At 42.5% G+C, this 72,089-nt stretch overlaps 3 protein-coding genes across 4 annotated transcripts; 1 reads left to right on the top strand and 2 right to left on the bottom strand.

Moving 5' to 3' along the window:
- The first annotated feature begins 21,275 nt into the window (after positions 1-21,275).
- adamts13 (ADAM metallopeptidase with thrombospondin type 1 motif, 13) lies at positions 21,276-39,537 on the top strand. 2 transcript variants are annotated; one of them, XM_035379299.1, is made up of 31 exons: positions 21,276-21,474; positions 21,869-21,935; positions 22,271-22,539; positions 23,358-23,523; positions 24,416-24,576; positions 24,648-24,731; positions 24,810-24,934; positions 25,092-25,238; positions 25,595-25,729; positions 26,886-27,036; positions 27,137-27,241; positions 27,424-27,575; positions 28,098-28,161; positions 28,733-28,859; positions 29,059-29,207; positions 29,571-29,691; positions 29,794-29,874; positions 30,036-30,217; positions 30,305-30,455; positions 30,664-30,793; positions 31,466-31,645; positions 32,098-32,296; positions 32,384-32,492; positions 32,598-32,727; positions 33,180-33,356; positions 33,457-33,661; positions 34,087-34,402; positions 35,208-35,354; positions 35,491-35,670; positions 35,817-35,995; positions 36,541-39,537. In XM_035379299.1, exons 1-31 carry the CDS (start codon positions 21,292-21,294, stop codon positions 36,694-36,696), a joined length of 4,728 nt encoding a protein of 1,575 aa, XP_035235190.1. In that variant the 5' UTR covers positions 21,276-21,291; the 3' UTR covers positions 36,697-39,537. The 2 variants fall into 2 exon arrangements, with proteins under 2 accessions (XP_035235190.1, XP_035235191.1); XM_035379300.1 differs by lacking the exons at positions 35,491-35,670; positions 35,817-35,995; positions 36,541-39,537 and having other exon boundaries at positions 34,087-34,407; positions 35,208-35,340.
- On the bottom strand, positions 37,016-49,256 carry LOC118206511 (carnitine O-acetyltransferase-like). The gene is made up of 14 exons (XM_035379301.1): positions 49,107-49,256; positions 47,994-48,272; positions 46,844-46,962; positions 44,734-44,787; positions 44,385-44,550; positions 44,099-44,273; positions 43,304-43,482; positions 42,501-42,601; positions 41,779-41,898; positions 41,207-41,329; positions 40,689-40,824; positions 40,386-40,448; positions 39,683-39,820; positions 37,016-39,121 (listed from the first exon to the last, which is right to left on the bottom strand). Exons 1-14 carry the CDS (start codon positions 49,131-49,133, stop codon positions 38,906-38,908), a joined length of 1,896 nt encoding a protein of 631 aa, XP_035235192.1. The 5' UTR covers positions 49,134-49,256; the 3' UTR covers positions 37,016-38,905.
- Positions 49,257-62,524: 13,268 nt separating this feature from the next.
- On the bottom strand, positions 62,525-64,850 carry LOC118237176 (immediate early response gene 5-like protein). Its single transcript, XM_035435649.1, has one exon. The coding sequence runs from the start codon at positions 64,695-64,697 to the stop codon at positions 63,786-63,788; it is 912 nt and encodes a 303-aa protein (XP_035291540.1). The 5' UTR covers positions 64,698-64,850; the 3' UTR covers positions 62,525-63,785.
- Between the last annotated feature and the right edge of the window lie 7,239 nt (positions 64,851-72,089).

Genomic DNA, 72,089 nt, shown 5'->3' with positions numbered 1-72,089 from the left:
ACTTTTGAAGTATGTGGTAACAACAGTATTAAGGAGCCCACATTTAATTAAACTATTGTGTTGGAGGATAGCTGCATATCTTTGTGCTTACAAAGTCAGCCAGGCTTCCGGTTCTCTGGCTATCCTGCTTGTCATGTATGGAAACAGACCGTGGCAGAGTCCCCCATTCCCATTAGCATTCTGCACAGCCAGAAACTGTCACAGTAAAGAGTGGAGGAAGTCTGGCTCCTCCAAATTTTGCCAGACTGTTAGTATTCACAGCAGAGAGGCCCTGCAGTCCTCTGCACCCATCCAGGGCTAAAGATAGGGAGGTAAATATGAGTCTCTGTTCCCCATGAGATGTGCTGCACAGCCTTACTGACGCCTTCTTCCTTATGTTTGCAGCGGTAGCTACGAATAGTACAATTATTTTCAAAGCAGCATTTCTGATACTGCACAGCTGACATGATGTCAGTTTACAGACCTGAATACCTACTGAAGTGTTGCAGTTGTACATCAATCTTGTGTGCACTGGCAGTCCCCCAGCTAGGAACACAACCAGCATCTTCCCAGATATCTGACCAAAACCCACCCACCTGGAACACAGCTAGTATCCTCCCAGATACCCAAACGTTTCTCTAAAGGCTTCCACATGCTTCAAACGAACTGTTTTGTACAACATATGGGACAGTAAACTCGGAAGGCGGGGTGAGAAGCTGTCCATCATAGAAAGGGGTGGTATTTTATCCAAGAATTGAATGCCTTCTTTGGGCTCGTTCCAATCGCTTATTTTATCCATCCTTGGGCTCATTCCAATTGTCCTTGTATCTCTTCCTTGTGTCCTCTTCTTGTGTCCTCCATTGGATGGAGCTAAGGAGCAAGGAAAGAACGTGAGAAAGAGATGCAAGAAGTGAAAATAATTGGAATGAGCCCTGTCTGTCTTTATAATCATGACGCAGAAAGTCATACATATAGGCATATTGGCAAAGACACTCAGTTGTTTTTTCGAAGGTGTTCATGTTAGCGATGTGGTTCTTCTTCTTCTTTGTCTTCTTCTTCTTCTTCTTTTTCTTCTTCTAATTCTTCTTCTGATGTTTCCTGATGGATGGAAAACTTTAAGAATTTGCAGACCTGAAATCCTGCCCATTGCACACCTGGCCAATTGCTGTGGAAGGTTGGTGTGGACTTTGGAGTGTCAGTTTCACAAAGTTACAAAAATCTTTGGACACAGACCCCCCCCCCCCCCCCCCAATCTGAATGCAGAAAGGAGCCTTCCCACACGCTCTGACGTTCCGAACAGGAGTTCGTTTGAAGCATCTGGAAGCCTTAAGCTATACACTGTTTCCGCCCTGTATCCACATTCCTTGGCTTGACTAAGAATCGTGTTAAAATGTAGTTGTAAAAAGACCAAGATCGCTGTAAAAAAAAAAAAAAAGCACAGAAAACTTGCACACATGAAAACAGGTCTTGTCAACAAGGATCTGCAAGACTGATATACCCGCACCTGCCACTGCTAGTCTTTATTTTGTCCCCATGGACTTGCACACAGATACAGATGCAGGCCTCTCGGAATCCGGGGTGACAGGGAAAGTGACCTACGGTGGAGGTGCCAGGTTTGAAACTGGAGGAGGGAGAGCGCGAGGGCAAGCTGGCACTGGGAGAGCCAAGCCTGGTTAAATATTCCCAGGCTGAGCTGGTGCACAGGCTGGCGACGTTCGGCGTGCCAAGCGGGAGCATCTGTCGCACGAGCGCGGCCCATCTGTCGCTGAAAAGCCTGAGCCTGAAAGCCTGGCCTCAGATTCTCAGCTCCGCCGGCTCAGTCCTTATACTGTGGGACTAACCACGGAAGCCTGCTCCATCCTATGTGCAGCCATGAGGTAGGTGCGGGGGGGGGGGGTGGCACAGAAGAGTTACTTAACCCACAAACAAATGCAAGACCTCCCAGGCCCCATAATTCCAGAACCTGACTTTTTAAAAATTTTTGTTTCTCCCCTTTAGCCACATGGGGAATTAGGTCAGCTTGGGGGACCATTGCCTGGGAAGAGGCAGAGCACAGATGACAACACCCAAAGAGGCTTACTAGGTGGGTCCCATGATGCAGTGAGGGTGGTGGGAGAAGGCGGGGGGGGGGGGGGGGGTGGTGCTGCTCCCCTTTGGCTCTCATTGATATTGGGATGTCACCCCTAGGGTTGCATGTTGTCCCTGTGGAACAGTGGGAGTGAGGGAAGATGCTTAGCGACTGCACAATACAGTACTAGAAAGTGATAAGGGCTCATGGGAACAATTTACCCCCACCAACCAGCAGACCCTTGGACATAAAGCCACATTCAGTGCCCACACTAATCAGGCTAATGGTTTTACTTTATATAACATTACATTGCATTAATTTAGTAGAAGCTCTCACGCATAGTGACTTGTAATTTTCCTGATTAATATGAGCAATAGTCTGGGTAACAGCATTCCCAGACCAGCGGGTGTGGACACAACAGCACAAAACACACACATTAGTTTTTCTATCCAAGAATGAAAATACAAATTCTGACTATGTACAGATTACATCCATAGCATGTCCTAAGAGGGGAAACATAACATCATAAAAAATAAACTAAAGCCATAAAATAAGAACCTGGGAATGGGAGGAGATCCAAGATGCTGCCTAAGGATGTGGGTCTTCAGTCTGCGTCAGAGAATGGCCAGTTCTGCTGTCCTGACCACCTGGGAGCTATCGATAATGATTTGATTATTATCAATTTATTTCCATGAAAAGGCAAAGCTGACCTGTATCCACACAGTGCGCAAGACTCATTGTAAAGCAATAGAGCACCATGTAAGGTAACAGGCCACTCAAATGTGTCTCCTCCTTGCCACCAGCCTGAGCCCTGCAGGAAACAGCGCTTAGATATATAAATAAAACACAGCGCTCATCAACATCCCACGCTAAGTAGCTGTTAAAAGCATTGTCTGGCCCTGCAGTGGAATCTGGATTATTTCTCTTGGTGGAACGCTACGCCGCAGGTTGCCAAGAGAGAGAGAGAGAGAGAGAGAGAGACCAAGAGAGGGAGGGAGGGAGGGAGGGAGAGAGACAGAGAGAGATAGGGAGGGAGAGAGAGAGAGGGAGGGAGCAAAAAGGAGAGAGAAAGAGAGAGGGAGGGAGTGAGAGAGAGAGGGAGGGAGAGATGATGAGAGAGAGGGAGGTAGTGAACTTAACATTCTTAAAAACCATTGAAAAAAAACTCAGGAGTTGTGTAGCAGGTGCTGTGAATTAAAAATATAGCACACAAAATAAAACACAAGAGCAGATAGGGTGAGATGAAAACCACACCTCCAGGCATGCCTACTAGCGTCAAACCACAAACACAACAGGTGAGCTGAAAGAGAGGTGATGCTAATTGCACATTTAAATATTCTCCACAAAGCTCTCTAAGCCCACAGGTGTCAGAATCCAGTCCTGAAGGGGCACAGTGTATCCTGGTTTTCAGTATGTTTCAGTACCATTGATCAATTTAAGTGGTTGACTGGCTAAATAATCCCTGTTCTAAAGGCCTTAATTGTGTGCTGATTGACAGGAAACCACAAAAACCTGCAGATGCTCTGTTCCATGAGGACTTACCCTTTGACAACCCTGCTCTAAGCCTTCAGTGAACAGTAGAAAACTGAAACTAACTCATTATAAATCTTAAAGAGGCAGAAACAACAAAACACAGTATACACGACACACAACAGAGCGCTCTGCCACTGCAGCTCCCCATCTTTCTGCACCAACTCCCCGGGCAGACAACCCAATTCTCAATAACCTAAAGCAAGTTAGTGTAGAAAGCAGAATGAATGCAGTGGGTGTGAATTTCCTCTATAATCACCCCTGAGGTTTGAAGGACATCTTATATATACAGTGCAATGCCTCACAGCTCTGACTGTCTTATTCTCCTCACTGTTTTTGCTGTTGCACTCTGAACTCAAGACCAAGTAAGAACTGAATTACTGGGCATGTACATGTTGTAAAAATCACAGCAACACAAAATTCACTCACCAGTGTCAAGATCTAAAGTCATTTTGCTCATCTGACATACACACCCATCTCCTTTCAATTTTATTTTTTACATCTTCCCTGGATAGTCCTCCTACCAATCAATCAGCATTCAGGTGAATCACCAAGTAGCTACTGCAAGAAAAAGTACAGAAATAAATCTGACGAGGGAAAAAAGAAACCCTTCAACCCAGACTTGGCAGTGCCTAGAGAAAGTGAGGTGAGGAACAAGGACACATAATGCCACTAGCAGAGGTTATTTTTGGATGATAAAATACTCGGAGTCAATGCTGCAGGACAGAGCAGGCAGTGTGGTGGGACAGGGGCTGGGGAGCGGGAAATGAGGCTTGGGGATGGGGGGTGGGGGGGCAGGTAAAGGGAGAGTGGAGTTAGAGAACAAAGTCGTAGGCTATTTCTCAAAAGGAAGCTACACTGTCAAGAAAGAGGCAAAGAAGCCAAAAAATGATCAAAGGTTAATTTGCTGCCGACAGGAAAATTTTTTGCATCTGTGTGAGTGAGTAGCATTACTGCCAGGAGATGGAAGAGAGGGACAGCATTTGCCCCTACGCTATTAAAAGAAAATATGTCAATGCTGTGTCTTGAAACACTAGAGTTGGACACTGGCAAATAAGAAATTATATAAGGATCGTGTTAGCTTTTAAACACTAACAACTGGTGGATGGGAGCCGTAGTTGTAGTTACCATTTACATTTGTCCCAGCATGCATTAAGTTGCCACCACTTTGGTTTTTTCAAACACCTTGTTTTAACAGTGTACAAGGAGCAGGTGTGCAAGCGAGGGGTAGTTTGCTTAAAGTTTAGCTACCATGCACGGCCTGTTAAATATTGCATTTACGGTTAAATACTGCATTTACTCAAGGAATAATTATTTTATTAAAATCAAACAACGGACTGGTTGATTGATTAATTACTTTGGTGATTTGTTGAATAGCTGTCTCATTGTACTGCACTTTGTCCCATCTAGGTCACCAACAAACATGATGAACTAGCACATAAGTGCGGCAACTCTCCAGGGAATTGAGCTCAGGCGCCAGAGACCTCGTTTATCGATTATTTGCGCCATCTATAGGGTAAATATGTCTTTAATTATCATGTATCTTCCTATTTCATTACGTGTGCTCCAGCATTTAAAACCTTTTCTGAATTAGAGACTTTTGCCAATCTTGGCAGTAACATCACAATAAATGTTAAACTACTGCTTGACTAAAATTCTAAGCTATTTTTATGGCTTCATCAAAATTGTATAGGAGAAACCCATGTTGACTCAAGGCCATTGTTAGTCATCATACCACAGCAAGTGCCAATAAATCCACCCCCTCTGCAAATCCTGTTCCTCTCAAATGCATAATGATTATGTTTAACAATGATTGTACAATTACTGTGTATTCTAAAATTAGCAACAACGTCTGTATTTTAAGTGCCTACCTCGGATGACTGCACTGGAATATACGGGCAGCTCCACAATGTTGATTACAAATCTAAAATTGTGGAGTACAGTGCCAAAAAGAAGTCTTTGTCTGAAACATTATGGAGCTCACTGTATCCACAAATTGTCTAATGTGAAATATTCTTTAGCTTTAAACTAGAGAGAAGCACTAAACAATCTAACGTTGTGGAAACACAAAACAGAATTTTCACACATCTGTTCTTCTAGTAGAAATGACTGCGTTGTGCCTTGTGGCAATGCTGCAATTCAGCCGCAAGGAAATGCTTGTTTCTGTGCTTGGTCAAGAGTGCGTAGGAACTTGCTGGAAATTTTACATTTATTTTCTGTTTTTACAAGGTGTGCATCCATATACAGAATTTATAATGAAATGTACTGGGCTGAGCGGTTGGTAGATGAAGGTCCCTGGCTCCGGACTCTTAAGCTCTGTGCTAAAGCGCCGACAGCTGAGAGCGTGTCCCGCCCCACGCTCAGGGAACGCGGCTGCAGGAGACGGGTGACACGCGTGTCTCCCTCTGTAGCAACGGAGAGACAAAACGTAAGCTTCCCCGCTGCTCCATCATTACTGCCGACGGCTGTCAGGGAGACCGGCCGGCTAAATTGCCGTGAGGAGGGCTCAGCCAGCGCAAAGCAAATGTCAGGCATATTCCGATATTGACAGGCACATGAGGAGGACTCCACTTTATGATGCCATACCGAGTTTCTTGATATTTGCCCTGTGTAAGGGAATTCTTTCCAAGTAGGTCTCTCTGACATTTACATAACCCACCCACCACCGCTCGCCCGAACTCCCGACTTATGAATACAGTTTCTGTGTAGCTTGGCCCTTATCTCCACAAAGCCACACCTCGCCGAAACCAGAAGCCACACTTCCAGTCACAGCTCAACATCAAATTACAAGGGTGTCTATTCATCTACTAACCTGAAATGAAAGCTCAGTGGAATGCCTGGGAAGAGATGTTGCTAGTAGCCCACTCACAGAGTATCAAAAAACAGAGCTTTGAGCACCTCGTCCATCTTCACGTCTCCCTTGTCCCTTGAGGACAGAAGCAGGAGGAAGCTGTAGGAGACTGGAGTCCCCGTCAGACAGCGGACCAGGAGTATTATCAGTTCTGATAGGTCAGCAACTTCCAAAACTGTTGTCTGGGACCCACTGATAGGTTGTAAAGGAGGTTGAGGTGGGTGACAGGATTTATATAAAAAGAAAGAAAACACGCTATATTTGACAATTTCTATTGACACTGCATTCGTTTAATGTACTGCAGAAGAAGTTACAGTATACAGTATGTATAGCTATTTTGACATGAGCTAAAAGCATGCTCAAAATACACAAATTCCACATTTGAACATATGTGCCTTATGCAACATTTTAAGAACGGGTGGAAAATGTATTCGTTCATTACTGTAAGTAGGCCACAGGCTCCTACATGGAACTGTTAATGTAGGACTGGCAGGACTGCCAAGATTTTGGGAACATTTGTTTCCCTCCAGGTGGTAACATGGTATTACAGTAACATGTGTTTGAGGTCTTCTGTGATTTTCCTCTTTAAACTGATTTTGACATGTTGCATTGTTGTGTGCATTACCTTCATTTCTTCCACTGGCAGCTGTTTCTTTTCAGTAACCAGGTGGCCATAATTTTAGCATCTAATAAACCAGTGTGATTCCCTCTGCCTGCCAATATTTCTCAATCAATCAATTAACCATCAAAACAAGTAGAACCTCTTGTGGAACAGCCACAGAGTACATCTTGTGTTATATGGAAACTGATGTGACAGATTACCCAGGATTTTGATAAATATAGCACACGTGCAGGTGTAATGTGGCATTCAGTATACATATTCTGTAAATAGTTACTTCATATGAAACCATTCTTGTTCCACTTGGAAAATAGTATTTTCAGATGAAAGAGAAATGAGCAGACACAGAACCTCCCTAGGACAGGATTTGGACAGCACTGACACAGACAAAGGGTAGGACAATAATAAATGACCAAACCTTTTCATTTTTCTTTGTTGCCAGTAATGTTCCAAAATTGAAGATATGATTATGATAAGCTGTTATCTGTAATAGTCAAATGTTCTTGCCAATCCATTTTGGGTAGGGGGAGGGGGGGGATCTGGCTAAGCCACTTTCAGTGAAATGCTGCCAAATGTTACGTTTGGTGTTGCACTACGGCCTCATTTACTGTCAGGTCTGAAGTGGCTTCAGCGTACGGGGGGAAAATTCCCATCTCCATCTCATCTAATACAGTTTCTCTCTCCGTACGGAAATAATGATGCCCATTAGCACAGTGCCAAAAACAAGGGGAGGAACATATAACTTGAAAACACAGAGAGAGGAAGCTGTAAGTAAATAAGTAAATAATATGAGTAAATAAGGGATGAGTAAATAAGGAATATAATAAAAATAAGTTAATAAATAATAGTAACCGACAAAGGAAGGCCTAGTTATGTTTCATTGCTATTCTGATTGTGCCATTATGTTTTTTTCTTTCATGCTTCCATTTGTTATTTCAAAATCAATTTTGCAAACACAATCTGCGCTTGTCCTCCAGCCAATGAAACCAAATATTTCATTAAACCAGAATCAGATAACGGGGAATGACATGTAGAACCTGTCCGAACAACAGCAGGGTAACGGGCAACCCCAAAATAGCCTCATATTATTATAATAGAATTGTCAAAAAGGCTCATCAACAATAATGTAACGAGCGTCTACTGTGGAGAGACTGTAGTGCGCACAGCAGCGAGGTTAATCTCGGGGTCAGAACGAAGCTTACTGTCCCCATAAATCAAATATCTGCCAATCCATTTGCACACTGCTGACACTGCAAGGGTCAGATCTCTGATTTCCCCCCTTCATGGAAAACCATAATCCTGCTAATACAGCACAGTGAACACCAGTGAAAACTATAGCCCAGATGCACAGAATCTGTTCCTCAACGCGTGTATGCTACCAGCGTTTATAAAACGAGCCCCCCGGGACCAGTTTACTACACGTTTAGATCCCTCGCAGAGGGGACACAGCCCTGGAGACCTCATCTCTGAGAATGAACCTCTCTTAAAAGCGTTTGAACGGGTCTGCTTTCTGGCGCTTTCATTCCTGACATCCCGCCCATGATATTTGTGAGCGATAAGGTTTCTCATTGTTCGAGTCGGAGGTGTGGCGCGGCCGATTAGCACACTGATCCGTGTGTCATCAGAAAGTCGTGTTGACTAAATAGCAGCAATCAATCACACTCTCTATGCCTTATTGTCTGGCCTCCAGACAGCTTGATCAGTCTGGGTGCTGGCGGACATTTAATTAGAGCACAAGGCTGCAGGCTCCCTTCTGTGTGGGTGTTATGTAGTCAGCCGCTCTACTGTAATAAAGCTGTTGTGTTTCAAGCTGCTTTGAGTTAGTGGCTACATTCTGTTATTCTCCTTCCCTTCCATCTGAATATCTCCTCAGCCAAATAAGTTGCTAACTCTAAAACAGTTTCTACCCCGATTTGTAAAACATTTATTTATTTTATAGGGTGATCAATCTGATCTCAAACTACTTGCAATGAATAGCGCCGGCAACATTTTATCACACCTTGGTTTCACAAAGTAGAGCGAGAGTAGGAGGAGGAGGGAAGGAAAGAGGAAGAGCACATGAGATGCGCTATCCCCAGAGATTCACCCTGCACGTTAATAAATAATAAGGAAAAAAAACAAAAAATGTCACTGCGACGAAAATAAGAAAATAAAACTGAGAACAGCTGAGAGGCACTGTAAAACCTCTTCTAGTTCAACCATTGGCCTGACATTAGAACGTCTAAAATACAAACATTCTAGAAAAAGATCACAGAAAGGAAAAAAACATAATCTTGCTGCATAGAAGCTTTAGCACGTTGCCTGTTGGAAAAGATCTCACAGACCCTCAGTCAAACAGAACCAATAACCATCAAGAGCCAAGAAGTACGTTTTATGAGAACATCTGTCACAGAGAATAAAAGATGCTACTATTTATAACTCTTCAGATTAATCACTGATACAGGATTGAAAAAAAACTACTTGCCAAAAATACACTCAAACAATCCAAATACAAGCAGGCATGAGGGATTGGGTGAGAAGGTTGAGTTTGACAGCAGTGCGCAAGGAGCTGTCTTCTATGATAACATGCTCTACAGATAACAGTGTCTGTAGAACCTTTCCTGGGCCAGATTAACAGGAGTCTCATATTAGACAAATGGGTATTAAATTACAACTGGGCAAAACAAAGCCAAGAGGAACACTTCAATAACGCTGGTGTAGTCCTATTACATTACTGTTATTGTCCTCCATCACACTACAATTCACATAGTAAGACATCTCATGCAATATTTAAACTGAAGACATATTTAGAGTATCACTGTTGCTATACTGTGTAATAGTTGCCTTCATATCCTATATAAATTCATAAGCCTCCTCAATACACAGGACTCCTAAAGTAAATAGTTTTTAGTGCCAGACAATGGTGGAACAGAAATAATACTAGGATTGCAAGCATATACTCGAGTAATCTAATTACATCTGCCATGTGTTAGGAATAGCTATGGTTGTCAAGGGTAACCGATGTATAGAGCACAACTGTCAGTCTGTGAATCATAACTTTTTCTCAGGGAGCTTCAGGTGATGAGTATATTGAAATTTATCTTGTACATTGTGAATGTGTTTGTGCTCTCTCTCTCCCTCTTGCTTCAGGCTTAAAATGAAGCTGCTCATTTGATGAATGGACACAGTAATATTCAATGATATTGCACTGAATACGAGATTGGTCTCTAGATGGTTGTTTCCACATAATGTGGCGCGATAATGTCTCTATATCCTTTGAGCTGGCAGAAAATAATGCATGTTTTTAAGGAAAAGAGAAGGAACAAAAATACCTTCTACATTCACAGAAGAGTGTTTCAGCACATAATAACAGTCATAGGAATCACAGGCAGTAGTACAAAAACCATCTGCTGTGAGCATACAGTATACTGCCTCTGTGAAGTGCGAAGCACCATGGTTATACCAACTGGGTTATGCGCACAGTAGGCTGCAGTGTCAAGGAGTGGTAAGGGATGTGAAACCAGGAGGCTGTGGGTTTGAATCCTGTTTTAACCTTGAACAATGCACTCGACCTTACCTGAATTACTTCTAACTATCCAGCTGTAGAAGAAGATTACATGGAAAATATGAGCCATATTAGTATTCCTGCATATAGTTGTCTGCAGTGCGAAGGAAAGAGAAAGACACAGGGCAAGATCATCACTGGCTGCAGGGTAGGAAAATAGAAGCGTGCTCCTAGAATGTTGGTTTCAACGAGAGAGAGAGTTGAGAGAGCGAGTGGCTCACCACTGCACCATCTCACCCCAGGACCCCTGTGACCACATAAACTGAAACAAGCATGCAGCGAGCCAATTTGCCAGAACATTGAAAGATGTACTGTAGCATTAGGCAGGCACATTCACTCATAGAGGGAGTACAGAGAAGAGCTTGCGAGCCTTCAGCATTGCTACCGTATACCCATCAGGAGCCTACCTGCCTACAGATGTTCCCTGAGACCCCACCGTCTGCCAGGACACCAAGCACACCAGCACAGCCAAACCACAGCAGTACACTACGCCACGCCAACCAGACCAGCTCACCGTCTACTTTTACCCAGACCAGCTCACCGCCCACCTCCACCCAGACCAGCTCACCGCCCACCTCCAGCTGGACCAGCTCACCGCCCACCTTCAAGCGAACCAGCTCACTGTACTCCTCCATCCGGACCAGCTCATTGCCCTCCTCCAACCGAACCAGCTCACGGCCCACCTTCAGCTGGACCACCTCACTGCCCACATCCACCCAAACAAGCTCAGTATAAATATATATTTGCAAAATTAAAAACAACAGTTCCAAATTGTGCCACACTTCCTGGTAAACAAATGTTACCCATTCTACTGGGAGAAAAAACACACAGCGTTCGTATGTAGTTACCTCTTATCGACACAGAAGGGCAATGATTGTCAACACCTGCAGTTAATAATTATTATTATTTACATACTGTATATAATATGGCATACATTTTGTTATTCGGATAAATATCAAAACAACAAATATCGTAAACAATTATTTGGCAACACAGTGCATGCCATGCCAGTAATGCACTTTGAAATTGAAAAAATTGTAATTCAGAGAGCGGGAGAGACAGAGAGAGAGTGGGAGAGAGAGCAAGGAGTGAGAGAGAGAGAGAGGGGGGGAGAGAGGGAGGGAGAGACATAGAGAGAGAGCGCTGAGCCCCAGTGCAGCTCCTCATAAAAGAGATTACATGGCCCGCTCTCTTGTCTCCTATTATTGCTAATTCTCTGCAGCACTTAATCAAATTACACAAACACTGTAAAATATGAACATATCATCAACACACATTCCACCAGGCTCATTACTTTCTGAGAGCCGGAATCAGGAGGGAGAGAAAGAGAATTAGAAGCAAAAGGTTAGCATAGCTGTGTCAAGGAAACCATCTGTTACGCATGGTTACCCTTAACAACCCGTTCTGTCGCGTGTGGGTTTATGTGTGCCAGTGTACGTACGTTTATTTCTGTATAAGTGTGCTTGTAAATGCATGACTATGTGTGTTGATACGCATGAGTGTGGGTCTGCATTAATGTGTTTTTTGCATGTGCGCCTGCGATTTGTTTGCATGTGAGTGTGTCTTCCTGCATGGGTTGTGTATGTGTGTCTCTTTTCATTTTTTCATATATGCATGCATGTGTTTTGGTGTTTATACAGTACATATGAGTGCTTGTGTGTGTAAGAATCCCCTCAGATACACCAAACAGCAGAAGCCTCTAAGTGGTGAAGGAAAGCATGCAGTCTTACCTGGTGCTACTGGAACAGGATTAATCTAATGTTATTAATTGGTTATTCCCAAAATAATGTTTTAACCATTCCTCTGTGCTAACAGTTATGCATAGACGAAGGAGACTGGAAATGATCTGCCAGTAGTGTGGCTCTATATGGATCACTATCTATTTTGATAGATGTGGACGTGCCTCTGGCTTGTGTAGCCTACAAGAATACAATCGTGGGATGGCACTGATGTATAGGCAAGTGACTATGGGGTGCAGATATCCTGAGCTCTAAGTGTATGTTAGGTGTGCAGTGGTAAGAGCCAAAGAGGAATATCCAGGTAAACAGAGATGTTTTGTAACTGTGCAGTATTGGGGCCATAGCTGTATCTTTATCAAACCCTGCTGACTCCCTGTCAGCACCGAAAACACAGTCTGTTTTCCTTTGGGGGTCTGATAAGGGGCTCACTTCTGTAAACCATCCAACTTGTGTGTGTGTGTGTGTGCGTGTCCTTACTGACATTTCACACAAAAGGTATCGATAATCCAGTCAGAGTGTGACATTGAGCCCATGCCAACACACAATTCAGTCATGCAAAGGAAATATATGGAGCTTCTGCAGTGTAGTCTAACTGTGCTGGATCACGCTACAGCTTTTTATACACAAAGCTATCATTTACTGTACCTTTATTACAATGGAATATCATATTGAGTTCAGAATCTTCATTAGTTAAGATATTGTGTCAATTGACTATACTGTAAAGCAAACAATCAATCATTTTGTTGCCACTTTTTAAAACAACATCTCAATTAATTAATTGTGACACAACACACCCTACAACAGAAAAGCAACAGCAAAATAGGAACGGATAAAGAAACAGAATGAAGCATAAGAACAATAAGGCAACACCTGACAATGTGAACCACAGAGAGTGAAAGCAGCTATGGTAAACAAACACAGTAAGTATTAAGAAGACAACCTTGCTCTGACCCAGATAGCAAGCGACTCTGGGGTGGATCTGCGACGACTCTGGCCCGAAGTGGGCTCTGCTGAGCCGGAATTGGTACAGATCTGGCCCAGAGTCACTTGCTATCTGGGATAGACATGGAAGAGATTAAGACCACTGATCCACCGATAAGTTTTCCGGTCATGAAAACAATATTTGACTTTCCTCTCCTAACAAAGTTTTACGGTGGAGCCAGAGAATTTGTGGTCGTGGAGTATGGCAACTGGAAGCGCTTGCTCTCGCGTCGAAATTGGACACGTTTACTGAAGATGACTGATTAGTGCGAACGATGCTTCGGGGAGTCTGAGAAGGTTGGAGATTAATCCAGCACTTACTGTGATTGAATAAAGCTGTCAAGAAAAATGGGCCCTCCATAAACAAAAGAAAGATCTGTCACATTTAAAGGAGTGTCCCGAACAGGCTGCATAGATCTCTGGAGTGAACCAGTCAAATTAAAGACTGATGCAACAATGAGAAACATAGCAACCTGTAATAAAGATTTACAGGGTGCTGCTGACTATTAAACGCTGCTGCATACCTGAAGGAATTCAATCCGATGCGCTGGCTCAGAGCGTGTTTTAGACCTCCGTGCTTTGGCATCCTCGCAGCTTGTTACCTGAACGCATTTATTATCACGAGACAAACAGCAGAAAGCTCACAAGCGGGTGAGATTCCAGAACGCCTGCACTTCCTGTAAACACAGGAACGCTGGTTAACTTCTTAGACTTGACAGTCGTCCAGACAGCCAAGCTCCCAGTTCCCTGCTATGCTGTCCTCTTACTGTCACAAGCCTTGACAAAGCCAGGTCAATGATGCCTTGGCTGGAGAAGAATTCGTGTTTATGATGTGCACGCTAGAGAAAAATGTCTATATCCGATACAGCACGACATAATAAATAAATGACCCCTCTGGCATCTGAGAAGGGCAGGAGCCTTCATTTCCTGACAACACTTATTGCAATGCTCATGTGCAATTATGTGAGGGAAGCAGTGTATTTATATTTCTGATGTGTTGGCATTATGCCTTGTTTCTGGCTATTAATTTACCCTGGCAAGCCGCAAATATGAGCAGGCTAACCACAGATATTGGCTGAATCCCAGGTTTACCAGTCAGTGTCCTTTTATTCAGCAAGGAGTGACAAAGCTCACCTGAAAGAAAAAAAGAAAGAGAGCGCTAGAGCATCTCCTCACTAAAGGGATTATATGGCCAGCTCTCTGGTCTCCTATCATTGCTAATTCCTTGTGGCGCTTAATCAAATTACACAAACAGTGTAAAATATGAGCACATCATTGAGAGAGAGAGAGAGAGAGAGAGAGAGAGAGAGAGAGAGAGATAACAGTGTCTATTATCAGCAAACAGTTCAATTAAAGTGTTGTGTTTCTCTGTTCTGGTGTAATCACTAACTTTTCACTTTAATTAGAACGGCATCAGGAAAAAAAGGGCTCCGGATCTTCACAGTTCACAAGACATTATCCTCCTCTCCCCGCAATTACGTTACATTATTAGAGGAGTGGCAGGCACATTGTTCGATAGCAAACGGTGAGAACTGCGTCATAATAAGAGTACCCAAAGAATGTCTAAGCAAATGGAGCCTCTCTGGTGAAACCCAATAGAGCCTGCCATTTCTAACCAACTACTATATGAACGACAGACACTGAAAATGAAAAAATGCTGAATTAAATCCTTGATGTGTTCATACTTTTTAAATGCCCCAACAACAAAATAGAAACAGACAGGATTTTGACAGTGTAATATTATACCATGATACAGTACAGTCTTTCTCATACAAGGTATCTAATATTGCACTGAACACACCGAGCTTCATTAAATAAATATAAAATTATATCTGTAGTCTTGTCAAACTTCCCTAAAAATGATTATGTCCGTAGTAGGGTGCAAAATCCATACTCCACACTCCCCTCCAAAGAAAAAGCACAATTTCTAACAGAGGCACCAATCAGGCCTCTGTATCTAACATGGTATGAGGTAGCTGATGAGAAAAGTGAAGAGAACATGCTTTCTTTTGCATCTACACAAGTCTGTGCATTCCATTTATGTTCCTAATCATAATTTGCAGCTGGAGGGCCATAGAAATTGGAAGGAGGGTCAGACCGGTAGAATGAAAGTATCCTCTGATGAAGCGAAGATGAAGCAGGGTTTTGCTTTCCCTCTGCACTGTCCCACCAGGCACTTTAGGGTCCCCGTGCAGGGTTGTGGGGTCCAGTAGAGTGATGCCAGGGGCCCCGGCTCTCTAAGCTGGCCTCCACAGCACAGAGAAGGGACAAAGCAAGGATGAGGAGCCTAAACAGACCATAACTACCAGATATACAACCAAAATATATATAAAAAAACATGTATTATTATTATTATTATTATTATTACCACTGCAGGTGCAGGAACCCTATTGTTTTTGTTAGGATTCTTTTTTTTCTGCCCATTGACCCCAAATAACTTTTAAATGGTATATCTGAGGAAATAGCAGGAAGTACCTGCTGGGTTATTGCTTTTTTGACAAATAAAATCCATTGTAATTTTGTTGTCCACTGGTCATGTTAATGCAGGATTATGTGTTTTTTACAAAGGAAAAAAGATCCGAAATGCAGGGGGAAAAAAACAAAAAAAACAAATGTGTTCAACAAATGCTGATCTCAAATTTTTTTTTTTTTTTTTAATTATAACGTTCAATGGCTCAGACTTGAATTACAACAAAATAATTACTCTTGTTTCTTTGAGTCAATCTTTTTTCAGTATTTGATGTTTGTGTAGTTTATCATAAGCTTTACCCAGCCATTGGTAGCATTGCCAGATTCAAAGAGAAAGCTCTTAATTTGAATAAAAAGACAAAAATGCTCAAGCTAGCTAGTTGAGCTCTGAGCTAACTAGGCTGGCTCTGGTCTAAAGTACAAACCATATTAAATTTCAAGCAAACATATCATTATTCAATATTATCAGTATTGCAAAACACATGAATAAAATTAGGATACATACCATATTGACTAGTGTAATATAGCTTACGGAGCTAAAAAAAAAAAAGATTGGCCAGCCCACCTGAGACATAGACACATGGCCATCTTAGAAATACACTAGGCTCATACTAGGCACATGCGATAACTGTTAATCATGTTGAACAATTATAAATATAGGCTTAAGTAGTATATATTACATAAATTAAGTTAAATGAGTGTGTGGAGGAGATTTGGGTCCATGAATACATTACAATGACAAATTATGTTCAGCACTCTCCTAAATAAAGCTTATTGGAAAAAAAAATCTGGGAACACAATGAGGTGGCCTAGTTTGACTTCTTAATCCTGAACCTAAAGAAGAATTGAGATGTATCCATAAGGCTTCTTAAATGTTTCATTTCCAAAATTACTGATGGAAAAAAATAAAATTCATGAAATTCATAAAACTGCTGTCTACAAAAATATTATGTCTTTTATCTTTTAAAAGGCTGGCTCCACATATATTTTTTACAATTCCATTAGCCGACATGACAGAATGACATTATTCATTGTGTATATTTGGAAAGGAATTTATGGCATGACAAGGATTAATGGTACTCATTTTTATTTATTGTACATTACATTGAATGACTCTCTGCCCTTTATAATATATTAATTTGATTCACATCAGTAGATTTTTCAATTATCAACCAGATTGATGCAGAGTGTAAATTGTGCTGACACGGCTAAACTGTGTGTTTAAAAAAAAAAAAAAAATAATAATAATAATAAATAAATAAATAATGCATTCCCTGGTTATTACTAAACTGTTTCTCCGGGAATATGTACAATCATAAGAAGGTTTATAATCCTTCTCTAGAGCAGATTCTTTCCTAGAGCAATTCATTCATACATCTAATTAATTTTATGATGGACTATTTCAAACCTGAAGCTCACTAGACAGCTAGTCTACTTTCCCTGTGCAGGTTCCTGTAAACATCTTAATGACTCATGCACGGTACCGGGGAACCAGGTCTGGTGAGTCAAATTTATATCAGCTTCCACTGCAATATGACAGGCTTACAACTGAAACAAAGCAGGTGACGCATGACAATTTATGCCAGGAGAGGCACAAATGTTTCGCAGATTTAATTCATCATTAGAACTGTACTAAATACCAAATATTATCAAATGCCCCACTGGTGATGGAATGGAATCAAAACACTTTTCAAATACTTTCCTGATTATCCTTGAAATCAGACGGCATTACAAACTGATTTCCAACATTTTAAACACACGTATTATTTCGTTAAATGAGGGCGAACTGATCATAAAATGGGGAAGAATCCAGAACTACAGCTCCGCTGGACCATCAGAAAGAGGTGGTGCTGGGAGACTGAGGCTTCTCTTGTGAGGTGTCCCACCCCTCAGGCCATCTGGCATTGCGCATTCAGCGAAAAAGCTCTTTTGTTTGGATGCAGTTCAGTGACTGTCCATTTAAAAACAGAGGGAAATGATTACAGGACCGATGCTAATTTTGAAAATGAGTTCATCTTTACGCACAGTCCCATACACACAAACACATGCACAGCAAAGAGATTATAAACCAGCTTTAGCGAACCAAAGTGTTGAACACAGAAGCTCATTGTATTTCAGCTGTGCAGGTCCCATACAATCTCCCTCTAAAAAGGTAACCCCACCAGGGTGGCAGATGTTGCTTGGGACAGTGGTACTGAAGGAGACTATTGTTTCTATCAAGGCCAAGCAAAACTGGAAGTTGCTGAAGAGCAGGTGGAGTCCGAGAGACCCTGGCTTACCTGCAGATGCAAGATAACCACGGAGACCTTGTCCTTGATTGGATGTGTCTGATGAAGGTCTGGCCCACTTTGGTCTGTGCAGATGAAGAAAAGCTCCCCCTTCAGTCTGCACAGGGAGGCATATTCTTCCTACACCATTCCTTCATTGTCATGCAATGTCTTGTTTCTGTATTATATTATATTATATTATATTATATTATATTATATTATATTATATAAGCAAATTTGCCAAAGAGACCATAGTAGAAGGCAAATTTCAGAGACGCAAGTTGCATGTAAATGTACACTACAGAATGTGATGTCACTCCTGGAGAAGCAATAAGAGTTAAATTAGTTCCCTTGGGGAACAATGGGCTTTAGCACAGCAGGCTAATCATTTCTCTTGGATAGAGCTGCTTTAGTTTAAAACCACAGTAGACCTAGCCACTATAAAGGCAGGTGTAGTGAGCAGGTGAGCGAAAAAGACTAGCGAATCACAGCCAGAAGTAGAAAGCAAGTAGCCTACTTGTAACAGGGGTAGACCTGCCATGGGTTTCAAACCTCAGACTCCCACTCACCCAAGACGTATGATTAGCTGATTACTGAACTGAAAACCAAACAAAACTAATCAGGCTTGAAGCTCAGAGGGGCTGCATCACCTTCACTGAGGACAATCACATTCAATGATGTCACAGCACAGTGAAAAGAAGAAAAAGGAGAATTCCACAAACTACAACCATAAGTCAAAACAGGTTTACAGCACAGTGAGAAAGATGTGTAGAATTGAAAGGAATGACATTAAAAACCTATTAATTTTGACTGGAACTGCAAATAAAGCTGCAGACTATTTGAAAAGTGAAGGAAAGTCAAAGGTGCTGAGCTCTGGAAGAACTCCTGTTTTTCAGCAGAGTCAGGATCATGTTTGACACAGGTACAAAGATCCCAGGGAAAGGACACTGACAAACGTAGTTTCAGGGGTATAGACACATCCATATAATTGTGCAGGTGCTTGGTAAAAAAAAAAAAAGAATAGTCCAAAATCAGAAAAGAACACCAATACACTATTCACTTTCTCATTACACACAAAATTAAAACCATGTTGTCTTTGTGAGGTACATCACATGACGATGTCCACATTTGAAAACGGGCAAAAAAGAACAATGACTTACTCAATAAGAAAAGCGTAGAAGAGCTCCCATGCAACTTCAATGCCACCTGTACACTTGCAGTGAGTACTGCAGGTCAGCTATGTACTACTGTGGAGCAGCAGGCTTACTGAAGCCTATCTTGCCAGTGAAACAAAAACAAATGGGTTCCTGCTGTAGTAGACTGCCAGTTATAACATGGCATAGCCCAAACTCAGACTAGTGAAGTCTAAGCTATAGGGCTCAGTTTGTGACCATGACAAACATCTTATCATACTAAGCAATTCATGCACTAGTTTCAACAATAAGATTTTTCAGTTTTCATTATTTTCAATATTTCACAGATATGAACTCATATTCAACCAATGTTCTCACTGACATCTGGACAAACACAGTCTTATAGTAAAATAATTGCAATAAAACATGTTGCAATGAAGACCACATCTATAAAACAAATAAAGTATGAAGTTAAATTAACGCAATATAATTCCATACTTTACTTGAATAAGCATCGCAGCACATTTTAAACAAAGCAAGCAAAAACACGCCACCTAATTGAATTAACCGTTTAGACGCTCTATTCCTTTGTAAACAATCGAGCACAAACTGAAAGGTCAATACAATTAAGCCGAATACAAAATTAATGAGCGTATGCTTTGAATCAGCTAGTAACTCAGAGAGGTGTACTTTGTGAAGCGTGCCGGGTCCGTGTTTATCTTCATGATCCAGCAGAGAAACGATGAGCGTTCAGCGTACTGCACCTGCTTTACCGGATCCTCAGTGCACACTCGTGTCAAATTTTGTCGGTCAGATTTCAGGCACGAGCGGTAGGAGTGAGGCTCCCTGCAAAATGTTTAGAATTGAGTGCCCTCTAGCGGTGTTCTGAAAAAGAAAAACCATGATACAACAATAACCAGAAAAAACTTCAGCCTAACCGAATAATACATTAATGTGTTTAAGACACACCGATTCTTGAAAGATGCTTTGTAATCGACTGCGGTAACCACCCATAATCGTGTGTGTGTGTTTGTCTGATGTGTGTGCCTAACTATGTTTGTCCCAGTTGGCTTGGTATTTTCTGGCTTTGATTTATATGAGCATGACCTCACCAATAATTATCTCTCTTGTTCCTCTGCTTCCTACAATATTGATGCTGGTGCATTATTAAACTTGGGCTGATTCACACTTAACCCTCCTGTTATGTTGCGGGTCAAATTGACCCTTTTTAAAGTTTGAAAATCTAGGAAAAATACTTAAAATTATTTTTTCAGTATGAAACTTCTTCTACTGGCCTTAATTAGTGTAATCAACATTTTAAATGAAAATGGTTCATTTCATGTATTTGCAAACCCCCCCTGTATGGGGATTGACCCGGGAACATTTTTGCTGTACCTAAAAAATGAACAGAACAGGAGGGTTAAGCAAGGGAAATATATCAGGTACATATGATATAAAATAAAATAAAATGTGTGCTATGAAGAACAAATTATTATTCCTGGTGCTTGACTGCAAGTGCAGAACTGATGTTTATAGTTCATTATTAATTGACGATGGCCTAATCAATCACTTATAGTATATGCTCCTGGAATACACACCTCTGGCTGAATGTATATCTTTTTTAAATGCAATTTGTCCCCCGTTTTTCTCCCAAATTTAAAATAACAAATTGTGCACCTGTAACACTGTTTTGGATTCAAATCATCTGATTGCCTGTGAGCCATTGATTGTTTTACACACTATTGTATGAATAATATTACAAGAGAAATCTATCAGGAAAGAGAAGCTAATGGTTCCCTGAGAACAACTGGTTGTCTGTGCCCACTTGGAGTATTGGAACTTGCATAGTAGTGACCAGAGGATCCTGGGCTGACCTACTTCTGGTAGAATGAGAACAATTATGTCCAGCCTCAAACCGGCAACTACAGGGCCCAGCTAGTGCTCTGGGTTGTGTGTGTATGGTTATTCCACCTTCTGAGTGGACAGTAACCAAATGAACGGCCATGATCGATCGCATCCCAGCCAATCACAGAACAGTATCGCAAGTGCTCCCGCCCACAAGGGAACCTTCACTCTTATCAGTCAGTAGCTTGTTTTTTGGCTTTTGGTCAATGTGTTTGCGGGTCTCCTGCCAAGACGGGCGTCAATTCGGTCAGCAGAGACGTTTTCACTGTTTTTGTGTAGCTCCCCCAAATCCCATAGGTTGTGGGACAGACATGGCAACCGCTGTACTTCTCTTCCTGGCGGCAGTTCTGCCAGGGTCTACAGCACTGATGAGATCTCCATTAGAAGAGGTAAGAGAGAAAAAACACAGCTGGCTGCGTCATCTAGAGGACAGGCAGTTTAGTTAGTGACTGATGACTGTGGCATCTGTAAAGTACATTGACCTCTTCAACTTTTGCTGTGTTCTCTTTTCTCTCTCGGTTTTCCCTCTTGAAAAAAATTTGATAAGTACGAGTGAACAGTTGGTACTTTTAGTAACAAAAAACGAAATTTATTTCAAAATATACATTTGTGAAACATGAAGAGTTTTTACGGAATGGAACGTCAGAATGTTTACCTCTCCATTTTTACTCAGCTCGTTTTACATACTTGTCACTTCTACAGGAATTTGTGCTTACAAGACTGAAGGTGATGTTCACTCTGTTTCAAAGCTGCTGACAGACTTAAACATTATTTTTTTCACAGCGATTTCTACAGTCTTTGAGCCAGCAAGATGTGTTGTTTTATTTTGGCTCTGCATCAATAGACTCAGGTATGTGGAAATCCAAGTCTGAGGAAGGCTTTGGTAGTCAGCTCCATTTGAAAGACCATATTCACTGAAAGCTTTAGAGAGAATTTGTCTTGTAACTTGGCACTGGTTTTGTGTTTTGTAACTCGGAGGTTCAAATTCCCGCAGAGGCACTCTCATTGTTCCCTTAAGTAGAAGGCAATCAACCTCTGTGGCTTCAGTACACATCCAGCTGTATTAAAGGGCATTGGGCAAATGTATAGGGTGTGGAAGTTGCTATTGATAAGAGCTTCTACTGAGAAACCACATACCAACAATAATCCAGCTTCAAATGAACAGTAAACCTTTCTGTCTCCCAGTACCAAAGTTTCAGGTGACATGGGTCAGCTGCACACCTGTGGAGATGCCCACCAGGCCAAAGGAGTGTGTCTTCCAGGCCCAGGGGAGGCGCTATGTGCTGGGGCAGAAGCGGGAGAGCCAGTCTTCCTCCTGCATCTCCTTTGTGGAGAGGCGTCTGAACTCCTCTCTGAGCGTGGTGAAGAGGACCCCTGGAATCTGCTGTGAACAGCCCAATGTTCTTGAGCCGAGCCGCGCCAGGGGCCTGCTCTCTCTCTGTGGGGGGACACTGGTGAGCGAAACCAAATCTGCTGTGTGATGGAAGCACAGGTTTCCTTTCTCCATCCTACGTACACTACTCCATTTTGTCTCCTTCACTCTCTTCCTCTTTTCTCTGTTTCTTTATATTCTCTCCTTCTCTTTCTCCCTAGTTCCGTCTGTCCCTTTTCCCTCTGTCAACCTTTTTAGTTTCTCTCCCTCCCTCTATATGTTTATCGGTTTCGCTGTCGCTGTCTCGATGTCCCCCTTTACAATAGCCTTCATCATTGTTTTTCAGTAATGGACCCTGCCACTGTCCATATCAACAAAGACAGCGAGTTTCTTCTCATTTTCTCTTTTCCCTTAACATCATCCGCTCACCGTTCACAAGTGAAAATTCACAGCACATCTGTCCAGCGAATGCAGACCCCATCCATCACCCTGCCTCGCAAACAGCCTCTCTCCCACTCACTTTGTCACCACGCTTTGTCGCAGTATGGTGCAGGTGCAATCTGTTCACATAGCGAGTCCAAACGAGTGTCTATTCTGGGTGTCTCATCCTGTAAAGACTCTAGTGTAGCGATGCATCCACGCAGAATCAAACCCTCGCCGTGTCAGCGTAGACTATATCTGGCAGTTCGGCGTATGTCCATAGCGTCTCCCAGGAAGGGAGGATTTCAGTAACCAGGACTGACTGCATCCCGTTGTGCGCCAGTGAAGTCCTCTAAAATGGCTGACTGCATGGCTAAATTCAAGGTGGCGAAGGGGATCCACAAATACAATTCAAGTTCAAAATCAGAACAAATGTCAGTGTTACAGATGCAAAAGAAATTGAATGCACATTTCTCTCAGCAAGGCATGGTGCTGGAGGGACGCAGAAGACTCCGCCTACAGCCGGTGCTACGCAGGCACGAGCACCTCACCCCCATGGCTGCCGCCAACGATGGCGGTCTGGCGACTCCGCACCTTGTGGTCTACCAACAGCTTCCCGTGAACACCCTGCCCCACCCTCTTCTCCGTGAGTGCCTTTTGGACAAACAGGGCGTTGGCATAGCTGGAGAATGCAAATTCACACACAGCTCTGGTACTCAGGCACTAAATATGCAAGATCAATACCCCATTTAGCGTAACTGCGGTTGTTTGACCAAGACAAATTGTCCAAATATGTTGGCGCTGGGGTATTTATAGGTTCACCTGACAAATGCAAATGATAGGTTTTAAATTATTTTCACTGTGATCATTAAAGTGCTGCTCTGGTAGGAACCTTTTCAAATGTCCCATTATTTTAACAATAGGCATGAATGCACGCAAGCATTCAGCTCTTGTGTATGTTCATTTTCATTTGGCATTTATTTAATAGCTTTTTCTAAAGCAAACATCATTTTTTTCTGATTATTCAGCTCATTGCACAGAATAATCAGAAAATAATTATCGTGCTATTTACTTGTTGATGTGTTGCTAAGGAATGACAAAATATTTCTATCACAGAACGAGACAAAAGTTGGAAAGTTCTCAGTGCTTAATTGGTAAATCAGGAGGTGCCAGAACAAAACGTTCCCATGTGCGGAAGGTGACCAAAGCATCTCAGAGGTCCAAAAAATTAAAAAAGCTGCAGGGATGTGGTGTGCAGCAATTGCAGATCACAAGGGTGTCACCAACCATCACAGATGCAACACATGGATTTTTATTTATATACATCTTTCCCTTCCCCTTCAAGAACACAGAACACAGACTGTCCAGAACTTAGTGCTCCGGGATCCTGTTCTGACAGGATCTGGCACAAATTAAGCACTGATAGTAAAGTATGTCAGATAGTCATTTAGAGCACATACTTTAGTGCCACGATTGACTGGCACACTTCTCTCCTCTTTCCTATCCTACCTTTCATTTCCCCTCCTCTTCTGTCATAGCATCTCCCCATCCGCATCTCTCCGCTGGCCCCAGGCGGGTGCTGAGGGCAGCCGCGGTACCGGAGGTCACTCACCTGGAGCTGCTGGTGGTCGTCGCCCCAGACGTACAGAAGATTCACAAGCAGGACACAGAGAGATACATCCTGACCAACCTCAACATTGTGAGTACGGCCTATGACCTGTGACCTTTGACCCGCGGCGACCTTGACATTGACTTGCGCTGCATCTGCAGGCATCCGAGCTGCTGAGGGACGTGACGTTGGGGGCCAACCTGAGGGTGCACCTGGTCCGCATGATCATCCTCACCGAGTCGGAGGTCAGTGAAATAGACGGCCATCTTGTGCTGATTTCGGGAACACATTGATTGTTCTGAATGCTGTGCTTTCTGTTTCAGCCAGAAATTCAGATCTCTGAGAACATTACCTCCTCCCTGATGAGCGTGTGCAAGTGGGGTCACAGAGTCAACCCCCTTAATGACACAGACCCCCTGCATGCTGATCTTCTGCTTTATATTACACGGTAGGCCGTGAACACACAGAAACACACCTGACATTATCACTATGTTCATACACATGCAAGTAAACAGTACCAGAATTGTATGTTATTGGGAATCATATAAACAGGCCCTGCCAATGGGTGATTCTTTCCCTGGTGTAATGTTTTCTGTGGCCTGCAGGTTTGACCTAGAGCTGCCTGATGGCAACAAGCAGGTGAGGGGTGTGGCCCAACTGGGCGGGGCCTGCTCCAGCCAATGGAGTTGCGTGATCACCGAAGACACAGGCTTCGATCTTGGCATTACTATTGCACATGAGATAGGGCACAGGTAAGGAGAACAATGAGAGGCTAAAACTTAAAAATGACTAGCAAAAAAGAACCTGAAAAACGCCTCTTGTTAGTCTTGGCTGAACTTATTCAAGTCTAGGCCATCCAAATTTCTTGATATTTTGGATTTTTGAAAATTCAGTTCACAAAGTTATGAAAGGGAAGTTGTGAAGGACAATTCTGCATTGCTGGTGGGGTGCTATAAATTTGGTTATCAGCGTCATTCGTACATCAATTGTAACATAGCCTCTTGACACTTTTTATGTATGTAGACCCCTCAGTGTTATAATAATAATTGACCTGTATAAGTCAAAATTAGCAAAACTTTTTCTTAAACAAGTTTAACTTTCCCGGCAGCTTTGGCATTAATCACGATGGCACCGGAAATACCTGCAGCAGCAGCGGGTTCATGATGGCGTCTGATGGCGGCTACAACAGCGTGGACCTGACCTGGTCACAGTGCAGCCGCGACCAGCTCCAGCGCTTCTTCAGGTGCCGACCGGCGTGCGGCTGTGAAGATAATATCTCCACACTGTAGCCTTGGGTTCCCCAGCGCAGGTCCCGGACAGCCACAGGGTCTGCTGGTTTTTGTTGTTACTCAACATTTAATTGATTGTCACACACCAGACGACACCCCAGGAGACAATTCTGGGTTTTCATCGCAGTTGCCACTGAGACAGAGAGAGAGAGAGAATCCACACAGAAAACAAATAAAATATTTGCCCTGCCGCCTCACCGGTTCTGGGTACAAATAAAACAGAATGACAATGACAAAACAAAGCAAACCCAGCTGGCCAGCTTTTCAGTTGACCAGCTGCTCAGCTTTCCAGCTATGTTAGTTTTGCTGTGATTCTCAAACAAACAGACTTACTTTCCTTCTCTATCAGTGTGCATGCTTCCGGTCTCAGCTCTGTACCTTGGAGAGGATCACACCTGTAAGCACCAGCACTGGTTAGTTAACACAACCCAGGTGTGTGTGCTCATTCTGCTAGTACACTACTCTGATTCTCCGGGAGGTTGAAAGCCACGTTGATAAGTTAAGGCGTTGATGACCCAGTTAATTCACTTCATCTGGTTTCTTGGGTCTGAACTGATTACTGAATTTAAGGTGAAAAAAGCAGCAGACCCTGATAAGAGTTGGGGACCCCTGATGTTGCCTTGTCTTGCCTGTTTGGGTGAGAGACCTGTGTGCAGTAGTTAGAATCACCACTGTCCTTGGCAGAGTGGCTACAGTCATGAACAAATGCTTGGCAGCGTGATTGCAGTCATTTACATTCACTTAGGAGAGTGGTTACAATCATTACAATCCCTCATCAGAGTGGTTACAATCATTACAGTGGTTACAATCATGGTTACAGTCATTACAATCATTAGCAGACTGGATACAATCATTATAATCACTTAGTAGAATGGCTACAATTATTACAATAGCTTAGCAGCGTCGCTACAATAATTGTTGTAATCACATAGCAGAGTGGCTACAATCATAACAGTTGCTTAGCAGCTTGGTTACAATCATTAGAATCACTTATCAGAGTTGTTACAATCATAAACAATCGCTTAGCAGAGTTGTTACAATCATAAACAATCGCTTAGCAGAGTGGTCACGATCATTATAATCACTTACAGTCACTTGGTGGTGTTGCAGCACAGGCAGTGCAGACTGTGTGCAGGACCTGCCAGTGACGAGCGGGTCCCTGCTGGACTGGAAGCCGGGGCTGTACTACGGGGTGGACGACCAGTGTCGGATCGCTTTCGGCAGCACCGCCCGAGCCTGCTCCTTCACGCAAGCGGACATGGTGAGCATCGCGCGCGGCTCGCGACAGTTCTTCCTCACTTTTTCTCGCTTGTAGACGTAGATGTCAGAATCCCCTTCCTCCTCCTCCCCCCGGCCTCCAGGACGTGTGCCGCGTGCTGTCCTGTCACATCACCGCGGGAGACCAGAGCTCCTGCACACGCCTGTTAATACCCCTGCTGGACGGGACAGAATGCGCACCAAGCAAGGTATCACCCTGCCGCCAAATGCAACCAATCGCAGAGCGCAGGTTTCGGTCAGAAAGGTGTCGCAGCCAGACAATGCCTGTCAGTTTATTGATGTCGCTCAAACAGAGGCGCCCGTTTGTGAGAAACTGTAACGGAAATGTGTTGCAAAATAACTCTTTTTTTTTTTGTTCTGCAATGCACAGTGGTGCCTGAAGGGGCGCTGCGTGTCCCCATCCCAGCTGAGCTCCCCCATGGTGGTGCATGGCTCCTGGTCCAGCTGGTCCGAGCTCTCCCAGTGCTCACGGACCTGCGGTGGGGGAGTGGCATCCCGGAGGAGGCAGTGTAACAACCCACGGTAATCACCGCAGTCATGCTGACCCATACTTGTACAATGTGAAGAGACCGTCAAAAAAGCTGTTCTCTTGACAGACATAGGTGCAATCAAAGCCCAGTTTGATGTTAGTTGTGATGTATTTTATATATGTATCATGTGTTTTACATGTATCGCTTCACAATAGTTGTCAAAAGTTTGATCCCGTTTTGAATTATTTATTGCCGTGCAGCTGAATATTTAAGCAACTCTGCTTACGTACCTTCCTCAGGAGGTACAACATCAGTATTCAAACCTGCAGTCTTGTACTTGTAAGTTCAACTACCTTAACTGCTATTTGGCACCACAAGCTTGCTGGAGCTACGGGTTGCCCCACATTCCATTATTTTTAAGGCTTCACTCAATCAGACAAATTGATTTGGACTGGGTTTCAATTCTGTTGGATTGCCTTGGATTACATTACATTAATGGATCAGATACTCTAATCCACTGCAAATAGGTAGAATCAAACAGCAGCACCATCCCTCTATATCTGTCTCATTGCAGACCAGCATTTGGAGGGAAACCGTGTGAGGGGAGAGACACTGAAGCTGAACTTTGTAACAGGCAGGTCGGTTCCAGAGGTCGTGTTGACACTCTGCCTGGAGATTCTTCCATTTGTGTGTGTGTGTGAGTGTATGTGGGTCTGTTTGTAAGCCTCCTTTCAGACAGTCTATATATTTAACTGCATACAGTCTAGTGTGTAATTATTTGCGGAGTGGTACAGTTTTCATTGTTTTGACTCTGTATTTCGGCACTTTAAATTTAAAATGAAACAATGAATATGAGGATAACATGCAGATTTACATCCATATTAGATGTTCTATGTAGGAGTTACAGCCCCTTTTATCTGCACTCCCCTTATTTAAGGGAAGCAAAACAGATCAGACAAATTAACATAATTTGTTATATACAGTCATTATATTTAGAACTTGGTTCCAAATTCTGTGTATTCAATGACTGCCTGACGTCTGCTACCCATAGACATTACCAGAGGCTGGGTATCTTCCCTGGTGATACTCTGGAGCTCCTCGTGGAGGCCCAACACCTCACTTAGACACTTGGTTGTTGGTTTTTCCTTTAATTTGTCACCCGTCTGTATGTCTGTTTGATGTATGCCCGTCTCTGTGTGCGACACATAGCCGTGCGCTATGACCCAGCTGAGATTCATGGAGGAACAGTGCTCCCTGACGGACTCACAGCCCCTCTCTCTGTCCGCTGGCACTGCCTCCCTGTACACCTGGATCCCTGCTGTGGGCCTCGTCACAGGTGAGGCTACCCATATTCATACCCATATATTTATAAGGGGAACAGGCTGGGAGTGCATGATGCTTGGACTGGGGCCGCAGCTGAATCGCATTATGAAATGGCCTGGGATCCACACCAAGCTAGATGAAAACTTTGATCTCTGTCCCTCTGCATACCCCACACTCCTCTTTTGCCCCCCAACCCCCCCCCCCCCCTTCAGGAGACACCCAGTGCAAGCTCATGTGCCGCCCCCAGGGGGAGGAGTTCATGGTCAGCCGGGGGTCAGAGTTCACCGATGGCACCCGCTGTGAGCCCAACACTCCGGCTCCACCAGGCATGGTCACTGCGTGTTTGGGGGGGAAGTGCCAGGTAGCAATGAATGAATGTTGGGTAACACACATGCAACATTCGCTAATATAATAGATAATTATCTCAGGGTTTCAGTATTTTCAACAGGGTTACCTAAAATCACAATATCTCAACTGACTGCCTGAGAAATTTGATAATGTAGACATTCACTCCTAGTTATGTGTCTCATTATCTTGACATAATGAAAAAATGTAATTCTATTAATCAGCTTCTACAAAATCCATGGAAATGGATTTTCTATCTGTTATGTCCAAGAAAATATTTACTCTTGAAACTATGTTAGATGGATGACCCATATGTTTGTTCCTTCTCTCTCTCTCCCCCCCACCCCCCCTCTCTCACACTCACACACAAACTCACCAGCTGTTTGGCTGTGATGGCCACCTGCTCTCTAGGGAGGAGGAAGATGTGTGTGGGGTGTGTGGTGGAGATGGCTCCACCTGTACCCTGGTCTCTGGCTCATACACAGAGGGCAAGGCCCAAGGTAAAGACAGAAAGTTTGTTCCTGTCCCAAAAACAGTTTCTCTGCTTCCCAGCTGGAGTGAAGGCCACGACTGTCATGAATCACTTTGTTTTCATCTTTCAGAGTACATCACGTTCCTGACTCTTCCACTGAACAGTACACGTGTGCACATCCTCAACACTAAGCCTGTGTTCACACACCTGGGTGAGTGGGAAGAACTGGGGCGAAAATCTGAGGGAATGACTGGAATGAGGCCATTACTTTCAAATATTTTATGCTTATGAACGTAACTATATGCCTGTGCGTGATATGTGCATGTGTGTGCACTTACGCCCGTACATTCATGTATGTATTTGTGCCAATAGCGGTGTTAGTCCAGGGCAGGTATGTGGTGGCTGGCGGTGGCAGTGTGGCTTTAAACACCACCCACCCCTCTCTTCTGGAGGACAGCCAGCTGACCTATCACCTGTACCTGACACCCGATGGCCTGCCCCAGAGGGAAGAGCTACTGCTGGCTGGGCCTTTATTAGAGGAGACGCACATACAGGTACACAGGTAGACGCACAGGCACACATACACACACGCATGCACTCCTGTAGGTACATGCACATTTAAACTGTTTTTTTCTGCACAGGTCTACCGGAAGTACGGAAAGGGGTATGGAGAACTCACCAATCCGAACATCACATACTCCTTCTACGAGCCTGGGGGCGTGGCTAGCAAGGCTGCACGGAGGGGTGAATGGACGTCAGTAACATCACCCTGCTCTGTCACCTGTGGGTCAGGTAAAAGGACCTGAGGAGGGCATTTGACATTTGAGTCAAAACGAGATTAAATTCACTTCCAGCTGATCAGCTCCCAGTGACATGCATGAGAACATATTAATCAAGTCACTCCCTTTTAATTGACAGCACATTTTCCATGTAGTTGTGAAGGTTAGTGCTCTTTTCCTAATTTACAAACCCTCCGTTTTCTTTTATCTCATTTGCTCAGGAATCCAGGAAACGGCTGCCATCTGCGTGGACAGGGTCAGTCAGGAGCATTTGGAGGAGGCGTTCTGTGAAGCAACCGATCGACCCTCTGTTCTGCCTGCCCCCTGTCACCTTCGCGCCTGCCCACCCTAGTACTGCCCACTTCCTCTGCTTCACCAGTTCTGAGCACATGACATGTGACATCATCAGTAAAATACTCATTGTATCTCCAGTTCAGAATTTCCTAAACCATGGGGGTATTCCATATGCAGATGGTCCATCTGAGCTTTGCTCTTTAAGTATGATGAGGCTTTAAATATATTACTGGACCAGACATACTTTTCACATATTTAGTCATGTTGCTACTGTGATACAGGTACTGTTTTTCGAGTGAAAGATAAAGGTGGTTCTAAATAATTAATATTTATTTGAATATCTGCAAACAAATCAGTGATATAGACAGGGATTCACATTAATTGATTATGAGCGACTTGTCTAATAAGACCTTAAGCAACTGAAGCTTAATTGAAACAGCTGCCCTTATCTAATTCTGGTGTCAGATTATGAATTATTCAATCAGTTTATTAGCATGGCTTCAAAAGTCAATTTACAAAGGATTAATTGGAGATTGTGTAAATGTTAAGATAATGGTCACATGATAGCATTCACTTAACATCTCAGTGAAGCCCAGATAATTAAGAGTTTAGCTGGAAGGATCTCTTAATTAAGGGAAAGGGTTGTAATGTGCTTCATTTCATTGTCTGCCAAGCAGGAACTGACCTGATGGCGTTGTGTGTGTGTGTGTGTGTGCGTGTGTTGTTCAGCTGGTTGACTGGGGAGTTTGGGCCTTGCAGTGCCTCCTGTGGAGGGGGAGAGAGGGAGCGTCCGGTGCAGTGTGTGCAGAGACAGGAGGGGGTGATTGTGCAGGTGTCAGCCCTGCTATGCCCACAGGACTCTGCTCCACACTCAACAGAGCCCTGCAACCCCCAGCCCTGTCCTGCCAGGTACAGTCTCCCTGCTGCCGTTCACCCAACACTTTTCACATCTAGTCCCAGAATTAACTACTTCTGAAAAATATAATCAATAATAAGTAATCAATCAGCATAACCTTGCATTAAACTATAACATACAATAAGAAAGTCCCACCCACTGATCAAGAAATCAAATCACCAGTCAATACATGTAGCAGTTCCAACAATGTACAGATACAACCCACCATCAATTTTAATCTAGGTTACATATGGTCATCGCCCCTGGAATGAAATATTAGAAGAGTAGCATGGCAAACACTACAAAAACACATACACTTCTGAGTTGGTGTGTAATGTGTGAGCTGTGTTTTTGTAAGTTTGCGTGACTTTCCTGTAATTGTTTCATGATCCTTGCATTGCTGTTGTGTGACCATCACGTCAACGTTGTGTGACCTCTGTGTGACCGTCGCATGACCGTGGTCCAGATGGCACGTGTCGGAGACAGGCGAATGCTCAGCGGTGTGTGGTCCGGGCGAGGCCCGGCGCAACGTGTCCTGCGTCCGGACGGAGAAGGGCGTGGACGTGCCAGTGGACAGCAGCCTGTGCCCGCAGGCTACCAGGCCAGCTGGTTCCCTGCCCTGCGTGGTGGACATCTGCCCCATCGGCTGGAAGACGGACAGCAAGGTACAGAGGGCAGAATGTCCGCAGTACTCATGCTCCAGATTAAATTACTTTAGCAGTACAGACAGGACTAACTACAGTCTCTCACAGGCCCAGTTTAAACACAAGATTACAGAAGGTGTGATGTCACAATCACGTGTGGAACCTGTGTACGTATGGAGCCCAGTGATTGGCCAGTGCTCACAGAGCTGTGGGAATGGTGAGTGTGGTCAGATTCTGAAAGATGCTGCCTGAATTTCTCCTGTGTCAAATGCGGTTTGGAATATTTGGAGTCCAGTGTGGTTCTGACCGGTCCAATCTCCAGGAGTGCTGCAGGTGTGGTATTCCTGTGTGGATCACCAGTCCCAGCTGGCAGTGCTGGAGTTCCACTGCGATGGGTCGAGCAAGCCGGAACCTCACACCAAGCCCTGCAACCCCACCCCCTGCCCCCCGACGTGAGTCTGCCTCACCTGGTGTGTTGAGCAATTAGATGGAACCTGTGAAGCTATCATTTTGACAGTAAAGTGTTGACATTTTGACGATAAAACACTGACGTATGGGATGTAAAACATATGGAATGGAATGTTATACATATATTAAATGTTATACATTTTTAAAGCATGGCAGTGAAAGGCCATGTTGAGCTGTTATAAGCAATCTGTATAAGCTGAACATGAACAGCACTGGTCTGACACGACTTAATTGCTGCAGAGTAGAGTGACAAGAAAATGGCAGGCAGCAGTTGTTGCAGGCAAGCACACCTGTATGCACTCTCCCAAATTGAGGGATGACCACTGGAGGCAGGTCTATGAACAACACTGGGCCATTACAAATTTGGAGAAATAAAAATAAAAGCAGGATTGAAAATTTGTTTTAAAAAAAAAGAAATGTGTGATTGTCCCATCAGGTGGCGCTACAAGCAGGGAGCGTGCAGCGTGACATGTGGAGGTGGGGTGGCACTCAGGGTGCTGTACTGCTCGCGGGACACTGAGGGCGGGGAAGAGTTTATGAGTGACACGGAGTGCAGGACTGCACCCAGGCCAACAGAGCTGGTGACGTGTAACAGCAATACCTGTCCCCCCAGGTAACAAACGTATACACACAGGCACAGGCACAGGCAGCATGAATGAGAGGTTCATTGAGTTGACATCATCACTCACCGTTTTGTACCCGACGCTGTCCAGGTGGAGAGCGCTGGGTACGGGACCCTGCTCGGTGTCCTGTGGGGAGGGCATCGCCCGCCGGAACGTGTCCTGCGTGCAGTTTAAAGAGGGCAGGGAGAGCAGGGTGTCAGAGGAACTGTGCCCCCCAGCCGAGAGGCCAGCCGCCACAGTGCCCTGCCGTGTGCAGGCCTGTGCCTTCAGTTGGGTGGTGGAGGAGTGGAGTCAGGTAGAGCTGCCACACCCTCACCCACCCCACCCCCACAACAGCCACTCTCACCAAGTCCACATTACAACACTCTCAGTTATATCAACTGCAGTATTATGACACCATGCTTCATATTAAGCACCTTGAGTTTGATGATGAAGTTCTATATGCATAAAATTCATTATTATTATTAGATATATTTTATCAAAAATATATATTGTCAACAGCTGTGCCCCACCCGGGATTTGAACCAGTGAAGCCCCCCCACATGTCACTCTCAATGTAATGTTTAGAGCAGAATTTATATGCCACTGTTTCAAGTGCAATTTAAACAGCCCCTAAATACAAGTGAAATAAAGCGAAGGGGTTTCAGGCTTCATCACGAGTATTACATAATTTGGTGTTTTTTGTTCCAAAATGACCTTCCCACCCTGCATCTCTGTCAGTGCTCCGTGTCCTGTGGCTATGGGATTCAGTCCAGGGTGGTGTCATGCGTGGGACCGTCCCAGCCCCGGCCCCTCAGCCCCCTGCTCTGCATGCACATGCCCAAGCCGATCACCATCCAGGGCTGTTACCAGGGTGACTGTGGAGGCCCCGCCCATACCACCACAGAACCCAACGCACTCCAGCTCACCACCACCGCTTCAGCTCCTAAGACACCACAGATACCCTGGTACCGAGCTGCCACTCTGCCAAGGCATCCCCCGGAACTGAGCCCAGCGCCCTCCACTGAAGCCACACGGACAGAACCAGCTGAAACCGGTTAGGTGGATGGGGCAGCCAATTCTCACATGCGTTGGGAGACAATGTTGGGGCATACGATGTTAGATACTATCTTGTCTGTAGGTAATCAGAGCACTAATTTAGTCGGGAAAATGGTGTGCATAGTTGGGTTGAATGGCCTGTTCTCGGCGTTATGTTATATTATGTTATGTTGTGTTATACAGTTGTGTTGAACAGTCTAAGGCTAGATTAGATCAGGTCCATGTGGGACTTGGGTTTTTGGAAAATCTCATAAAGCTCCTCATTCTGGGAAGGGTTTACCAGCCTATTTGAAAGCCACTATAGCAGGGGTGCCTAATCTTATCTGAAATGGGCTTGTGCAGCTGCAGTGTGGCTCATGTTATCCCAGCATCACGACACCTGATTCAACTAATCAACTAATCATGGTCTTCCATCGAGACCTTTCAAGTAGAATTAGGTGCTGGGCTGAAATAAAAACCCGCATCCACACCGGCCCTTTTCAGATAAGACTGGGTACACTTGCATTAGAGCATTTTAACTGCATTTTCCAACAATCCCTTGTCAAGACTACATTAAGACAATGTAAGGCTGTTTTTAATGTAGTGTTTTTACTGTTGAATTAGAACCTGCATTTTTATGTTTAATTGCACTTGCCATTTTTTGTAGTTCAACAGACTTAGTTCTCAGTACTTTTACGGTAATAGAATTACCATGTAGAATGCTAATGCTATTGTGAACCATTCTGACAGTACATTATCATTTATTCGCTTAGCAAATAGCCTTATCTAGAGACACTTACACAAATTTGTCCATCTGCTCCCAGATGAGTGTGGACAACTCCTTGTGCAGAGCTCAGGCACAGTGGACCTGAGAAAGACCTCAAGCAGGTTCTGCACTCTGTCTATTGGCCGCCCGCTGGATGAGGTCATCGTCTTCATGGTGGAGTCCAGCTCCCTCAACTGCCAGGACAGTAGGTCACCTACTGGGCACACAACACACCTTTCTCTTCGCTTACCATAAGAAGTGAACACAATTTGCAACGTGATACGTGAAACCACAGCTCTGATCCTCTCTATGTGTTTGTTCATATGTGCGCATGAGCGTAGAGGACTACTTGCTGCTCTCCAATAGGAGGATGATGATGAGGAAGTGCAAAGGTTTGACAAACTATACCCTGACCACCCGCACCAACTTCCTGCATGTGCGCCAGGGCCGTGTCTCCCGCGGCAACGGAGTACTGTTCTCTTACCACAGTCAGAAAAACACCATGAACAGCCAACATGGAGGTGAGTGAAGAGGACAGCCCCACGCCCAGATGTCCACTGATAGCATGAAGACCCAGAGCCCCTCAGCATGAGACCCCTTCTTTTCTGTGTTGTCTGAAATTGACACGACAGCCATCTCCTGACCATTTCCACTCTTCCACCCTCAGGCTGTGATGTACAGCTGTTTGGGCCCAGTGGACAGATCGTGAACCCGATCCAGCGGTCCGGCTCAACGAATCAGACATGTCGCACCTTCATCAACGTCTCGCCAAGATCCAAAATACAAATCCGGGCCCTCCGCGTCCAGCCTGCGTCTGAGGATGCAACCACTCCCACTTTCATACTGGTAAGCCAGGGATGGAGACTGGGCAGGGCATTCCCTCTCCTCAGCTCATTGGTTGCAGGACTGTCCTTATTTATACAGTATTATTCTACCTCTTGAGTTCCTATTGTGTTATCCATGCCACATGCAAGGAGAAGTACTGGTGAAGAACATGAACTTCCCAGATGCACTCACAACCAGCCAGTAGTTTAATTTCCATCCCCCTGGCCCTACACACTACCACAGAATTGGGAGAAGAGATGGATCTCTCACTGTTGACCATTACCCTGTTGCTGCAGTTACCCTGTGGGAGCCCAACATGTTCTTGGGAGGCCCAATTTTGCCCCATCGCTAAAGGACAGGACATAATGGGCTTTGACAATGTCCAAGCTCTGTGTCATCATTTTATATTTAAACAGTCAGGTATTTAGCTTTTAAAAACTATTCTAAGGACCATGTTCCAGGGTCACAACAGCAGTGCTCCACCTACAGTACAAACCAAACCTACAGTAACGTACTGTAATTCAAACTCGACTTCTCCGTTGTGCCACACTTCCACCCTCTACCAGATCCGGGATGCGGACATCATGCAGACCACATGGTTCATCGGCGACAGACTGTTTGAGTGGAGATCTGTCGGGAGCAGCGTGGAGGTGGAGTTCCACGGAGATTACCTGCACCACGAGGGGAGCTTTCTGGCAGAGTATTCCGCCGTACAGCCCTGACCCAAAGACGTTCCCTTCCCTCCTCCCGAAAGGTTACAACTGCATACCACTGTACTGGGAATGGGAAACCTTTGAAAGAAGATGAATGCAGAGACTGACACCTTTCACTTTTTCACTGCATTGTTTTCCTTTTTTTAAAGAATGATTTTAACATCCATCAAGCGGAACTGGATAAAATAACCAAACTGATAACAACACAACTAGCTAACATAAACACGTTTAAACTCGGTTCATTACTCTGTGTCCTGTTCGAGCATTTCTTCAGACTGTTGCTCTAGGAACAATCTGCTGGGGTATTTACAATCCACTCCCACAGTTGCACAATTCTATAGTTTTATTGAACACCACAGCTTCAAGGCCACGGAGTATTTGCACAAACCGTGATGACAAGGCACAGAAAGTAGAAACCTTTTTTGCATAGATTTTGTTTCAGTACGTTTCAGAACTTGAAATGCATGTCATTGCCACACACAACACTTGATTTTAGATAAATTAACAAACCAATAAACATAATGTACAGAAAACAATATTTTAACAAGGCATTAATAATATATGGCACTTGTGTGTCTGAACAAGTTTCATGCTAGATTTACAAAATGACAAAGTTTATTTTCTCTTCACAGTGTGTGCTCTATCCAACTGGTCAAAAGTGGCCATGTGACAAACTAGCCACTCACTGACAGACAGACAAAAAAAAAAAAGAAAAAGAAAGAAAAATGCCTAGTACTTCAGGCCACTGTGCTGTGTCCCGCGGCAGTGTTGAATGGCATAAAACACAATCTGAACAATGAATACAAGAATTTAAAAACACTTCAGTGATAGAACAATGATAGCAGTGCTGTATACAGAACACATAAAGATGTTCATTTTTAATAGTTTTCATGATTTTTAATGTAAAGACTCAATCTTAAAAGCTGTCATTACTTAAATTGGGTTCAAATCCATACAAGCAAGATATACGAAACAAAACAGACTGACGTTTCATATCCCTGTAAGTCAATCAGAACTGACTACTAATCTGAGGTTTGCATTGGTTGTTTAATATTGCAAGATAATTGGCATTATTAACGGGTATTAACACACTGGTATGGTAAAGGAAGTAATTAATGGCAGTAATCCAGTGCTAAATTAATTATGAAGGCACATGTCTGAATTATAGACTGAATTATAATTCTAACTCAGTGCATGTTTTATTGAAGCGGCAGGGAGATTTGAAGGCGCACTGCACTGAGATACTGCACTGCAGTGATTACCTCAATAACACACATAATAAAACCGCCTGGCCATGCTAATGTTATGTTTGTACTGCAATAGGAACTCGAGGACCAACTGAAAGGGCAATGGAAAACGTACACCACTGTCAGAATAGTACCTTCTATTGTGTTTGGAATACATAATACTAAGAGATGAGGCCCTGGGTCCAAAACTGTTTTACAAACTATTAGTTTGTTCCATGATATAATTCTACTGGCAAACTTACAGTATGTGTTTCATGCAAGTGCTCACTTTTCAGTTAGCTAAGACCCATTCCTTGAAAACAGCAAATGCATTCAATATTCACAATACTATTACTATAGCCAATTCACAAATTAAACTGCTAATTAAACAACCCCTTTAATGCACAATGTTAGAAAAAAAAAACTGACCCAAATGCGTAATTACAACCAAAACTATTTACAGGGTCAGTTTCAAATTTGCAAATAAATATTCCAGAAAAACAACAACAACAACAAAAAAATGTTTTGTCACCTGACGAATGGCAAAAAATAAATACAAACTACTGTATCTCCATTATGCTCATAAATCATTTATGTAACAAAATAGGAGAAGCAACTTTGGCACCCGTTTTTCACTCATTTCTGAACTGTGGGAACACGGCAACGTTTTAAACCAGAAGTGAATCATTAACGAGAATCAAATCTTCATTTAAGGTTGTTCGTAAAAAAAAAAAATTCTACGCTTCCAGCAAAAGGCAGAACAAAGGACAGTGCCCTCCGCTCCCACCCTGGGGGTGGGGCATGTGAGGTCTGTTTTTTTCCGGGGGGGTCGCAGGCGATAAAACGGTAGCCCCACCTCCAGCTTAATCAGTGCACCGTACCAAACGCTGAATAGCCACGTGAAAATGCCCAACAACCACCCCCCCCCCGGACAGTTTTCACCACCGTCAGTTTGGAACCCCAGAGAATGGGGCAGCGTCTGTTCCCCTTCCTCACAGCTTGGCCGGGGGCGTCCGGTCCAGCAGGTCCCGCATGTCCACCAGCGCCTCCTCCAGGGCGCGGGCTAGCTTGGCGGCGTGGGTTTCCGCGCAGCTGTTGAAGGCCGTCACGGAGAAGTTGATGTGCTCATCCATGGGGTTGTAGCACACGCCGTACCCGTCCGGCACGACCGGCCCGAAGCACATCACGCAGTCCGTCTTGGCCGGAACCTTGAGAGGAGACAGACGTGCACTCAGAACATCGCCTTCCAGCACGACTCTGCCGCTACTCTTAATCTGTAGCACAACACCTATGTATACTCCATTCTCTCTTTGATAATGCCTGTTAGGTACTGGAATGGCAGGCTGGTCTGCACAAAAAACCTGCTGCCAAGGCAAAATGAACTTCCCCACACCTCTTCTGCATTAGATTATTGAACTGGATTGTTTTTCGCTCTTTGTTAATAAACCCCCCTGCAAAAACAGCCTAGAGCGATTTTATATTATTTTTCTGTGTGACTGGCTCTGTTTGCCACTGCATCGCTGCTCTTATGATTTTGTGCAGCTTTTGTAAAGTGAGTTCTGAGCAAATTTTCTTTGTCACGAGTGCTGCACCTTGGAAAATCTTGAATAAATTTGTAATACTGTGAAGTGCTGTGCTGCATTTGAATATGACACAAAAAAAAAGACTTCCAAGAACTTGAGGCCTCGTCCTTATCTTTGCGTATTCTGACATGGATGCCAGTGCACCAGTGCGTACCTGGATTAGCGGCCTAACTGCGCATAGCGTACCTGGCTGGTAGAGAGGTTATAGTGCATGGCCACGGCGTAGGCCGTGTCCATGAAGATGTCGGGCATGGAGGTCAGGTCTTCGATGCCCTGAAGCTTCAGCCCCAGCAGGTGCCGGTCGATGGCCTGCCCGTGGATCGCCTGCTCAGGGCACAGTTGAGGAAACGCAGTGTGGACTGAGACGGCTGAGCAAAGTCACAGTCACAGAAGGGCACATACTCAAATGCGTCCTATAGGAAACGACTGGCACTGTCAGGCCATTATCAGCATGTCTTTATCAGGCACTGTCTCAAATGATAGATAACACTCTGTATTACTCCCTATAGAGGACACACTGTGGTAAAATACAGGTTATACAGGTTATAATCTTCTTTTGAAGATAAGTGTGCAAGCTTCCTTTGTTTTTTTAGCAATTGTATGCCTATCAGCCATTAAAATTCATTTATATTCTTTTATTGCCTTTTTGCGATACGGTAGAGCATCATTCTTAAAAATAGAGTAAACTAGCTGTACTGTATATGACCACATAGTAAAAGCACACAGACGATTCTCGCTATGTAAACCAACGACCCCCAGATCCTGCCCACCAGCTGTAACCAGACGCGGACATAACATTGAGGCCATATGCACAACTGCATCCAGTGAAATTTTAAACGGGCCGTTAGGCTCAATGACAATGACAGAGGCAGAGAGCTGAAACACTCACCATATCAGTGTAGGCTCTGTGAGCGCTGACAGCCTTATGCAACAGAGCCACCTTCTCTGTGTTCTGTGAACCAACACACACACGCACACACACACAGTTTTAAGGAAATTCTCAAAAATGAAGGGGAAGAAAATTGTACATTTCCCCCATTTTCCTTGTGAAAAGTTGCTGCTCAAACAAGAACTTTTTTTCCAAAAAATTGTGTAACAATTGTGTAAATTGCAAAATAAAGAGATATTTGGCACTTTTGTGAGATTCTCCTGACCAGTTGCACCTGTGCAGGGGTGACTGTGAAGGTCTGACCTGTTTGGAAGAGTCGTCCATGGCCTGGACAAATCTGAACGAGTCGATAGAGGTGGACCGGATGGTGTCGGTGCGGCCCAGTGCGAACATGCGCAGGGAGGCACTCTCATAGGTGGAACAGCAGTGATGGTACATCCTGAGCCAGTGGGAACCAATCAGGAGAGTAATCAGCAACACAACCATATACTACAATACTGACTATCGCACAAGGGACCATTTTACTATGGCCAGAGAAAGAGGGAGATACTACAGAGAGGAGGAAAACACGTTGTATGACACATACAGTGAGAGAACACAGAACACACTATTAATAACATATATTTCACAATATACTGTATGATATCAATACCTACATACTTATGCCCATATGTACAATCACACTGTTGAAAGGGAAAGCATTCATTTTTCAATATAATCTTTTTCTGCAGTACTTTCACTCCTTTAATCAAAGTAAAGGTCCTAAAACAAGTGATAATGGTGTGGCAAGATGGGCAACTGGTGCCCCAGCTGCAGCGTACCTGAAGTAAGCCAGCTGTAAAGCCATCTGAATGAAGGCATCAGGGCTCATCTTGTAGGATTTGGGGACGTTTTTCCCGTAGTGGGTGAACACCATGACTTTCACGTCCAGCTCATGCACCATTCTGAATGAGAGGTGGAAACCACAACCGAATGACAGGACACAGCTTGAGACAGGAGAAGGAACAGCACTGTTGTAGGGTGATTAAGGAAGCAGGCTTGCAGGCTCAAATCTCAGTTGGGGCACTGCTGTCGTACCTAGACAGCAGTCAATACATTTATAAAATATAGACTATAAGTTGGTCTGAAAAATTTTGCCTGCTCAGAAAATAGTATTATAGTATATTTACAATACTAATAACAATAAATAAATGATAAATGAAAATTTAATGAACAGCAAGAAATATCTTAGTATTAACCTACTTTCAACACAAAATATAACATAAAAAATGTAATCTCTGTTAAAGCCTTACAAGGTTCAAACAAAATGACTGAAGCCCCATTCAATGACTGCCCTCAGCCGGGTGTGGATATTACACACACACTCGTGCAGAACCTGGCGATAGAGGCTCACATGTTCATGTTCTGCTTGGCCTTCTCGATGTCCTTCTTGACCTCGGGCGTGATGTTGAAGCGCAGTTTCGGGGGCATGGGCAAGGGCAGCATGGGGGAGCGTATCATCTCTGACTTCTTCCTGTTCAGAAGGAAGCAAAACATATTTATTTCGCACAAGGACAAAGACATAAAGTTTGCAGAAGTGGCAAGGGTAGGACACAAGGAATGGGCTTTCTGAGATTTACACCAAATAAAACCACATTCATGGGAAAAGACTGTCAAATAAAAAAAGAGACACCACTACCCCAAAGAGAGTAGTAAGGTAGAAACCTCCGGACTTAAAGGATAAGTTTTACGAGATGGTCATTCACACACCAAAATTTCATTCTGTTTAAAAAAAAAAAAAAAAAAAACTGTTCTAAAACTGTCGATGTTTTTCAGCAGTTAATAGTTCATATGCATGTGATCTTTTCTAAGTCCGACCAGGAGATACAAGTTGATACTGTAGTTGTGAGATTTAATGACCTGGGATGGCAACGCAAGACATGTACACACACGGTACTACCCACAATACTGATGGAATACTTGACACATTTTTCTATCTCTCAGACTCATTATTAGAACGCTGACTTATGGGCACTTATACAGGCAGGTCTGACATACAGCCCGCAGTCACTGTCAGCAGTAAAAATATGCCGCCATTATTAATGTGACAGCCGTGTCCTGCAAACGGGCGCTTACGTGTACTCAACCACGTGGTCCACCAAGGCCACGATGGGGGGTCCTTCAGCAGGTGCGTGCTCATAGATCAGACCACATGACCCATCTTCTCCAATTATAAACTGCAGGCAGGAAAACACAAGAGCTCAGCAAATATGAAGACACTCCATAGGGAACATATGATAAGCCCTTGCAGCCACAATCCAAGCAGATTAAAGCTGCAGTATTTCCCACACCATTAAAAACAGCGAGGCACCACTGCTCCAGGAATCAGGAACAGCACACCACAGCTCAAATAAGCACTTGACCCGCGCATTTAACTATAGGATGTGCGTTTTATTCTGGGACTCAGTTTGATACAGTAGAGGTGACAAACATTGAGCTGCATTGCTAAGTTAAGTTCTTGCTGTTGTGTTCTTAAGTCCAAGCTTCTGAATGCAAATGAAATTGACACTATAACACTGATAGACCACAGATTATTGATGACTGAAGTACTAGAAATATCCTGAAGTAGGCCAAGTCAGTATAAGACCCTCTGTGAGTAGTTTTATTTTTTAAATTACTGTTTTACAAAATTGATCTTATATGGAAGAACCTTAACTTTTGTATAACCATTAGGTTATATTAGCTCTTTAAGGGTCTTTAGCTATCAATTCCCACCCTGAATGCATAGCAAGCTAGCTAACAAAGTAATATCAATCAGCTAGTTAAGCCCCCTATAAGCCAACTAGATAAATTAGCTTGTAGTCTCTTTGACACTGATGCCGGATGACTATTCCAATGTACATCACTCAAGCTACGCTCACCTGTAGGGTCACACTCACCTGCAAGGTTTTGTCAAACCAGCGGTTCCCACTATTCCAGCGACTGCCACCTCCGTGCAGCATCTGTGCGGCTACGCGGCTGCGGTACAGGTCATCCGAAACGCGCGGCATGGGGGCGTCCAGGCACACGGTGAAGATGCTCTTCTGGATGGCCCGCACTGACTCCTTATTCACTTTGTCTGAAGGGCGATGGGAATACACCACAGTTGAAACAATAACAGGACAAAGGCAGAAAAACACACATTACACAACAATCAAACACAACATTACCAAGTGTGAGTTAGCAATTCAAGTGGATTGTTCTTTTATCAACAGAAGATAGACAATGAAAACCCTGTCCCTATTGCACTGTCCAATCACCCGGAAGTGCTCCTTGCCCTTAATAGGGTTGTTCTGGGCCCCCTGAACACCCACCTCACCTTTGATGAGGTTGTTGTAGGCCCCTCTCCCCCTCACCCTTGATGAGGCTGTCGTAGGCCCCTCACCCCCTCATGCTTTATGAGGTTGTTGTAGGCCCCTCACCCCCTCATGCTTTATGAGGCTGTTGTAGGCCCCTCACCCCCTCATGCTTTATGAGGTTGTTGTAGGCCCCTCTCCCCCTCACCCTTGATGAGGCTGTCGTAGGCCCCTTGAACACCCACCTCACCTTTGATGAGGTTGTTGTAGGCCCCTCACCCCCTCATGCTTTATGAGGCTGTTGTAGGCCCCTCACCCCCTCATGCTTTATGAGGTTGTTGTAGGCCCCTCATCCCCCTCACCCTTGATGAGGCTGTTGTAGGCCCCTATCCCCCTCACCTTTGATGAGGTTGTTGTAGGCCTTTCCCCAGGAGTTGCGGTGCTGGGAGGTCAGGATGCCCACTGGCTCTTTGTTCGTCTGCAGGGATGAGTTCCAGATCTTCTCTAGCTGCATGTAGATCTGATCCACCGTTAGAGGGGAACCGTCACTGTTGTACACGTCCAAGACGAAGAACTGGGGGATGCGAGGAGGAAGACGGGCAGAGCAGAGGCAGGATCAGACAGAGGACCCCTTCTTTCCCAGGACTGAGGTGGGTCTTCCCTTACAGCCCCCTCCCCTGTGTACCTGGAAGTTGTGCACCACAGTGATGTGCATGGGGGGTGTCTTGCTCATGGCATGGTTCACCACCGTGTCTCTCTTTAGGCCAGGGATACGACAGGAGGACAGAATCTGGTAATACTGATTCATGCAGAGTGGCTTCCCACCGAGGTATTCCAGAGGCAGGGTCTCACTGTACCATACACAAAGTACAGTTTAGAGTGGGAGGGACACACAAAGATCATTTAAACTTTATCTTTCCTAAGACATCACAGTGTAAGATCAAAGTATTCTACAAATCCGTGAATTGATACTGCTTGAGCCCTAACCTTGATATAATTTCAGGTACTTCTTGGTAAAGGGGACCAGTACTTACTTGTCGATCATGGATTTGAAATCCAAAACACCGGCAATCAACTTAGAGGCAAACCTAGGGAGAAAGGTTTCGAAAATGATTTGCCGCGTGGTTATGGGTCTAATTTCGACATGAAAGTTGAGGCCACAACATTCCTCTGCTTAGCGAGCAGGACCTGACCATGCTGATTACTTGGAAGGTGCTATGACCCATTACATCACAGGCATTTAGAAGATGCTCTTATCCAGAGCGACTTACACAACATTCTACATAGCATTTACATTGCATCCATTTATACAGCTGGGTAAGTAACTTGCTCAAGGATACAATGGTAGTGTCCTACCTGGGAATCGAATCTGTGACCTTTAGGGTTATTTACCCATCATAGTACAAAGCCCTGTAGCATGAGGCTGATCATTTCTTATTTTTTAAACGACCCTTCATTCCCAACTGTCCCTCTCTGAAAAGCGGAGTGGTAAGTGTAGAACTGTCCCACCCCCCACAATGCCCTTGTTAATCTGGGAGGCCACACATTGCTATGTGCTTGCAGGCAGCTGCCGCACATTTTCACAATGCAAACTACTACGCAGCTGACCTAAACTGGAAGAACAAGCAACTGGTGAAGCCGTTGTCCAATAACCTGTATCCTCACACTACACCCTACAATTGACTTTTTTCAAATTAAATTAACGAGACTCCTCCAGTACCCACATTCCACTGAATTAACTAAGCCTAACCTCCACTTATTGGACTGGCTGGGATTATTTTATTAACTGATAGGTTACCGTTTCCTGCACTGCGCATACACTTGTAGTTGATGCAATGCACATTGAATAATTGGGTCTGCTTACTATTTTAGAAACAAAACTGTATAAAATAAATAAATAAATAAGTGCAGTTAAACAAAACTAACAATACGCCTAGCCCAATTTGCATCCATTTGTTGCTCACATACAGTGGCTACACAGTGGCTAAATAAATAAAATAAATAAATGTGGGTAAACAACACCAGTATTTCTAACACCTTTGACTGGTTCACATTGTAACTCTGTAAAGCTCAAAATACCACCCTATTGGAACAGGCTCTGCCACTACATATTTTAACAGACACTGAAAACAATGCTTCCAATTTGACCAGAAGGCAGAGGGGAAAAGAATCGCCTAGGACCAGCTAAGGCGCTTTAAATAGAGCATGTGGCGTGGGCTGTCTGTACAAAGGTCAGGCTGAAACTCAAGCTCCCTCAAGATGGAATGGTGCAAGCAGCAATTAATGTTACACAGGCTGTGGTCCATGTATTACACTGCAGCTAAAAGTAGCCCAATTATTTCCCCCAGTTCTTTTCAGCTCTATTTTGTGCCACATCTGTGTTCGAAAATACATCGGACACGTAGCCGAGGGACCAGAACTGTTCAGCCAAGGCATGCGTTTAGCACACCAGCAGACACTAGTTGTAGGGGGTATTCCCTTCTACTGAAACAGGATTAGTACAGTTTGGCATACACTGCCGAACTGGAGGTACACTGGCAAGGTGATTATGCCAATTCACACCATTTTCCATGCCACAGGTTAACACTCTCCTAATTCTGCAGTACTTTTGGGTCACTTTCAGAAATGAACAGTCAGTCTAAAATTTGGATCTGAGCAACAGATTGGAATTGAGTATTAAGGCCTAGAGTCTGAATGTAGTTCAGTCCATAGCTTTGAATATTTGGAAAAATTGAGGGTGCTAAGACTTGAGGGATCCACAAAATATGAAAAGTTGATAACCAGACCTTCTGGACAGTGTACAGCTAAAACACTAATCCTTGGTGGAGTCTTGCACTCTGTGACCCGAAATTGAATCCTGACTGGGTTTCAGTCCTTTCCTCATGCAAGAGGGATTTCCCTTGCTGACCAAGCGCCTGCAGTCTGCCGTCAGCAACAATGCGTGAAGCGCAGTCTTCCAATGGGACGGTGGTGAAACGCAGCTGGTAAACTGTAGAGCATCAGCAGCCATGCACGCTAGTCTGCACTGTCCCAAACTGGGAGAAGGCATTAGAAGTCATGACCACAGAAGTGAAGTCATCATCCCATTCTATGTCCCATTGTTTAAAACAGGTGCCCCAGCCAATGCCCCCCCCCCTCAGGCACCTCATCTGCCCCTGCCGATCATGAAACTCCAGACGGGGAAGGACCACGCCAGGGCTGGAGTTCATCACCACGGGCAATCGGAACTCCAGATAAGCGGTCTGCAACCACCAATCGGAGAGCTGCAGAAAGACAACAGAGAGACAGGGGACGCCGCTAGGAACACACTTCATACACAAACCCGCGTCTCCCATCTGTGCCATCGATGACCTTTCTGACCTTTCACAGGCTGTTTATTTAAACACTCGGAGGCGCCATTATGAAGCTGCACTAACACCCCACAACAATGAAATGCAGATGGTTGAGCCAGTACTGCCGTGGTTGAATGGCATGGACTGTGCAATTACAGTAGCAAAAGACACTTTCCTGAAGCTTTCATGGTGTACATGTAATAATTTGTTTGGAATGGTTGATAGTTCTGAATATTAGTTCTGAAATTGTATTGTTTTTCTAGGTTGAAGCCTATTTGAAACTATGGACTATAGACTGACATCTCTGTCTACATAGGATTTCAAACAAAGCACAATAACAGCACATACAGTAACTCTAACTGGTATTGTGTCATCAGTTCATTTCAAATTCCCCAGAGATCCACGACATAAAACTCAAATTTTCTCTGTACAGTGACTGCCATTCTACTTGGAAATACCTCTTTCCACCAATGGCAGTTGATTTGTATAGTGCGTTTAATAACAGCATTAGTGTTGCCAAAACATGGTCTTCGGTGTAGACACAGACATAGACAATAAATGGCCATGGGAAATGTGGTGGACAAATTGAATGAACATGCTATCCAATAGAAGGTACAGCTACACCAACAAATGTGTCACTGACTTTTTCAAGAGATGTTTTAAAACTGGACATGAACTTCCTTTGTTGAGCCCATTAGAAAATGCCAACTTCAAGGACAACTGTTGTCAGGTTCAAAGGACATGCTAGAAAACAGTAAACATAAATTTGAATCCCAGCAACTGAATGTTGTTACAACAGCCTTGAAAAGTTCTCGTTGAATGTTTTTTCTTATCTCAGGAATTTGGCAATGGGCTGTCTTGGAATTACAGGGTGTGCTGAAACAAAGTAATTGGGTTAACCTAAGATGTCTGATGAATGCATTAACTCTTTAAAAGAAGAGAGCCCTCTTCCCAAACATTACCCAATTCTCAGTCTTGCGAGCCCGGCGTTCCAGGCCCTTCTGCAGCCTCTCCCCCACGCCGCCGGGCCTCAGGAACTCGGCCAGTAGCTCGCGAGTGTGGCTCAGCTCCTCTTCGCTGATGATTGGCTCCAACACCGCCAAGTAGCGCTCACAGGTCTGTTTGAGGGGTGGCACCGGCAGTTTGGGTAGGCCCTCCTGGTGGACCAGGTATCGGCCGACGATCTTCGTCACCGACACTGGCTTCACCAGGGTTGAAGACTTCATGATGGCTGGCTTAGCCTGTGGAAATATGCATGTCATAACAGTTTCACAGAGTTTTCTTCCAACTCCCCACCCCACCAAAGAAAAAAAAAATAATGTAAATGAATACAAAAATCTGAAGCTCAAAGGCACATGTTTACAAATGCAGGAAAATAGATACATTTAAAGGCAACATTTTATATGCACTGTATGATTCCAGGCGAGGTAGAACAGTGCAGGATATACAGAATAAGCACAGTACCGTTGCAAAGACATCCACAAACGGGTTCTAAAATGTTCTGCACCGGATATACCATGCACATTATCCCCAGTCATATATAAAGGGACATCTGTGGCCATTAAACAGTAAATTGCTAGGTTTAGAAACTTGGGGCATGGATTATATTTGTAAAAATTCTATATTAAGTCTTAGTTAAAGTTCGTTTTAGTTATCCTGAATAAATTAGCTATCTAACTAGATATGGACTCCATATTAATGTCCGGCATCACAATAAATTAAGGCTAGCAATATTCGTGCTAGAATACACGTGAAATTGAAACAACACTGCAATTTAACGTTGGGTAGCGCTAATTATGACTGTGTTAGTGGCTACTTGCTTTGTTGTTAGCGAATCATTATAGCAGAAAGAAAAATAATGGGCAAAACAATCTGGCATAAACGCAACAACTATCCAACAGAAAAGTAACTATCAAGCTTTTAACCATTGGTCAAATGGCCAAAACCCAGATATCGCAGTGCTAGCTAGCTGGCTAGCTAGCAGCTTGTCAACTCACTCACGTCGTGATAATAAAACCACTGATCAACAATTCAACAGCAAACTGGGATCTGTAATGAAGAAGTATTTTTCTTACCATCGTTCTAGCCAGAAGACCAAGCATATTTACAGAAACGCCCCCAAACAGGGGTGAACTCAAACTGTAGAAATAAACTGATCTTTCATTCCCAGCAGGTCCAAGGACGAAGTGCCAATGTTATTGCTTGCGAACCCCTTTCGGCTTTTGCTTGTAACTACAGTTGTATGGGATATCAGGGAGGTCAAAAATACTTAGTATTTCTATTCGCGCATCAATAAAACGAATACTAGCTAAATATATGTAATCCAAGTTTTTTCAATCTTAGATTTGTGATAGAGCCATGAGCTACAATTGTAGTCTACATATTTATAATGAGAACGTTTTTCTGTCGTTTGTTACAGGAATTAACCAGCACTGGTGTATATAGCCTAGCCATTCGGAAATTAAGCCAGAACAAACACTAACATGTACAACGGCCTTCTGAGTTGTGCTCTCTTGAACTGTTGCAAAGTAATGCTACCCCATTTCCTGCGTGCATTTATGGTTCTTTGTTTCTTTATGCCACAAGACAAGCCAAAAGATACAATTTCCTCCAAAATGAGTAAACAGGACAATGATAGCATTTCCGTATGATAGTATGCAATTCCTAAACACAAGAGCTGGAGTTCTAACATGACATGTCCTCTGTATGGAAATTAACTCCTGATTGTAGACCCAAATGGTTGCATCATTCGTTAAAATGTAGTCTCAATTACAAACGCGCATGCATCTATGAGACTGACAGCGAGGCTACTTAAAATGTAAATGCAACATTACCTGTGCCAATGGCCAGTTCAAATTCTCTTCTAGTGGTAAGCATAAGAATGCAATGTTTTTGTGTTATTTAAAAATAATAAAAAAAACATGCAAATGCCCCTAGTCCAATTCACACAAGTACATCCAATTCCCTCAGTTGCCCCATTCGTATTTCTGAATGTAAGGTCACTGACATCCAATTCCCAATAGCATGGATTGTCCATCCAAATAATTTCCCTAAGTTTGCATAGCCGCACCAATAGGAGTCTATTAATAGAGTGAGCTAGATTTGTTTACGCAGTATACTTGGGACACTTAGTAAATGTTCATTTCTTCCCCCACCCCCCTCTAAAACTAATTTGGTTGATTTGATAGATTGATTCACAGCTCTAATTCACAAAAGAGGAGAAAGTGCTGTCTGTTCAACACTGATATGGTGTACCGGTATACACCGCCAAAGGAGGTGGTAATGAGGTACAGGATACCAAACTTATGATGAAGGCAGTTGTTTATTTATAGCAGGTGGAGCGAAAGTGGCTCTGATTAATATGACAATGACAGTGAAATATATATATGATTGGTATAATATCCAAATCTACATGCTGTTTTGGTATGCCAACCCCAACTCTAAGGACAAGGAGATATCTGCTTGAGCAACACGCAACCTTTCAGTCATGTGATGGCTAGAATATTTGGGACATGCGATAGTGAAAAACAACAAGGCATTTAACTGATAATATCAGTTACAAAAACTGAGACCCCCCAGTACCTTTGATAAAAGTTTCTGCAGTTAAATATTTCAAGTAACCCGAACATGGCATTTTTTATTTGAATGTCTCAAAATATTTTGTAATGCATTGACTGAAAACTCCAGTCCAATGAGAAGACCTGTTATCCTCGTATAGTCATCAACAGTGTGACCTTTAATGAAGAAGAGTCAAGAATCCTACCATTGGTTTTGTTTAACAAAGGAGCAACATACTAGCTGAATAACCCTTACCAGTCTGTAGCTAATCCTTTTTGTCTTAATTGTGTCTTTTCTTTTAGTGTCATGACTTTTGTGTGGCACACATCCTTAATGGTGTGGATGGAGTTCTTCCTTCTCGTAATCAAAAAATGTTGATGAAAAAATCAGTTCATCTGAGTTTTAACTGCTCCTCATAATATGTAATTCTTCGAGTGTGTTTGTTGCCTTTTGCTTGCAAAGTTTGTGGAGTGTGCAACTATGGAATGATTTGCATCTTTTAGTTAAAAAGTGTTTGTGTAATTATTTGGTTCATTTAACTAAGCTGAACTCTGTTCCACCATTTAAATGCCAAAATGTTATTTGAAAAGAAAAAAGAAATCCCACATGGGACACAATTAAGAAAAAAGGGAATTAACCTACCAGTGCTTAGATAGATCTAGATCTAGCTAAATGGCATACTTGTTAACCAAGAAAAAAACAGATGGATAACAGCGTGAAGGTGAGGCTTGGTTAATGCTAAGATTTTTGCCTGCTCTATTCAGGCACACAAGCCACTGCTGGCTGTCACTCTTTAGAAAGGTAAAGGTTTGTTTGGATGCTAATGATTCCTTAGCCGGGCCTTCTGGCCATCGGCACAGCAGCACGGCAGAGTTTGTCTGCAGTGCAGCAGCGGGGTGGAGGGTAGCCTGATGCTAGCCTTGCTAGTTTCCATGGTAGCAGCTTTGCGTGTCTGCCTCGGTAGAGCGCTAAGGAAACTCAGGCGTCTGCACTGCCCTGTGTGTATGTGTTTCAATGTGAGCACATATACCTGTCCACTGGCGGAGCCAGAGTCAGGTACTTACTGCCCTTGCCCCCAAAATACAGGGCTGCAGTCATGGAGATGCAGCATCTGTCTGTCTCAAGGGCGCCGTGGGCAACCCCCACCAGATGATTATGGAACAGTTACCTGTGCCGAGATAATGATTATTCTGATTATGATTACAGTGATTATTATTAATGATTGTAGTAGTAGATAATAAATAAATATAATCATAAGCAATTATCAGCAACAGCAAAAAAATTCATTTTCAAGAATATATTATTGCTTATAACTAATATTACCTCGACTATTCACAGAAAAAAATCCATTGGTTTTACTGAATTTACTTGTGGACAGTGGTTTCGCATGATATTTGCTTGCTTCTAAAAGGATATAGTTGTGTTCATGTTTGCAGCTAAAACATTTAACAACTGCACTGAAAACACATGGTCTGATTCAATACTTTCAACTGAGGCTCATCTCTTTTTCAGTATTGTGATTTTTAAAAAATTTGACAGATGATCATACACATTCAGTGTGAGGAGAGAGTAAAGATCATTCCAGAAGGAAATGGTCAGTGCTGGGCTATGAGTACTGTTTATTTGTTGTACTTATTGATATGACCCTGGGTTTCAGCTCCCAGACCTGTCATGTTTTGTTGGTGCTTATTTGAGCATATCAGCATATCATTTAAACGGAGGATGTGCCAAGCCAGACAGCTCAGCGCTGTTCCAGCAGTGGCCGTGGGCTTACATTTCAATCAGTCACTTAACCTCCTAGTTCAGCTCATCAGTGTCTTGATTGTGAACCCAGATTGCCTGGTTCTGAGTGTTTTGGTTATTCTATGAGAGTTGCAAAACTGCACTTCTAGGACCTGAGTTAAGCTGCCTGTCTTAAAAGTTTGAAACCTGTGTTTTGTCTGAAAATTGTTTTCAGAATTTTTTAGCCATTTTTGTTTGTTTTGCCTATAATTATTATGTTATATTACGAATCTAATCTGAAATGGTCATCTTTGAAAATTTGTAAAGAGTCCACAAGGGGGAGATGTTGTTACAGAAATTATTGAGTTTGGTGGCAAATATCAGCACTTGTTCCTACAGCAGTAGGAACGTTCAGTGGAGAACGCTGGACTTATGCCGATTAGAGGACCTTTGCACTCACAGCCCCACTTTCATAGAAGAGTAAACCTAACTGTAGTTTGCAACTGTGCTGTGTTGTGTGTCAGTACTGTAAGCCTTCTCTAGTCAGAATCAGTGCTGGTGTTACAGGGCTCTGTCTGTGCCTCCAGGTTATGAGGCCACCTTCTTGTGCCATCTCTGGAACTCTGCAGGTGGAGGCCTAGCTCACAATCATCTTCTGGTAGTTTGACAGGTAGGTGATGTGGCTTTAACTCCACCTAATCATTCCCCTAACTGGAATGAAGTGGCCAAACATAAAGTGGATTCAAAGTTTCCTTTTAAATTTTGTTTTCAAGTGACCACTTGAATTGCTTTTTCCTGGTAAGAGCACTGTTTTTCCATCCCAGGTTTGAATGTCTGTCTGAAGAGCAGTCAGCGGTTTTTCCCTTTGGTGCACTGGGTTGCACTCTCAGATGCCTGGAAGTGATGCGGAAATTGCACAAGACTTACAGGATGGAGCCAACCAACAGTCCAGGCGCCTGCAAGCTTGACAACTTCCAGTTCCTTCCTTTCAGTTGGAGGGTTTCCCAGCTCATTGTTAAACCCCTGGCTTGCCTGTTTTTCCGTGTTTGCACTCTTGAATGAATACTGAATGGGTGTTATTCTGTCTGTCCAAACGTGGTGTTAGGAGTTTGCAACAGTGACATCTAGTGGACCAATGGTGGAGCTTTGTGCTGTGCTCTCCCTATTTCAGATAACCTTGGAGCCAAAATTGTACAGACGATATTAAACAAACATGGGCTATATCTTTCTGGAGTGGACTAAATTAATTAATAAGGTGAATCTTTATGTGAAGACCAAGTGAGTGAACACTGTTGCTTCTCAATATAACGTAGGCCTTGGAGCTATACTGTGTTGATTTGTTTTCCCACTGTCCCATGAAGCCAATGTGTTGGATTGTGAGGAGCTCTTCTCATTATGTTAGGGAAGTGTGGGTGGTTGCACTAAAAATGTGGGTTGAGAATTTTTAGTGGGGAGGAGGGGAAGGGGAGGCGGATTTGGGACATGGTGCTTTAAAGTCCGGTTTGCACTCAGCAGCCAAAGCAGGACGCTGCAGCTGCACTCCAGCCCGTTCGTGTGTGTGTGTGTGTGTGTGTGTGTGTATGCCTACGCACATGTGTTTGTGTATCTGTGGAGGGGCGGGGTTGTGCAAAAACACAGGAAAGAGTAGAGGGGACCAGACTCAATTAGGACTTCCTGTTGCTGCCTCTGCCTTTTGTCTCACCGTTCTCCCAGACTCCGTCAGTCTGAATCAAGTGGCCAAAACAGGGATGCGTTTTTGAAGCTGACTTCCTGGTCTTGCTGAGAGACGTTGCTTACTAGCGCCAGTGTGACTGGCTCCAGCATAGGTGTCTCAGCCACCCATTTCAATGTAAGTCCATGGGAACTATGCTATTAAAATACAAAGTCAGTAATTTTTTCCCCACAAGAAAATGTTGTCGCAATAGGTGTTTTTTCTTTGTCTAATGTCTCCTCATGTGCCAATTAGATAAATTATTGGGTTATTTGGATATATTTTGTGGACAAATCAGGGGCAGTTTGAATCATTGTTGAGTCACTGTATCTCACACGCTTAGTGGACGACCGGACTTCATGCCAAGATAAGGGCCCCCCTTTTCCTACTGTACAGTCTCTGCCTCCAAATTGCACAACATTGCAGCGCCCACAAATTGCACTTTCCGGGCTTCAAATAGCTTTTCACCAAGCCCATGGAGGGTCAATGGGTGATGTCACAGTGACTTGGTTCATATTTTTTCTACAGTCAATGGTCTGAATATACCACTGCCTCAGTCCTCCTCTCTGTCTGTCCCTGGCCCAGTGCAATTAGCTTCTGCCCCCCGCCCCCAATAACTACTAACACCCTATTTTAGACATTGCCAATGCTGCAGAATAGCAACAATTGTAATGACAGTAACAAATAAATGTAACATTTGATTTTAATTATTCACAGGCTGCTTTCGTAAAGCACCAGGACGCGCGCGTGTGTGTATTTGTGTGTGTGTGTCCGTGTGTAATGTGTTCAGTGATGCCTCAAGATACTATTAATATTTCAGTATAAACCGGTATCTATGGCTACTGCTTGAACTGTATTTATGTTTGATGAGTGTTGCAATACTCCCTGCATTTCTGTGTGTTTTCTTGTGGTCTATTAGTTGTTTGTAGTGAAAGTACTTGGTATCATTGGTACATTTCAACTTCCCTTTATTCCAAGGACTTGAATATTTTGTGGAAATACATTTGTAACTTCTAACTCATAAATGACTATTGCTATGACAGACATGGAGAATTTTATGCATATTGTAGACATTTTATGCCAGCTTTTGTTGTAACGAATCTCTTCATCAGTTAAGTTTGCTGTAATGTGTTTTCGCAATCTTTGTTTTCAAAAATTGTTCTGCAATTTTCACGTTATGCAGATTATACTGATTTGGACATTTTCTGTCAAATCAGTATAATCTGAAAAACCATTTCCACAAATGGTTTAATTTCAATGGCCAGCTTAGCAGTTAGCAGTTATGACCCCAAATTGTCATATAGCACATTATAGAAAATGAAAACATAAATCAGTCTGACTGATTTAAAGCCCCCGGATGCATTGCTATTTCTGACATAATGTAACCTTAAGAGGGTAACTCCATCAACAGACACTTAAAATGTCTAATTAAGAACAATTAACAAGTCATCACAAAGCAGAAGTTGCAATTATGGCTAGAATGAAAACCGGCATGTACAGTGAATCCTCAGGACCACGTATGAAAACCCTGCTTTAGATCATTACAGGGCAGGTACCAATTTCCATTCTAACACGTTAAATTTGGGAGCCGAGCCCTCAGTGGTGAAAGGGCCTCGCGGTTTTAGGTCAGCACTCCCAGCTGAAAAGAGGCCCATTTGCAGAGAATTACGACTGGCTGTGGAGCGTCGGTGTCGTGCTGACTCAAAATCATCTGAATGTAAAAGGCTGAAATAGAAGGTTAAGGCCTACCAAGCACATCTTCCCCACCAACTATGTATTTTCCCCCGCTATGCAGTCACCTAGCTCCATGCCATTTCATTTGGGTCTCTTGCCAATTTGTCCTCCTACTGGGCACAAATCCGTTAGTAGATTTGCAGCTCCACAGATCAAGGCCCCATAACAAATTCACTGAGTGCCTCCTAAAGCACAGAGCAGCCTGCAACGTGCGAGACAGAACGAAAGCCCGCCCTCTCCTTCCAGCCCCACACTCAAAGTTTAAGGCAGGGCAGCCCACCCCCTACAGCAGACACACTCACAGACACATGCACACACACACACACACACACACACACACAGCCTGCTGCCTCACATCCTTGCCTGCCTCTAGGCTATGTGTGTGTAGTTTCCCCTAAAGCCACACTATCACCTGTCTCATAAATTACTGCAGACAATTCATTACAGGTTTACTTTTGTGTCTCACTTTTGTGTTCACGATTAATTCTTCTTCGTGATGGTGACTGAATGATGGTGTCGTGTGTCCAGTTTTCTTTCATTTTCTTAATTTTCATTATTCCCATTTATTATATATGCTGAGTGTCTTTCCTATATTGTGTAGCGACAAAATATTGCATGTGATGTTGCTTTAAAACTTATAGCATTAAATGCTAGAACCACTGCTGTGTGTATGGGAGTGCATAAGTTCACATTTGTGCACAATACAGCCGACAAATATCTTCTGCGCTGTAACACACATACCACAATATCACATTCATCTCAACATAATATCTCTTTAATATCATGTTTCTTGTTCGGAATATCGGCAAGACTGCTAATATCATTACTTCTTTTGTGAAAGTGTGTTAAGGTTTTATTGAAAATGAAAGTAATTCTTGCCGTCAATGGGCGTACTGTCAATCAGCGGTGAAAAGATGCGGCCGGGGCGTGTCTGAATTGAAAGTGGCGCGGGCCATTGTGTCGCGCAAGGGCTGAATATTACAATTACTGTTAATAACACCGCTGTTATCCTGCATGGGCGTAATTATGAGAGCTGTTTGTGTAAAGCGTGTTTTCGTGAACGCTTGTCTGTTGTGATCTGAAGTGCTGCTGGTGAAAGGGAAGGGCCGTGTCTGCTGCAAAGGGATTGTTTTACCTGTAAGCTGTTCGCAATTGCCAGGTTGAGGCGGGGTTAACTACTGTACCTGGCCATTTAAGGCAGTCTGTCGCAGACCTTGGGAAAGAGAATAACTGCCGCCGTGTCCATGTTCTCTTTTTTTTTTGCCGCTGAGCTAGTTTCGCTTTTCGTGTTCAACATCAATTAGTGCTGATGCACAGCAACTGCCATTTTATTATTGTGTAGATTTTTTTGTTGTTATTCTCCCCTATTATGAACATTACCTTCACGCCGTCACCCTTTACTTCTTATAAATATATAATATATAAATAGGCACCTTCATTTGCCAATTATGTGCATTGCCCAGTTATAGAGAGAAAAAAGCTATTTGTGATCCTTATAGAAATCAGTGGATACATGCAAATGATTTTATCTCTTGCAACCTCCTTATTGTACAATACAACATGCTGAAAGATGATTAGATATAGCAATATAAAACTGGATCATGTAAATTAAAATTCTTAGAATAAATGCATCAGTTTAAACATTATGGTATTTGATTATTAGTGGAACTATATGCTGCTGTTATTTAAAAGTTTTGAATTTGAAGGCAACAAGTTGGGATGTCAGGGTCAAGGGCAGATATATGGGAACTAATAGGCCTTTTTCCCCCAAGATTCTCTGTATATAAACCTGAACAATTGTTGGACATCCAACCAACCAGAGAAGCAAGGGGCACATGGAGAACCAATGACATGCATGATTGGTGTGCTGCAGGGAAGTACATCATGATAGCGTACATGATGGCACTGTAGTCAAAAACGCCCTTTAGAAAGTCCTTAATCTAAATTTACATTTGGACATATGATAATAAAGATTAGTAAGTGCAGGGATTTTCAACCCTAGTCCTTAAGCGCACAGGATGTGTCTGATTCCATCTGAGCTCTTGATTGCACAGTTTGACATGCGTCCACACGTACATACACATTTCAGAAAGCTGTCAGTCATCACTACCACAGTACTTCATATTTTTATGGATGACTGCTTATTAATAAAAACGTTAATAAATGTAAACATAAACAGATATGCCCCCGGTAGCCCCTCACATCCTCACCTGATTGAATGTGTTCAAATAAGTGCATTCATGTGATCCTCTCTGTGTTCCTGAAGCACATGTATGTTAGGAGTTATTTTGCACATCATACTATGTGTGCTCTTAGAAAACTTAGTCAACCAGTGGGTAAATGTGACTCTGCTTAAATATAATTGTTTCATCTTTTGGATACACGGTAGTATACTCTGTCAATGATACTCATGTGAATGTTTTCCAGTGAGGATGTGGAGTTTTTAGACAAGCCTTAGTTAACTGAATCTGTCTTATTTTAACAGAACGTGATGTAATGTTTAGCTAAGTTTCCAGGATACTCTAGCAGCAGAAGAGAGCGGTATTTGGTCTGTGGTCTGAAATTTTGAGAGGGGAGTGACCTTAGCTTTATTCTGGCTTTTAGTGCTTAAACAGGATTGATTACAAAGCTCTCTCCCTCTCCACCTTAGCTAACGTGTGGAGAACATTCTGGCACAAAAATGGCTGCCGTGCATCACCTAGGTGGGTGCTACACACTGGTGGTGGGCGAGGTGAGTTCCCACTCATCACTGTAAAGCACTTTGAGTGTTTGAAAAAGTGCTATATAAATGCAATGATTCATTCATTCATTCAAAGTGTGCCAAATCATCTATTAATGATAAAGTGGAGGGCAATTAATGGCAATAAATGCATTATTGCGTCGTTTTCACATGAATTTCAAGATCCATCTTCTGCATTGTTTGTTCATAGATGATTCTGCCATTCTGAATTAAAAGCAGGTGCATGCACCAGTCTCTGTGCTTTCCTCTTTGTTAATTTACACCACTTCTCTTTTTGGAATGAGGGGACACTTTTCAGAATAAAACCAGTATATTAAATTCTCTGAAGGAGTCTAATCCTCAAGAGGGTGAGTGAGTGGTGCAGTGACCTTGCCATCCCTTGATTCTCTGATGCTCAGGACAAAAAGGCAGTAGTCTGACATACACAGTCATACTCCACATAGATGTGGTCTGTGTACATAACTCACAGCACACCGAGCCTGCTTTTAAACTTGTGCAGACTGCACTTGCTTTCATCAAAAGCAAAAACATTTAACATTAAAAATTTTAAATGGCTGCTAGGTTGCATATCCTGTCAAGGCACTGGGTTCCTGTGTGTAGAAGCCCCCCTTCATGGCCTGCAGCCTTGCAGCACATGAAAAACATAATTGGCCGCAGTGTTGCCCAAGGAGGGAGTCAGTTGGTGGGACTGTCACTGTCTAATTGCACAGGAGTTACTCCTGATTGTTTGTGCATCTATCTTTGCCAACTGTTCATGAATCGTACTCCTCCAGGACAATGGCTGCACAGCTTAGCTGCTGGACTGAAAGAAGCAGCTTGTCACACTCCCTCCTGAAATGGCAGAGAATGTTGTCATGATAAGATAAGCCTACAAATACAAATGCATGTTCCGAACTGGGAGAAAGACAACCTTGGTTAAAAAAATAATGATTAGAGGCCATGCATAGAAGTGTAGGGCTGAGTCTCCTAATGTCTGGAACATAATAAACATAAAAATCGAAGTTTGAATGTCAGGTCCTGAATTCCTGTTTACGTTCTGTCATGTTTAAGAAATGTCTCGACTTCAGTGTGAAACATGCTTCAGTTTGAGGTTCTGCTTTCGACCAAAGCTTTTTAATGTCTTCTTCATTCATTGAAATTGAAGAACACCAACTGGAAGCTTATAGCAGAGATAAACTGAAAGAGTGGGCTAGGAAGAAAAGCCATCAAACGTGCAAGTAGGACACATGCAACTTTATACCCAGACAGGACAGTTCATGCTGCATGTCATAGCATTTTGACTGGAATTACTCGTCCTTATAATTTTGGGGGCCTAATACACGGGAAACGTGCACAAAATGAATTAAATTCCAGTATCTCTCTTGAATCTTCCGTCAGTAAGAGTCAGTCATTGAGTGCACAACCAACTGCAAGGCATGGAGCACCCAGCATCCAAAGAGTACTATGTAGAGAACTAACATTTTACATGGCTAAATAACTGATGCAAGTTATTTGCATATGCCATGCTTAATTATTATAATAATCTGAATATATTGAGAGGGCATTAAATCAGTCTGTGGAAAGTGATGCTACATCAGAGATCACATGGCCATGAAGTTATGAAATGGTACCTTTATCTTGATGCAATAGCTTTACGACTAGTGTGCAACGCCAGTTGGTAGGATTCTGGGGGGATGAGGGCTACTATTGTGTAAATTTGAATGCTCTTTTGATTTTTCCTTTTTAAATTCGAGGAATATCATCCTAAACATTTATTGCACCTTTTTAAATGATCGTTATGTATCCTGAATATGATCTGCGAAGCAGATTGTGTACAACTATGCATGATGTCAATTAATGTAAGAATGTAAGTAGCCTATGCATTAAAACTGATAATAATTTAACTTAAATTAACTTAAAAGTATATATTTCTTGAAATTGCGTTTTGGTTTCTTCCTGCGATTAACACGATTAAATCCGTAATGAATTTAATAATGAACTCGGTTGCGTTAAATAAAAGATGAAAGTGAGTGTTCATGTTCATTTCGACGACACCGCCGATCGCCCGTTTACGTTCATATAATGACAACTGGAATCAAGCGAACGAAACTTGGCGATGCGCTTAAATCGCCAAGAAACAACGAGCAGAAAGCATTAATGCCGCGTGGAAGACATCACCCGCAAGTCTTCCTGTACCATTAGAATTTCGAGGGAACCCGTGGGTTCTCATCACTACCACTGGGAGGCACTCATTCAACACAAATCTGAGTGTTCAATCGAACGCTAACCATAACGAAAGGCAGACATTAGCACATTTACGGGACGTTCAGAATGCGCAAAGTGTACCTTTAAAATTTAAGGTGACTGTATCTGTAGGTAAAAGACCCGGAGTATCAAAACTGCAACTGCAAGAAGCAACGTTCTCAAGCAATCGAGGTTTTTATAAATAAAAAAAAACAAACAAAAAAAAAAAACACAAATGTAGTGCAATACTAGTGTAGGTATGTGTACACCCCATTCAAGAGAAAACAAAACAATTCAATACGTTTCTATTGCGTATAGAATAACAAGATAGTTTGGTTTTCGATCTACTTGTGCGAAGATTTATGCATAAATAATCGCAATGTATTAAAAGAAAAACAATTGGAAACATTATCCTATGACCATTCTGAGATATAAATACGAACGGATCCATAAAATATACACGGATAAATTAGATGGTTAGATGGTTATGCTGCAGACCTGCAGTTAGATGTTGCATTAACGTGCAGCATGAAGGCTCGGATTGGAATAAAAACGAAAAAAGTCGAGAGAAGGGGGTGGAGTTGCGGGGTGCAACGAAACCGAGGTCAGTTTGAGGTGCTGCCTGCTATACGGGCGTTTTAATACCTTCTCCATTCATTGATTTTGAAGAACACCACCAAGTGGCATATAACAGAGATAAACTGCGAGCGTGGCCAGGGAAGAAATGCGCTCGGTGTGCTTGAAGGACACATGCGGCATTACGCGCAGGAAGACTAGTTCATGTAGCATGGCACAGGCACATCTGGTTGTAAATGTTCATCCTTACAGCTGAAACTGTTAATATTGACTTCTACGCAGCTTATACTGGAGCTTGGCGTATATAATAGAAAGTGAATTAGTAATCATTTAATTAAACTCCATGTGTATTTTACATGGACACCCTTATTATGGCCCCAGTGATATTACGGATGTGAAAATGATACCTGTTGCTGAGTTCCTTTTAAGAGAAAATCTAAACTACAGTTTTAAAACACCATTCAAAACTACCTATGTGAATCTGTGAAACTGATGCTGGTTTCAATGCATCTACTAACCTTTAAGACCCACCTTTTCACTTTTGTATTTTGCATTGTGTCCACAATACACATGCACTGAGAACCAGTGAGAGGTGTTACTTACCCATAGTAAAAGCTGTTTTAAGTCTAACTAGACCCACCCCCTCCCAAAAGAAAAAAAGTACTATCAAAACAAAATGTATTACAAATAATAAATCTGGTTCCATTTGTATACCAACTCTTCTTCTAGATAATGATGAATAAAATACATCAACTGTGCGTTTGTGCTGATCCTAAGTTGAGGTATACAAATTCATTAGCCAAACAACCCCCACTTAGCAGCATCAACACCCAACAACCACCCCCCCCCCCCCCCCACACACACACACACACACACACACACATGTGGAGTAGCGCATGTGGAAATAGAGGGGGGCGTGTAGTCTCCAAGTAGTGCACTATGCAATTCTTCTAGGTCCAGCTCACCAATGGATTTGTTACTGCATCAACACTTCCCAATCCTTAAAACCAACTATAAAAATGAGTTTACTGAATGTGGGTGGAAAATTTCAGCTTCTCCCCTGGTGTAGGCCAGGTTCTTTTAAATAATACAGATATCATATTTCCATATATTTGAACCTAGCATGTATTTCACCACTGTATATCCCATCCTTAAAACATATTAAGAAGCTGGTATTTTGGTTTCTTATCCAAACAATGCTTAAAATAAAATAATGGATCAAAAACAGATTGGTTTTCTTTTTTTTAATTAAGATTATAAATTTAAACAAATATTTTTAAAACAGTTTTACCCGGTGATATACAATTTCATATGCACAAAAATACAAGAATATCAACAAAATATGCAGAGAACGTCTGAAAACGTTTTTATTTCATTACACATAGTGCTTATATTGTGAGGATGCATGGCTAAAGTCACAAACTTGCCTTTTTAGAACAAAAGGTCTAAATAGAAAAACTTCTAACTCGCAAATCCAAGCAATGCTGGCACCGTGAGTTACTGTGAAGGAAGGCTTGATCAGTAACTTGTAGAAAAGTCAAGGGGAGAAACACACATGGGAAACGCTCAGCAGACCAAAATGTCATTAAAATACATGGTCGGATTAAATGATGTACTGTCTGTGCATTCTGGGAGCTGTAGTGATAATTCATTGCTCCAATCCAAAGTGTGATGGGAAGATTGACACAAATGGACTACAAGTCCCACAGAACTGACACCACACACAGCAACCCGGTCAGGTACACAAGTGAAACAGTTATCAAAGAATAAAAACATGTTCCTATACATTAAACCGCAGCTGAGGGTTAGAAAAGTTTGCATCTTTTTTCTGCCTTCACCAGTTTGCTAATGCTTTAGCCTGGTTGCGGACGTGCCAAGACTCCTTACAATGTTTTCTGTCTGAAGCCAGGAGTGTACTGTAGATGCTGAAGTTATCACACATAAAACAAAATTATAACGACGATCAAGTATTTAAAAACGTCATTATTTAACATGTGATATCTTATACATTCGTCGCATAGTATATCAAAACCAAAACGTACAACAAAAATGTCTTAGTGGGATCTTACCAAGCTGAATGGCATAGTTTTCCAGTTAAGATAATTTCTTAAATATATACGGAATTATGTAGTGTACTTTGTAGGCTATTAAACTGTTCTGTTGACTGGATTTAAAAATGAAGAGCGAAACATTCAATCACTTTAAATGTTTGTAGCAACAGTAGCTAGCAGTATGCATTGGTTAAGGCAACGAAATTAACTTCGTTAAGGGATTTACAACAACCATTCAAAATGTTTCAAATGTTTAGGTCAGTCTAAAGAAAAGCCTGCACATCACATGTGTAACCATCTCCCCTCCCGATCTAAACAAAAATGAAATAAAACTGCTTGATAATTAAATAGCCTATGTGCTGTTCTTGCAAAAATAAAGTCAATTTGTTTTAAACTCTGTACAATTTATTTAACTAATTCTCTCTAATTTACCACGGAGTCAAAAAGCCACAATTGCTCGAGTCCACGCTCCAAGGCTCGCTAAGGCTTGTGTGCTACAGAATTGTCCGTTTAGGGTTTGCTCAAAGTCCGCCTGTCTGCTCACTAGCCCCGTAAACCCCGATCCAAAAATGGAGATAAGATTGGAAATGTTCGAAGAGTCCAACTGGTCGGAGTTCAGACAGGAAAAGTCGTCGAACCTTGCTCGTTTACATGGCGTAAAATCCGGCACCTCCTCGGGCTCGGTCACGTAATACCCAAAGTCAACCTTGCGCTTCTTTGCTGGGGTTTGTGCGCCCTGACAACACTGCTGGAGCGGCGCGCAGCAGTCCTGGTGGAGGTACCCGTTCTCAACAGTAGTCACTACATGCGTGTCCAAATCCAGCACCGTCGTTTTGTTGCAGTGGATTCCGTTAGCCTGGGAAAAGTCGCAGTTCGAGACTGGGTATGGTTCGGCACAACAGCTCCGGTAGAACGAGGTATCGGGCTCCTTGCAGACCTCTTCGGCGTGGAGCGATAAAGGCGCAGAGCAGGCAGTGGCCGTCTGGATATGCGCGGACTGTACTGTGTGGCTTACTGGCAGTAGCGCGCCACACAGGCTCGCCGGCTCGCTTCCACCACCGTTGCCGCAGCAGTCCTCGCTCTGTTCCATACAGTCCTCGCCCAAGTCGAGGGGGTTCAGCTCCTGAATTTCGTTACAAACAGTCATCACTTCCTCGTACTGTTGCATCCTGTAAACCTCCGCGTACTTTTCACTCATGTAGAGCTGCCTGGCGTTCCTCAGGACGTAGGAGACCAGGAGGTTTTTGTGCAGCTTGATTCCTCCTCTCTGCGTCCTGGAGTTGTGGATTTTCCGTAAAGAAATCGAGATCAGACTTTGTGCGTCCACTGCACACTCCATTGTGTTGATCATCAGCGAAGTGAATTTGACTTCCCTCTTCACTGGTCAGAAAAATAGACTCTTTTTCAGAGGAAATTACGGTATTTCGTTTGGGGCGAAGGCTTGAGTCAGATCTATGGAGAAACATTGAGCACAGCTCCCCTCTCCCTTATGTATGTGAGCAAGCTTTCAACGGCTTGTTCGGCTTAGCAAGAGTAGATATATTTCGAAGAGGTTTCGGCCCACAACAGGTCCTACCAATAAGAGCCCGAGTTTGTCGAAGACTGACTCTCACGTCCCGCCTACAGCCGCAGCTCTTAGCCAATAAAGTAGAGGCGGTTCCTCTGTGCTATTCAAATACCAAACTGACTTTACCAGAGTGGAATGTTCTCATGAGACGAATTGAAACGGAGTGCGCCCGGGCAATGCACAATGAATGCTGTAGCCTACCATACAACGCAGAGTTCTTTTAGAAGTTTTAAAGCACGTTGCTCGGCGGGAATCCGCCAGAAATAATATCCAACTATTACATATTTATACGTTATAACGGTTTATGAAGGTTTCTCTGAATGTTAGTGATTTACTTCTTCAACAAAGAACATGATACGACGCTGTATAGCCTACATCCCCCCCAACAGTTTATTGTAAGCGTGTGAATTAAAACAATGAGCCGGTTCAAAATGCACAGAATCGAAAATAAATAGATAATTTAGCGTGGTAATACATTAGTTGTGTTCAATGTATATACTTTTAAAATATATTTAATGATATTCTAAGGCATGGGTAAGGCGTTAAGTAGCTACACAGTAAAATGTTAAGTGTTAAATCAACTCTTACAGAGTACATTAACACTGGACATTTTACTGTGTATTAAGGCCACCTGTCATAGCACATTACTGGGAACGATACCCAGAGCTATCTTAAAAATACTACCTCAATACTCGTACATATATATTATCCTTAATTTTTAATTCTTAATATTACCCTAAAGATAATGTTTAAAATATATTTTCCCAAAAGCTCAAATTTCTCATAATTTAAGTGGCATAACCAATCGTCAGAGTGCACGGACTCCACCGGACGAATAGATGCAATTATCGATTGCACATCGAAGGCAGAGTGATAAAATATCGGTTTTGTGCATTTTCCGTGTTTTAACCATGCCAATAGAAATACTTGAGCTTTAAGAAAAACATTTCCACAATTAACTAGCAAAAACCAAGTTGAATTTATAGATACATCATGTGGAGTCTGATTTAGTGTGACCATATCTGAAGGTTTTAAGGTATGATCAATTAAGGTGCAAGAACTTTCCCTGTTTGACCGAGGAGTCAGTTGTGGTTCAGCTTGCAGTCCTAGTTTATTTGGCATCGCAAATTGAACACAGTATACCGTTAGTTTTTCAGCTAAACAAATTATATGAGACCAAATGCAAATTGTTAGAGAATGAACAGAGAGCACTTAATGGATCAGGGGTTGTGGTAATGTCAATTTAGCAAAAAAACTAGTTGTCAACAAATGTGAAAAAAATGACTGAGTGATATATATAAAAAAAATCAGAGACACTAATTTAATGAGAAGACGGTAAAAGACACAAAGTAAATAAAAACAATCTTAAAATAACTATTTCTGATCATGATTCCTACTACACCGTAAAATGTCCAGTGTTAATTTCAACTCTATCAGAGTACATGCAAATCCAATAGGGCCCATATGTACTCTGTTACAGTTGATTTAACACTAAACATTCTAATATGTATGACGCAAATTATAAGTATGACAGTAAAATGAAACTTAAACTTCCTATTTTAAATATTACCCACACAGTAAAATGTCCAGTGTCAATCCAGCTCTAAGAGAGTTAATTTAAGCCTTAACAGAGAACCTTTGGTCCCGCTCAGGAATATGGGACCAAATGTTATCTGTTAAGCCTTGAATTTACACTGTTAGAGTCTAATGAACACTAGACATTTTACTGTGCAGTAATTGATTCATTAGCCCTATAACATTTACCCTATAACATAACATTTCAAAGTATCTATACAATGATAGTGATTTCTTCACAACATAGCTAAGGGAAACCCATTAAAATGAATGTGGCCATATACAGTGATACCTACCAGACCTTTCAGAATATGAGATTTTTTTATTAGTATAAGTTTAACAAAATAATACATGTTTATCTCTGTTTTACAATGAAATTTAAAAAAAGTACTTTTCTATTGCCATTCTATCATTTATATTTTTATATTACATTCAGATTATTATTATTATTATTGTTATTATTAATAGTCGTAGTAGTAGAATTCATATTACAATACAATGAATATAGAAGCAGTTTTTAACAATACATGTGCGTAAATGAGAAACAATAACAATTTTCAGTTTTGTAACTATTTGGGTGCTGTCCACCATATATTTGTAGCCATAGTCCAGGAATTGGATATGGATTATGGATAAATAAATGAATGCTACATACTTGACAGGTGATCAACTACTAATTAATATGCCACATATTATATATTAGTAATTCAAATAAATAATCATTTGAAAAATATTCATATTTCATTTGTTTCTCAATTTGTCAGTTTATAGACAGTTTATTCTTGAACATGCACACTTGAGGCATGTATCTGGCATCTACAGATGGTTTTGCTTGAACCAAATGTCTAAAATTGGATAACTGTACTAATTGTAAGCCTAATTGGGCTACTTGAATGTACTAAATTAATTTAATCATGTAACATAACTAGCTCAGGAATGTAAACTGAAATACAATTTCTTTTCAGAACACTATTCAAAGTACTCAGGCACTTATCAAGATCTACTACCTCATGTTTGATTGATTTTCTTTTCTGAAATGTTTCCTAGCTTTACAAAAATATATCAAATAAGCACAACAATCTAAAAAATCGTGGAACCACCAGTTTTATCAATCATATTTTTGTTATTTTAATTACAGAATACAAACAGTAGAGTTATAGACAGACTCTTCTTTCTTTGCTGAGTTTGAGAAACATTATTTTCATTCAAGTAGTTTGAATAGCGTGTGGATATCTTACGGTTTCCCCAAACCTGTGAAGCATCAGAGGTAGGGCTACACCACCTCAGCATCTTAACAATGCCTGGGAACAGAGCCTTTCCCTTTTAGTTGTACATTGAAGGAAGAAATCAATACCTGCATGTGTAAGTAAGACAGACTATTGACCTAGAATTATGATGAGCCACTCAGTGTATATGTGGGAGGCTGGACATGTGTGAGATTCTGACAACTGCACATTGCATAGTTTTCGGTGAAGCACAGTATTGCTGTTAGTAGTATATTAATTTGTTATACAAGGCATACAAGACAGTGGGAACTTAAATATGGCTTACTTTTTAAGGATTCATTTTTATAGCTGAAGTGGAACATGAGCAAAGCCCACCCTAAGATTTGAACATAGAACCTTCTAATGCTCTTTAAAATTCACAGTTGTAGGCCTGATACAGATGGATAGGGAGTTAGATATAGGAGCCATAAGTACAAGTTTTAACAATAAAATTACCACATGGTGCCCGTATTTAAATATCAATCTATACGCAGTAAAATGTCCAGTGTTAATTCAGTTCTTACAGATAACATTTGGTCCCACTCTAGAATGTGTGATACTGTGTATCAGGCCTACTTTGAACTTGACACAAACACAACTTAACAAATTTATTATAGTAAATGCGTTTTCTGTTAATATACCGATGTACTGTATAACCATTTTCTGTTATGCTTTCAGAAACACTATATTATTTGGAAGCCAGGCAGGACTCAAAACACAGTTAATTGATTGCATAATCACAAAAATATAATTGGATTTAGGAATCTGAAACAATGGCTCTGTCAAAATGTCTTGCGAATAACCACACAGATGTGCAGTGGCAGTGGCTCCACCTTCAAAAAGATAGACACAAGTAAGAAGCCAATAGCTCCACGGATGTTTGATGAGCCGAGAATGCATTTACAAAGAGTGTGTAAAGGGATGCAATCATCACCATTTAGCACTATAGCAAACTGTTTGCCAGTTACTTTATCTGACTTTAATTGTATCTGAGAGCTATTTACAGAAGTGTTTGGTTATGAACTGAAAACTGTACGCATTAACCACGTTTTCCTAGTCAGGTTAGGCAGGACATACCAAGAGAATACATGGCTAAAGCCTGATGCCAATGACTCAGGCCCAGGACTGGACTGCTTGTTTCTGTACCTGTAAGGCCTCTGTACCTGAGGTACCAGAGTCACTCAAAATCCCCCTATACAATGGCTCCTTGATGTTAACATCATACTCCCATTGAAAGAAAGATGCTACTTGTACAGTATGAGGCTACTTGTAACATTCCTCTCGGCCACACCCCTTTAACCTGGCTGGGCCGATGTGGACCAATGGGATTAGAACAGCCAAAAGCACAGGCTTGATGCACAGAGTAGGCACTGCTGAAGCATTGCTGAAGCCTAGAAGAGGCTATACAGAAGCAAGGAAACCCTGTCTTGTACTAGCAGACCCATCTCTGAAAATGCAGTCGATGAGAAAATGTGACCAAATTGTTTGACGGAACTTGAGTCTTTCTTTCTATTGTACCTAAGAGGGCTTTGTCCCTGTAAGCATTTCCATGTGTGTTTATGATAATCATACTATATAATTGGCTTGGTGTTCTCTCAGCGTAGGCTACTCAAAGGTCCTCACTGCTTATACCACAGGGAGATACACAGTGCATCTTTGCAGGCAGAGTTCTTTTCAGAAAGACCCTCCATCCTAAAGCACGTAGGTCTCGGATATACAATAAGAAACAGGTCATGCTGTCACACTGACAGTCATACTGAACATGACACATGCTGGGCAGTCACTTGAAGCATATACAAGCAGGTTGGTATTTTTTCAAGACCTATACCAGTACTACCAGTGATTTAACTTCAAGTTGTAGCCTGACCATTTTCAGATTAGCTATGCATTGGAATCAATTTCGAGCCCAAATATAATACAGTATATTACAAATTCATGCTCTAAGTGCATGCACTCATTTTTGTCACTTAACCACATAAGCCTTGCAGTTGCTGAAATCAGTGAAAATGTAGAGGGTATGAAAAAAGCAATGCTTAAATTGTTGGTTGAAGATGAAGCACAAAGCAAAATGAACTTATTTCATTAGCTTGTGTAACTGCCACAGTACATGTTGTTAATATGTATATTAATTAATTATATGTACATATACTTTTATATTACATACTGCATCATTCTTTATACTGTTTATTTGGGCTAAACCATCTTTTTAGGTCAACTTACTTTGACTTACTATGAATGTTTAAGTGTGTTAATGTGTGCCTGTTTTGTTTGTGTTTGTGTGTTTAAAAAAAAAAAAACTAACTGTTTCACAATGGCTGGCATGTTTTACCATTTTAAGAACATGACATGAATATCCTGCCAAACTATGAATGAATGAATGAAACATGTGTTTCTAAATACAAGAACTGGATTAAAATACCAAAGTAATTGTTCATTTTCTTAAACCTGTGTTTACTCTAAATTACAATCACCTTTGTAAGTTTGGTGCTGAAAAGGGATCTCTGAATTGGGATCTTACATTAAAATGGATGGATGTGCTTCAGGAATGACATTTTCAAATTGAAAACAACTTAGAAAGAAATTACATTCAACATTATGTGTCATAAACACTTGATTCCTTTTGTTTATTTTGAACTGCATTATCTGAGTACTCTGATTTCAATTTCAAGCTAGTTTTAACCTGCCCTAGAACTGCACTAACAGTACTCTCTTTTTGATCTTACGCCATGTCTGGCCTATGGCGACTCTGAAGAATGACTGGTGCACCGATATATTTTTGCTGTATGACAGAAATTGGACATAAATCTGAAAGATTACACTTTTCCTCTTTAGAATCCACAGCTCTTATGAAGGAGGGTTCAACATGCAGCAGCAGGAATTCGGCCAATTAACAAACCCTCTGTCATACAGCAGGAAAAAGGGCGGGTTTACAGCTTGACTGATTTCTACGGTTTCCAAGGAGACCACACATCAACCACCCCCGCCCAACAAGCATGCCGGTTGCGCGTAAAATGATAGGAAATGAACCAGTGTGTGCGCTTTGTTGCAATTATTTTTGACTACTGCAAATTTTAACATTGAAACGTCATGAACATTGAAACAGTCTTGCAACGTATTAAAAAAGTTTGCCAACTTGCAGATATTGCAATTGGCCTTGGCACGTTTGTTACTACTACTCTCTTCGCCGACAATGCGGTCGGTTCCTCAATTGGCCTAAATTCTACATGTGATGCAACTGGACGAATACTAGGCAATGTATTATATGTGTGATGAGAAATGTACCGTCGATATTTAGGGCACATGACTTATACTGTATGTATATAGTGATAGGCTATAACATCGATATATATATTCACATTGAAGAATTTATTTTCTTTTTGCATACATTATACCATGGCTTCCGTTTTGGGCTGGGTTGGAATTGGCTGTCTAGACAGAGTGTGTATGTACTTGTGCGTGTGCGTGTATTTGTGTTTGTTCTTGTGTTTATTCATTAGTCTGTACATTTGCCTGTGTGTCAGTGTACACATGCTGTGTGTGTGTGCGTGTGTGTGTGTGTGTGTGTGTGTGTGTGTGTGTGTGGATTTCTGTACTCAGCAGAGTTTTTTCGCTCTCCCAGCTTGACTGGAATGTTGACTTCCTTTGACCTGTTGAGACTCATCTGTGTGCCTCGGAGCGCAGGTGTTTTCAACACAGGGCCACCCACACCTGCCTATTAAAGGCACAGTGCAGTGGAGAGAGAGAGACAGGCAGGACTCCTGCCTAACTGTGCCCCTGTATCTCACACGCATTCACATTAAAGGTATATCCAGGAGAAAAAAAAAACAGCTCCATCTGGGGAGGACACATTGTATTGCTATCTTTCTCTCTCTCTCTCTCTCTCTCTCTCTCTCTCTCTCTCTCTCTCTCAGTGACTTGCCGAGCCTGCATTGATTCGTACACCAGAGAGCCACAGAACATCCTGTTGGCTTTTCACATACTGTGCCTTGCAATGCCTCTGCATGTTTGACATTTCTTTTATCAGATACATGCTAATTATGACTAGATTATTTATTTATCGAATAAATTATACGTATGAAAGAAACACATACTTATGGGGTCTTGTGTATATAAATCAACTGTAAATGTAAAGAACGTGGGTACAATTTACAGATATTTACCCTGCTATCAGTCACAACTGCACTTTGCTGTTGTGAATTGTCTGATATTGCACTGCTTGCAAACGTGTTAGACATGTTGTGTTGTATCATTGTGCTTAATTTTTAAATGGCTCCCTTTGCCTACAGTTCTGCTCAGCCAAGCTGAAATTGAGAATAATCTTGGTTGATACTTCCTT

The sequence above is a fragment of the Anguilla anguilla genome, chromosome 10 (assembly GCF_013347855.1).
Source record: "Anguilla anguilla isolate fAngAng1 chromosome 10, fAngAng1.pri, whole genome shotgun sequence".
NCBI lineage: Eukaryota > Metazoa > Chordata > Actinopteri > Anguilliformes > Anguillidae > Anguilla > Anguilla anguilla.
This window is presented reverse-complemented; position numbering and strand designations above follow the sequence as displayed.

Bases quoted from the DNA above. Each gene is read 5' to 3' on its own strand.
- LOC118206511 (XM_035379301.1), bottom strand. From the start codon at position 49,133: ATGCTTGGTCTTCTGGCTAGAACGATG. The intron at 46,963-47,993 runs GTAATGTTTGGG...GTCTTTCTGCAG, and splicing joins CTCGCAAGACTGAGAATTGG to CTCTCCGATTGGTGGTTGCA. The intron at 41,899-42,500 runs GTAAGCGCCCGT...CCTTCTGAACAG, and splicing joins GACCACGTGGTTGAGTACAC to GAAGAAGTCAGAGATGATAC.
- LOC118237176 (XM_035435649.1), bottom strand. From the start codon at position 64,697: ATGATCAACACAATGGAGTGTGCAGTGGACGCACAAAGTCTGATCTCG.
- adamts13 (XM_035379299.1), top strand. From the start codon at position 21,292: ATGTGTTTGCGGGTCTCCTGCCAAGACGGGCGTCAATTCGGTCAGCAG. The intron at 22,540-23,357 runs GTGAGCGAAACC...CATTTCTCTCAG, and splicing joins CTCTCTGTGGGGGGACACTG to CAAGGCATGGTGCTGGAGGG. The intron at 28,860-29,058 runs GTGAGGCTACCC...CCCCCCCTTCAG, and splicing joins TGCTGTGGGCCTCGTCACAG to GAGACACCCAGTGCAAGCTC.